General features: G+C 37.6%; 1 protein-coding gene across 1 annotated transcript; it reads right to left on the bottom strand.

The window, feature by feature from the left end:
- Nucleotides 1-24,047: 24,047 nt before the first annotated feature.
- On the bottom strand, nucleotides 24,048-56,585 carry LOC138347962 (uncharacterized). Its single transcript, XM_069296570.1, has 12 exons — nucleotides 56,253-56,585; nucleotides 55,461-55,551; nucleotides 55,166-55,407; nucleotides 49,606-49,702; nucleotides 49,250-49,554; nucleotides 30,164-30,238; nucleotides 28,749-28,987; nucleotides 27,670-27,752; nucleotides 27,338-27,498; nucleotides 26,177-26,258; nucleotides 24,716-25,012; nucleotides 24,048-24,331 (listed from the first exon to the last, which is right to left on the bottom strand). The coding sequence occupies exons 1-12, from the start codon at nucleotides 56,583-56,585 to the stop codon at nucleotides 24,048-24,050; spliced, it is 2,289 nt and encodes a 762-aa protein (XP_069152671.1).
- Nucleotides 56,586-72,089: the final 15,504 nt, after the last annotated feature.

The raw sequence follows: 72,089 nt of genomic DNA, 5'->3' as shown, positions 1-72,089 counted from the left end.
CCTTCCTCTTTTGTGGCTGACCCGGAGGGTGTGCCGGTCAGTGTGTGCTCCTCATCAGACTGGGAGTCAGTGACTACGTCAGACGCCACCGTCTTGGGTGTGGCTCTATGAGCACATGCAGCACGGGAAGGTGCGGAAGAGCCTAGGGGCACATACTCACGGTCCCGCTCATTATCAGAGCCGATGATCAAGCGTGCAAACGGGGAAACAGACTTTGATCGCCTGCGTGCGTAGGTTCGGTCTTTCTTGGCTGCCATAGTAGGTACTACCTGCAAAGGATCACTAATAGTACGAGTAGTGGCAAACAAGACAAGCGAAACCATACGCAATAAAATAGTGAAAATAATATGTAATTATTGTATAAACAGTGACACACGACGGGACTAATGAAGGCTCATCATGACTATGAAGGACCGTCAAGAGGTTCGTCGTGTTGTACTTGCACTCTGTATAAATAGAGAACCCTGAAAGAGAGTCTCTGACTAGCATGACGGTGTGTGCAAGACGGACCGTCACAATTATGATGGTCTTTTGTAGATGTCCGTAGTAGGAAACTTAGGAAAAAATATGGAGACCCAAAGGAGAGGGGTCTCTGACCGTTATGACGGTCATGCAGGACGGACCGCCGTGGGTACGACGGTCTGTCACATGTGTCCGTTGAAGGACACATAGAAAAAAAATGAGAGACCCTTAGAAAAAGGGTCTCTAACAACCAGAACGGTTGTGCAGGACGGACCATTGTGAAGACAACGGTCCGTCACATGTGTCCGTTGGGGAATACATGGGAAAAAATGAGAGATCCTTAAAAACGCGGTCTCCGTCTAGCATGACGGTTGTGCAGGACAAACCATCGCAAGGATGACGATCTGTCACATGTGTCCAGTAAGACAGGGGTGCTAGGGCTTGTGCAACGGACCCTACGACGGTCCGTCATGGCTACGACGGTCCGTCGTGGCTACGACGGTCCGTCATCGGGGTCTCCTTCTGAATGACATTGACAGAACTAAAGGTACCCTAAGAAACCCCATGAACCCACATCAACCTTTTAGTGTTTTGGACCTACATGTGTTTACCCCAACTATCTAGGAAACTAGCAATGCTAAAGCACATATGTCTAGGGTGGTAAACATGGTAATTTTGAGCATTTGTAACCTAGGTTAGGCGAAATCGTAAAAAGTAAACAAAATGCTATGACTAACTAACTTAATACTAACTAGTAACAAAAATTCAAGATAAATGAGTATAAATTAGAGACACATACCTTACAAATGGAGAAAAACAGATGCAAAAGTACTCGGTGGCAAGGTAGACACTCACAACAGCAGTTTCCACTAGTAGATAACACTTTAGGGCTTTGGAGAATTATGAGAGGGCAATGATGGTGGGAGGGAATGGGGAAGTTAAAAAGAGAGAGTAATAGGAGAAATAATAGAGTAATGGGGTGAAATATGGAGGGGTGGAGAGTTTAAACGGTCTGATTTTGGAAGAAAGGGTCCAGCCAGGTCGGGTCGGGTATACCTCATTAATCACGCGACGGTTCGATGACGATGGTCCGTTGCAGTTGTGACGACCCGTCATTTTTTCCGTTGTGTGTGCCCTAGTTTCAAAACAACAGAAAAAACGTACCATGTACGACGGATGAATACGATGGTCCGTCACAGGCGCAAAGGTCTGTCGATGTTTCCGTCAGTGACTGCTGTAGAGTAATTTTCTGCAGAATTTCTTGGTGATGTGCCTGCAAATATAAAACCCATTAACAGAAATATGCTACCATTACTAAAAAGACGATAAGTATTGGGTTGCCTCCCAAAAAGCGCCTGATTTAATGTCGCGGCACCACTGGGGACACTCGATTACTCAGACTTCATCAAGATGGTATGCCTCTATCACTTCATTTGCCGATTCAGCATGCCCGAGGCGAGTAGATAGTATACACAAAATCTATGTTAATAATTCTTAGATAGTATACACTAAATCTATGTTAATAATTCTTTTTCTATTATCTACCTCCTTGGTCTGGCAAGTAGCATTAAGGCGAGTTCTAACGTTGGCCATCCATTAAAAAGACTTCTAAACGAAAGAATTATTAATACATGCAAGACACTATTCTATAATTGTTCTTTTAATTAGGGTTTATCTCATTATTTGCCTATGGTTCCCACAACCCTAGTTATGGAGTTTAGTTACTCATGGCCATAAACACAATATTAAAATATATTAAATAAGAATTCATGCACTTACTTCAATGAGAAAGAATAAAGTCCAAAAGTTTGCTTAATTAATCACCAAAAATCACTTGTAAGAATCTCCAAATCAAACAGTAACACATAGAGTCTAACAATATGATGTCTAATCTAGCAGAGTCTAACCTCAAAAATGAGGTTTTTCGAACTATTTATAAAAAAATAAAAACCTAATTAAACAAGGATTCTAATTGCTGGAAATCTGCCAAAACATGGCTGGGTCGACGGACCTCGTGACGGATCGTCGTGGTCACGACAAACCGCCATAGACTCCGTCGTCCCATACTTAGCAATTTCTTATGATGCTCTCTTCATTCCCCTCAACGGCAAGTATGACGGACCGTCATAGGAACAATAGTCCGTCGAGGGTTTTCATTTCAAAACACTTCAACTCTTGGAATCTGGGTACTGGGATCAGTTCTCTGAACTTCATGACGAACCTGCAGAACGGACCGTCATAGCCACGACGGACCGTCACAAGCTATGTAACCCCGCACTTTGTCAGACTTCCCCATCTTTCTTCAGCAGCTTCTCTACACTGCCACCTACGGACCGTCACAAGCACGACGGACCGTCATCAGCTCCGTAGGTGGTCTCTTCTGCATTTTTCACTCAAAATCTCCGCATTGAACTTTGGACAGATTTCCTGCAAAACAAAGAGAAACTCATATAAAAACTAGCACAAAAAGACTTTCGGACACACTAAACTTAAGGAAAAAGTATTAAGTATACCGTGAAACCACGGTATATCAGGGTGGCCTAAAGAAGCATAAACTTTTACATTAGGCAATACTTTTTAAATGTCGCTATCTTTTGCTTCACATATAATTGTAGCCAAAGAGGTATAAGAGCACACTTTGTTGTGATGCAATAGCAACACCCATTTTTAATTATATTACACTTAAAAAGTGTTGCCTTTGCAATGTCATTGATTACACATGAAAAGTGTTGTTTTTGGTATGTCATCTAGAGCAACACTTATAAAGTTTGGCGTTTTATATGTCATACAGAGGAACAATTAGAAAGTGTAACTTTATATCTCATCTAGAGTCACACTTATAAAGTGTAACTTTAAAACTCATCTAGAGCAACATTTATAAAGCGTAACTTTGTATCTCATCTAGACTAACACTAATAAAGAATAACTTTAACATTGGACATCCTACAATAATACTTTTGAACTATGCAGAAAGGATAGATGCAAAGAGTTATTTCTCTATGGTTACCGCACAAAAAGGTATGGCAAAATACAATAGATAGTTTTATTTGAAATGACATTAGTACTCTATCTAGATATTTGTAGTTTTATTTGAAAATGACATTAGTACTCCATGTAGCTATTTTTCTGATTATCCCTGGCCTCCACAACAAGCTCAACGTCCAAGTTATCCCCTGCCATAGAAAAGGAAAATTAATTTTAGTCAACGAAAAAATAAAAGGAAAGATAGGAAAAATGTGGCGGATAGGATAGATTTCGAAGAAATTATGAATTTACAAATGAATTTGACTGCTTCAGGGAAAATATGCTGAACTTGAATTTTATACTTTGAGATATCATCTGATGTTCCACTATATTGCAGATTTGACTGCTTTGATTATGTTTTGTAGCCTGATAACGCAAAAGTTAGGTATATCATCTACTATAAATGCCACAGAGTTGAGCTTATCAAACGAGACAAGAAAAAGTTTTCCAAGGATGGGATGTTATAATTTAACACCTCACAAGTTTCTAACTCTTCACTCTTGATCCATAATACCAAGAGTTTTCTAAAACCTCTGACCTCCGGCTACCAAGTATCAATAATCAATGCATTTTCTTTCAACTTAAGAACGTCATGGTATTCCAATTCCCCTAATTTTTCTGCCTCACTCTATGCAAACCTTGTGTTTCCCAAAGTTCACTTCTTTACAGTACGTACATTATTATACAAAAATCAAATCAAATTGTACATTTTTCTCACCCCCAGTATGTGTTGTTGTGGCATCTTCACAAGTAGCAGCACCACCACCAACAACCCTAGAAGAAGCCATGTTCATTATAAGCTCCTACATTTTTCTTCTTAAAAAGGCTAGGCAAGTATGACTCCACCTTCACATTGGCTTATATACCTATTTTCTCAGCCTAAATGGAGGGGAAAAATAGACACATAATAAATACAAAAGTAAAGAGATTGAGTTTACTAAAATAGTTTGAGTTCGATTGCCTTAGAGTAAAATGAATATCATCATCATGAAGGATCAAGAAATCATAAGTTCAGTTTTTTTCTTTAAAAACACCTGTCAGAAAATTATTTCTACAATATGCACCAACAAGCTATCTAGGGAAACTACATTGAGACGATCATTTAGATATATCATAATAAACTCAAGGCATATGTAAGGACACGAGCTTTGATAGATTAATATGAGAACATAAGTCCAACACAATCGATGAATAATCAGATCATGCAAGAAATTTGGAAAATTCTCCTTTTCTAGAATTAAGACGTATCACTGAAGAAGATGTACAAATTAAGCTTTTTCAAATGATCGTCCAAATAAAGTGATCGCGAGGATTCTTAAGATATTTCCAATACTCAAGATAATTTTGCAACCACCATCTCCTAAAATTTGTAATACTGAGGAACAACCTCCTTCACCAAATAAAAAGCTTTCAGCAAAGGTTTGTGCTAATCTTTCTAGAGTTAGTCTTGCTGCAACTTGTTATAAAGGAATTGATTGTAGGAAGTTTTAATGGCATTTACAACAGAATGAAGAGGATGTGCTATCTAGACAAACTATAAGACATGGACAATAGATGTACCTTCAATGTGCCTGAAAGCATTGGATCAAGAATGAGAGCACCTTTGAAACATTGCAAATGTGACTACGAAAATTATAATTCCACGATAATATACCATGTCAGCAACAATTCATTCAGGAAACCATGTCCTGAAAAGAATCTCCTCAACAGTGGCAATGCTTGTTGTAGTTGCAACTCCTTGAACAAATAAAACAAATATCTAACCATACACCTTTACCTAGATTAAAGCTGCTGATGAGGTTGGAGGAGCCACTGTAAAAACAAATATCTTTAAAACAATTTAGGAGTTCACAGAATAAATTAGAAAAACAAGTATGGTTCCTCAAATTAAACCTTTCAGAAAATTTTGTACAGGCAAGAAAGGCAGGCAGGATCTGAATAATGTAATTAAAATAGATTATCCTTCAAATATTAAACAGTGTAAGATAATCTAAACCTCAATCGAGTGTTCAGATCCTATTAAAGAGCATGAAGAAGTTATAGAGAAGAAACGGAAGATGTATTATTCACTTATATGATGATCCTTCTAAATCATATTTACAATATTACAGAACAAAGAGAGAATCGAATAGGACCTGTGCTTCCTCAAGAAGTTGTTATTTTGTCAACTTTAAATCATTAGTTGAATATTAAAAAAGAGAACTTTTCCCTTTTGCATTGAAGTCATATCTAGGTCATACTGCTGAAATGGTTTCTCATAGTCATGTATCATTTGCCCCACAGAATTTCTAGTAATAAAATAGACATGTTGAGGCCAACAAGATAAATGATCTCAGTGTCCTGAATGGTTTCTGCGTTGTCCAACTTTGCACAAGTATGGGCAGAAATGAACCGACCAATGGTGACCATAAACAAGCACCATATAAACAAATGCAAGAATCTTGGTACAAGTTCAAGGGTAGAGCAATATTAGTAGGATAGCATGTCAAGCTGAGTGAAATGACAGAGCACAGTATAAAACATGTTGACACATTACTAAAATCTACAGAATGAATGAAGGCCCCTCATTGACTCTACTCACAAAAGTAAAATATTAGTGATCTCGCGCTCTCAAAATGAAATTGAGACCCTGTAATTTTAAATCAAAGGAGCATCTAAAGATGGATAATAATCTTGCTAGAAAGAGGGTATGTTTGTTTTTCAAAAAGATGTGGCAGCAATAATAGATTGAAAATGTCTCTCAATAATTATTAAGCCTATGAGGGATTTAAATAACAAACCTAAACAAAAAAATCTACATAATTAAAAATTCAAAGCTCGTAAATTATCTCAAAAACTAAAACAACCTAACAAAACTATAAATTTCATATTAAACCAATGAAACTTATTATGCTAAAGTATACACTGAAAGCAATTTACAATAGGATCTGAAGTATATGTCATCTGAAGATTAACTGCACCATCCAAATTTTGATATTGAAGAACTGTAAATAAATAGTTGCATTTCTACTTTTTTAAAAAGAATGAAGATCATACAAGAGTTGTTTCTCACTCGGGAGGTCAAACAAATGTATTTGGTTAAGAAACGGAAGTCCAGAAGGTAAACTACATAATCACTAGTTCCGAGATCCCCACATTTCTATGACTAAGGCGAAACTATGAAGAATAAGAAGAAGTAATTTGATGCAAAAGGCTGTTTCTTAATTTTTTAAAAAAATCATACTTAAGGTGACTGCAGGGACTAGAGGTTTCTTCACTCGTCTTTTAATCCAAACAAAGAAAGAGATTAAAGTAAGGTGATTTTCGGAGACTACAGTTTCTTTCACTCATGTTTTTCATACAGATTAAAGAGGTTAAAATATGACAGAAGCCATGGAAGGTAATCACTGAAGTAATTCATTCATTATTGCAAATGAGGGTATCTATTCAGTGTAGACTAAATTCATCCATCATTGCGAGTAACTGTGAGGAAGGATACAAATCTGTAGCATCTAATCATGTGGAAGAGTAAAAAGAAGAAACAAACAATGGACATATGATTCCTTGCCATTCTTGGAAAAAAGGTGTCGCTTTATCCTGAAACATTCTTTTAGTTAATGTAGTAAAATATATAAATTGTTTCCTTGTTCAATAAAATTTATATTATTTCCTTTAATCACAAACTTAACACAATGCTAAACGAAATCGTGGAGACTTGACTTTTGCATAAAATAGAGATTTTATCAATGTGTAGTTAATTATTTTATCTTGCATTCTAAATCATAGATAAAAGACACAATGCCTCTTTTTATAGTATAGTGATGTGAAATCTTACCTTTGGAACAGTGGAAGTTCATCTATGCGGGGAAATGAGATGAGCATGTTAGTTAGGTTGATAGAACCTCATATACCACCACAAAACAACGCAACTTTTGTGACCAATTTCTGAATGCCACCCTTCCGTCCCAATTCGCCATATCGACACCAACATATTTATGAAAAAGAGGATAGCAATTAGATTTTCAGAAAAAAAATTGGGGTTAAAAAAAAGCATTTTGTGAAAATTATAACACCTATCATGATCCACTGCAGCATCTTCTTCTTTCATAGCACCAGAAGAGTAGCTACAGACATGACTTTATTAACAAGGATTGTGCCTATGTTATTGTTGGTTTTATCAATTATTTCCTCATCAACCTTGTCCACTTCTTTGATTTGATTTTTCTCATCCTCAGAGGATTTGGAAGAATGCTCAAAAGTTTAAACATCCTTTAAGCAAATAAGTATGATATATTAGAGAACGTATAGGGCAAAAATGGTACAATTGAATTAAGAAATAGGCAGTGAAAATATTAGATATATATTTTAGCTTTCAAGCCTAAAAATACTCCTTATATCCCCCCCACACCCCCAAAGAAAACAATCTGAAAAACAAACAATTAGATTGTTTTCCCTAAAAATACATAGTTAAAAAGCCAATACCATGTAATAGCCCACTGAATTTTGTCCAAAATATTCATTGCATTCTTCTCAAGGCGAAAGTATACTCTGGTCTCTTTAGGCCATTAAAAATATGGAATTCAATTGTTAAATGTAAAAAATATGATTGATATGTCCCAGTTCATGAGTTTAATCCGCTATGTAAAGGGTAATATTAATGCATTCCCACTTCTTTCATAGTGTAAAAAATGTGAAACATGTGTCAGAAAAATGTTCAATTAATAGCTCTTGTCAATTTCAACAAAAAATGTTGAAAATTTGTTTTTCGATTTTGAAAAACACATGACAGATTCAAACATGCAAAGAGCTATCCTAGATGGACTATTTATGGAAGGTGACATCTCATAACTTAGAAAACAAACAAAATTTATAAAACATAACATGTAAAAGGATTGTTTCAATGTACCAAACAATCAGAGGTTGTTTCACATTGATGAAGAAAGCAGAGATTTCTCTAAACAATATTTTCAAATACAAAAGTCTTGTATGTGCTAAATAATAACTAAAGTTGACTCTAAAATTTATTAAAATATTATGGAGTATTTCTAATTTATATTTTTGTTGTTCTTATTTAAAAGATGTTGAGCGAGCTTGTATACAGTTTGACTAACCCAACTGCAACTTGCTGCAACACACAAGCACATGTACCGGGTAAATGTACCCACAAAGATTGGAATAGAAAGGCTCACACGGATTAAAGTCATAGAGATTTTAACAACTGATCTCCATTCTATTACTCCTATGTCATAACCACTCAGTCATTCCTAATAGACTATTCTTGATCATTTCAATAAACTGAAATGTGAATTTTACCATTCTTAGAAGATTTAGAAAATATCAACGGCAAATTATATTAATGTAATTATGTGCATGTAACTAATATATAATTTATCAATGATAAATTATATACATATACAATATGAGGCATTAGAGAAACATAAGTTAAAATCTAAAATGGACCATTTAGTCAGTTGAACATGAAAGTCTACTAACTTCGTACAACTTTGAAATTCTATAGATTAACTGTTTCAAGTTCTTTTCAAATTTCTATATTCAATTTGACATACAACAAATATGCAACTTTCGGGAATTCAGGCCTTAAAAGAGAAAAGTGAATGGCGAACCTGGAGGATATAAATTACTAACCACTTGCACAATTTATAGGTTCACAAGACAGGGACAACACAATACAAATTAAAACTCAATCTGAAATACCAGACTTCAACAACATGGAGAATCAGAAAGAGAGATGAAATAAATGATTGATTTATAGATTGAAAATGTTAGAAGATCGCAAAAAATTGATGAAGACAAGAACGTCATAGCACGCTTAAAGCCTCTAAAATCGCAACTAATTTAAGAAAGCAACATAAACATAGAGTCTATTAATACGACTTTGAGTATAGAGCGAGACTACATATAAGATACAGAAGTTTATGGAGGTTAACCTGATAAAGTAGAAATCCTTCAGAATTTGGGTTATACAACTACGTCCTAGAATCCAAAAAATATAAAAATATCGTATCACTAACAAAGACTATAAATCCAGATACCATAAATTTAGGCTTTTAAGGATATGAATTGTTACCTTATTCCAAAAAATCCTAAAGTGAAGCATAGGGTTTCGTACGTTCTTGAGATTAACTTGCTCATTATCTTCAAGGATCTTTAAAGCTAAACGTGTTCATGACAAAATGCTTCATACGTTATATGTGGTAGCTCTTTAGACCAATTGGGAATTTTTCTGATTTTGGGGAAAAGAATTTTTTTTTATTAACTTGTTTTTGCCCAATAAAAATTGGAGGGAGAGTTAAAATGTTGGAGGGAATTTAAAATTTTAGTGAAAATTCTAAGGCCACATTTCGAATGTATTGTCTTTATAATTATAAAATAAGCCACTTTAAAAGTATGACCATATATATAAATAAATGTTCCAAATTATATCATATTGTGACAACACTCATAATGTGTAGCCTATATCTTTAAAGAATACACTTTACAAGTGTTGTCAATATTACTGACCCAAAAGTGAAAAACATGGCCAACACTTCAAAAGAGTTCCCAAAAGTATTTTAGGCAATGCTTTATAAGAGTTTTCCAGATTTATTATTGTCGTAGGCCTTAAATTATGTGGTGGACGGATCGTCTATCCAATGACGTCCAAGAGACCAACCATCCAATTGGTTTGCCGTTTTGGTCAGAGACTGTCCAACACAGTCCCTTATCGAATTTGGCTAAGTGTGCACCGAAGGTGGCCATCGATGCCCCGTCGATTGACCAAAGATTTGTCGTTTGCATTGGATACTGTCTTTTGGAAACTTTTTGCCAAATTACAAGGGTCCTCCTCAAGGGACCTTTGTTGGTCCTTGGAGAGTTGTACCTGGACTTATCGACTATAAACTAACTTTAATATGTGTTATACACCCTTCCAGCAAAACTCATCATTTTCTGACTCCTAACACTTAGTCAAATAGGCTAAGGCACACTAGCACCTCATTGAAATAGTTTCCAGACTTCATGGACGTTCCTTGACGTTTTCATTCCTAAACTTCCTAAATGACTTATATTTATTATTTTTTACCTTAAAATAGTGACACAGCCTTAAGACACTCATGTTAGGCTCTAGAGCACGTCTTAGACTTCGGAGAATTATACTCTTGGGGAAAGGAATCCCATAAGTGAGGAACTCATACATCAATGAAGACTTAATCCAAGAATTTTTACAAGAAATGTTGAGAACCTAGCCTTCTTCTCAAAGCTTCCAATGCTCTTCAATGGTGGTTCAGTGGAGAGAGAATTCAGATCGAAGTAAGAGTTATTTGGTTAAATGATTTGGGTGGGTAAAAATGAAATAAAATAGACCCTTAATCAATATATATTCACCTTTTAAGCAACCAAAAATACCTCTTACTTAATTAGGTCTTTCTGTGAAGTCAAATTGACTTAAAACTGATGAGGACGAATCAAGGAAGTTGTTGCGCGTTGCTGAGGCAGTGAGCCTTGTGAAGGGCCCATTACGAGGCACTTTTTTCCCACTCAGCGTTAGTTGTGTGATGCGCAAGGGACCTCACAGCTTGGCTACAGGCAGATTGCTCTTGCAACCTAATTGCCAATGGCTGGGTCTGATTAAGGACCCTTTGTATGGTCCTTTAGGAGTCATTTATGGATGTTTTTACCCTATATACCTCATTTTACCTATTTAAAGTCTTTTTAATTGTTTTATACTACATATAGCACTCCCATACCTTCACCAAACATAGGGTAGTTTACTAGTTCAATTTGGTAGTTTTCAGACGTCAATGTTTTTTTTTTTTTACATTTTTGCTCTAACACTTTCTACTTGAGTTTATTACATTAATGTAGATCTAGAAAAAAAAATTTAACCATTATTTAGTAGGTGAGGCTATATTCTATGTCATGGAACTTCCGAAGTGTTACATTCACCCCTCACTTGGAAGGGTTACACATATAGATTGCAGGCTAAGCCGATGTGTAGACTGACGCACTGTGAATAGAATGACGACACTGTACTTCAAGTCCGTTGTTTGTGAACGAGGCCTAGTTTTTGGGATTTGGTATCGCACGTCTAAGGTTGAAGCAACTCCCCCAATGAACGGGACATAGATCAATGAAAGGGCATCGTTTAGGAGGTCGTCGTTTGGTCAATTTCAAGGCAGTGTGCTGCCAGAGTTTAGTTCCTCCTCAATGAGCCTTTGGGTGGTCTTTTTGGGAGTCCTACACTGAATTCTCGACCGTAAATTCAATTATATATATGTTTGGGGCCTTCCCTATAAATTTGAAAACCAAATAACCCGTAAAATAGGAAAAGGCACACTACATAACACTAGAATGTCGAAAGGCTAACTTTCGAAAGTCTTGGATGTTTGACCTCTAAACCTCCCAAATAAAGTATACAAGATGTAGAACACTTTATTGACATGTTATTAACCTTTTTTAGGTACATGTGAGGATCTAGCTACCTTAGTTTATTTTGAGGGTCCTTACAATCTAAATCCACAACTTGGGTTTTGGGAACCATGAGAAATAAACAAAGTATGAATATAATTATGTAATTATTGAATATTGTTTATGCATTTATTGTTAATCCTTTCATTTTGAATTCATTTTAATGGGTTCACATGTTGGAACTCGTTGATACTCTGAAATGACACCTCCCTAAAGAAATATGAGGGATCATTATCAAGTAAAAAACCTTTCTAGTAGGTTGGGGTCGATATCACGAGGAAATTGGTTTAGGATTAACTTCAATTCACGATATATCTATTTAGTCAATTTCTTTCTGAAAAAGGTAAGTAAAGGGGTGGGGGGTGGGTTTGAAACAAATCTCGTAAATGGTGGAGTTATCATTTAGACAGAAGTGAACATTGGTTTTTATCAAGAGGAGAGAGTAACTAGGGTATTTGTGTTCCCTACAGGTGCATAACGGAGTATTTGTAGAAATAGCAATCCTTTCCTCGTGCATTACATGCAAAACGATAAGTTAGGTATCTCTCTAGAGAATTTCACCACCTTGGTCAAAATACGAATGTATAATTTACTAAACTTTACCATTATATCATATTAGAAATCATAATCCATGTATGACTTTGTTATTACTTCGTACCACTCGACACTAGCCTATTAGATAGTATCACATTAAATTTATGTTGATAATTATTTTCTTAGTAACTACCTTCTTGGTCTAGCAAGTAGCAAAAATGCGAGTTCTAATGCGTACACTTGTTAAAAATAATTCTAAGAGAAAGAATTATAAATGCATGCAAATACTATTAGAGAATTTCTTAATATCTACTCATACTTTGTTAATTACCCATGGTTCCCACAATCCTAGTTGTTGATTTACTTACTCATGATAGAAGAAAGATCACAATTCATAATATTAGATGCAAAAGTCATGAACTTACTTTAACAAGAAGAATAAAATCAGAAATCTTCAATTAAATTTGCAAGAAAAATCGTTCAAACCAAATCCGGAATTTGATTAATTGCCAAAGTTGCAAAAACCCAAACAATAATAAATAAAGAACAACAAAAGTAATAGTATCTAAACCCAAAAAGGTGGTTTTAATACCATACATATAGTAAAAGAGTTCCTAAAAGAAAATAAATTAATATAAGGAAAGTTTTGTTCTTGTAAGACGACATCAATGGACGAACTAACTAACGAACAGTCGATAGATCGACGATCAATCGACTGCTTCCGTCTGTTAGGACAGAGAATATATTTTTCTTCTCAGGATGAAACCCTCTCTGAATTAAATGATGGACCAACAATATGGTACGTTTATCCATCTAAGGTTAGTCGATGCCCTTCTGTAAATCTAGACTTTGAATTCCAAAATTAGTTACTGGAACCTTCTCTGAACGAAACGATAGTTCGCCAGTGCGGTCCGTCGTTCAATAAATGGACCATCATTGCCTCTCGTGGTTCCACATTTGGTCACACTTCCCTCATTTTCTTTCACTGTCTTGAGTTTCTCATCTACGGTTTCCACCTACGGTCCGTCGATTGCCTCCATGTGTCTGGTTCTTAACTATTTTCAGTTGTTTTCTTTTATTGCCAACTTAAAATCTTTCCTATAAAAAAGACATAAAACATGTTTTAAAAACACTATAAAAAGTCTTAAGACACACACAACTCTTATGTGAAATCGATTGGAAGTGCCGGGAAATCCTGACACATCAAAACCCCTCAACTTAAGTTCATTGTTTATCCTCAAGTGTAGCACTATGACTGAAAATGACTTTTTAACAGAAGTATACACTTTTAAGCTCTAGAAATCACATGGATCCCGACTCTTTCTTTGATTTGGTGCAGGCCTACACTCTCAGGCTTGACAAGCTAACTCATGCAAATAACATCACGGCATAAACTCACCATGCAACAGACACTAATCCTTCTCAACTAGTAGCATATAAACGCATCACATAAAGTTCAAGACATCCATACTAAATTCACCAAAATAATAAGGAGCACCAACTTCACATCATTAAACATTTAAGAAACATCAGAAAATTGGAACAAGTTTCACAATTCAAATTACATACTCATATCATCACTTATGGAGGAACTACCTTCTCCAACATTAGTCATGCTCATACACATCATTTCTACAAAGATTAAAATCATCATTCATAAAAAAGAAATTAAGTCAAAGTTTGAAATTATTTACAGGGAAAACTAATCCTTTATCGTGAAACATGCTTGAAATTTAACAATTCCCCTTTCTAGAAATTTAATAAAGAAGGCATGACAACATAAGAGACAAGACCATATAGAGTCACCTCATAACATAATCATAACACCAAATAGAAATTGGACTTACCTGGACTTTCATTTCTGATAGTTCTCTATTCTAGTTTCATTTTCAAAGAAACGTTTCCTTTTCGGAGCACTAGGATCTAGAGCACCTTGAGGAGATTGTTTGACCTCCTTCCCTTTTCCCTTGAGGTTAGGACGGTCCCTCATCTTGTGGCCCTTATTCCCACACCAAAGAAACCATCTGCTACGGTAAGATACTTATCCAAAAGTTGTTTCGCACAAGGAGCACACCTATACCGCTCAAAAGCATTGCCACCTCCTTGGGAATTTTTGTTGGGAGCCCTGTCCTTGTTCTCCGTTAAAAAATCTTGATGATAAAACCTGTTTTTAGGTTTTTGGTTACTTGATTTATCCGGCCTAGGCCTCTTTCCCTCTTGCTTTATCTACCTAATTTTGGACTCCTCAATTTGTTTGGTATGCACACCATGTCATTAAGGATCATTGTTCTATAACAATCCTTTTATACCATTCTAGAAACTCCCATCTCAAATCTGTTCATCCTAGCCCTATGGTTGGCTTCTATGGTTGGGGCATACCTAGAAAGTTTGGTGAATCTAAGAGAGTACTCTTTTACATTCATTCCCCCTTGACGATGATTCATGAATTCCACCATCTTCTTCTCCCTACACTCTAAAGGAAAGAACCTATCAAAAAAGCCACTTTGAACACCTCCCAATCTACCGGACAATCCCTCAAGGGTCTCTCATCCCTCCATTGCTCAAACCACTCTTGAGCCATATCCTTGAGTTTGTAAGCAGCTAGTTCCGCTCTCTCCTGATGGTTAACCCATAGAATCCACCACCTTTAACACCTCATGTATGAAACTTTGTGGATCCTCATCCACCTTAGTGCAATGAAAAATAGGAGGGTTCATCCTCATGAAATCTCGAGTTTTAGAAGCAAAAGTACTAGCATTAGGCTGAGGTCCACCTTGTTTGTTAAGCTTGGGAAATAAAGTGATTAATGACGACATGAGATTGAGTCTTCATGAGTTGGGTCAAATTCATAAACGCAGCCCTTAGATCCACATTTTCCAAATACCCTTCAAAATAGGGGAGCTTTAGGACCTTGGGGTATTGGAGGAATTTGAGGCCCTAAAGGTTTCGGAGGGTGAACCACTTTAGTTACATCCTCTTGGTCATATATAGGAACATTCTTACCAATGGGAGTTTTCCTCTCATCAATTATTCTTCCCTCCTCTTTCCTAGCATTTATCCCCCATGTATTCATTCCCTATAAACACAAGAGACGTGGTTGTGAAAGACATCTTATAGAATTCAACCTTAAGTAACGACACAAGAATAATGAAAAAAGTGGTTGGTGAGACTTTGGACCCTAAATGATTTTCCAAAATATTATTCTCTTATACCAAGTTTGTCATGGCTTAAAAGTACCCCCTATAAGATAGGGTAACCCTTAGGTCGGACAATTGTGTAATTGACTCTTCGGGGGTCTTGTATTAGCCTACTAGCTATCATTCATCGCATAAGACATGAAAAGTAATGTGCAATTAAAACATTTCACGACATTTATAATATAATAATAATAAAATATCTCTCATAAATACTAGATAGTAATCTCGTCTTCACAAGCCATCTTAAAGACACAACTTAAATATCTTAGGGACACGACCCTTTACATCAAATGAAAATACTTAATAACTCTTAATAATAGAAACTAACAAATAGAACTATGCCCTCAAATATATGAGGACAAACTTAGAATTGATAGAGAGAGTCGATTCCCAAGCTTTGCTTTCTAGACTTCCTATTTCCTCCAACCTATACATATAGAGTATAAAAAAAGTATGGGGTCAGTACAAAGAATGTACTAAACATGATATATACAAAAACATGCAAAAAGGGACATTTTAGTAAAAATAACTTTCCGTGCCAAATGAGTAAAACTCACATGAATATATAATTAAAATAGTATAAGAATCATAATTTATCACATAAAATAGAACTCTCATGATTTTAGAACTAAGACATAATCTTACAGTAAATTCAAGTAAAATTACAGTGAACACACGTGACATTACAGTGAGCATATTCATACCAAACACAGTGAACTCATTTCCTTTGAGGTTTTTCTACCAAGTTATCCTATAACTCACTTAGGTAAGACATGAAGGAACCGCCCATACACCCCCTTCAATACACACCTAAGTGATCCTTAGGACTACAAACAATAGGCTTACCTCGCACGGGAAACAAGTCCAGACTAGACATTAGAGAAACATGCTTGAATTTAGAACTTCACATAAGTTCTATTTGTCAAGGGGACTTTCACGTTACACAAAGTACAATGTTAGAATAACATCCCTTACTATTGATACGCTCAAACTTACTTCTCAAATAAGAAGTAAAGCGGTCGTGTCAACTAAATAACCCAACTAGTGAGGTTGGGATCGTTCCCACGAGGAAAATAGTCTAGACTTAACTTCACCCTATTATTACTATGGTTTGGTCAATAACTTCCTTGGAAAGTAAAGATGTAAAAAGGGGGGGGGGGTTCTATCTCTAAATGAGTGAAAATAAACAACGAACTTGAAAGAGACACTTAACATCTTTAGATGTTGGGTTTTAATCAATTAATCAAAGTAACTAGGGTTTACGTGTTTCCCACAGGTTCATAACTTGATAACTCTAACTATAACAGTTCTTTCCTAGTATGTTGCATGCAAAGTGATAAGTTATGTATTTCTAAATACTTGGTCCGGCATCTAGAAAATCTCACTCCGCACCTTGGTCCGGCTACGTGTGTTGCTATCCTAACCCTTATCCTTACCTCATATTAAGCATCGTATGCAATATTTTACTAAGTTATTACCTCGTACCAATAAATACTAGCATATTAGATAGTATACACTAAATCTATGTTAATAATTCTTTTCCTATTGTCTACCTCCTTGGTTTGGCAAGTAGCATTAAGGCGAGTTCTAATGTTGTCCATCCATTAAAATGACTTCTAAATAAAAGAATTATTAATACATGCAAGACACTATTCTAGAATTGTTCTTTTAATTAGGGTTTATCTCATTTTTTTGCCTATGGTTCCCACAACCCTACTTATGGAGTTTAGTTACTCATAGCCATAAACACAATATTCAATTATATTAAATAAGAATTCATGTATTTACTTCAATGAGAAAGAATAAAGTCCGAAGTTTGCTTGATTAATCATCAAAAATCACTTGCAAGAATCTCAAAATCTAACACTAATCAACAATTAAAAGTTCCAATAATCCAACAATCCAAAAGTCTAATAATATGAAGCCTAACAATACGGAGTTAACCTCAAAAATGAGGTTTTTCAAACTATTTATAAAAAATAAAAACCTAATTAAACAAGTATTCTAATTGCTGGAAATCTTCCAAAACGCGGCTGGGTCGACGGACCTCGCGACTGACCGTCGTGGTCACGATGGACCGTCATGGACTCCGTTGTCCCATACTTAGCAATTCCTTCTGCTGCTCTCTTCATTCCCCTCGACGGCAAGTATGATGGACCGTCATAGGCACAACGGTCCGTCGAGAGTCTTCGTTTCAAAACACTTCAACTTTTGGAATCTGGGTACTGGGATCACTTCTCTGAACTTCATGACGAACCTGCAGGACGGACCGTCATAGCCACGACGGACCGTCACAAGCTACGTAACCCCACACTTGGTCAGACTTCCCCATCTTCCTTCAGCAGCTTCTCTACGCTGCCACCTATGGACCATCACAAGCACGACGGACCGTCATCAGCTCCGTAGGTGGTCTCTTCTGCAATTCTTCGCTCAAAATCTCCGTATTCAACTTTGAACAGATTTCCTGCAAAACAAAGAGAAACTCATATAAAAACTAGCACAAAAACACTTTTTGACACACTAAACTTAAGGAAAAAGTATTAATTATACCGTGAAACCACGGTACATCAACACCCTCAACTTAAATTCGTTGTTTGTCCTTAAGCGGCGCACTATGACTCACTACACAATCTTTGTACAATAGTATCCATATTTTATTCTCTGCAATCATTTGGCTATCAATCTCGATTAATCTCATCAAATCTATGCATGCTATCACTATAAGGCTTGAATTTTGTGGGATTAGAACATGACACAGACTCACCATGCACTAACACCTATCCTCTTCAATTTCTCACCGAGGTGCTAACAATTCCGGTATTGCAACTAGTGTCCTCACTTCAAAACAAAATCCTCATTTTTCACACAATGATTTCAGTTTGAGTATAAGGATTACTTTTTAACACTTGCTCTCAGAACAAAGTCACACTCATTCATTCCAATTGCCATAAGTTTGCCCTTATTTTCACTGCCTTAAGTTCGCTATACAACCCTTAGGATCACGATAGGACTTTCTTAGCTTGTAACATAGGCTCAGAGTCAGGTAGGGTATATTTAGGTATACTTTAGTGACTTTTTGCCCTCCTTGACATATCGGCTAAACCTTCCACTTTCTATCACTTTATCTCGCCCAGTTTCTCCTATTTTTTCACCTTGCTATTTTCCCTTCTTTCTTCATTTGTGTGACTCTTTTTCCTTTTTTTTCTTGTATATTTCTCTTTTTCTTTACTTTTCTTTCATAGAGTTCTTGATTCACTTTACTTTTGTTCTTTCTCTCTCTTTGTTCTTTCAACCCCACTTTCCAGAGCATTCCTCAAAACCGCCACCCTCAACTCATGGCTTTGCCATGAGTCAAGGTACACAATACCCAAAGTTGGGTCAGGGCCATAACGAAGGTTTTTTATGCATTAGCCACCCTCAAGTTATGCTTTTGGCATAAGCTGAGGTGCACATGTCCAAGGAGGGACCAGGGCCAACATATTGTTCCCAGAAATGATCAGTTGGGGTGAAAAAGAAAGGTCTAATTAAGCTCAGATTATTTGGATCAAAGAAGGATAACTTTCATTTGGTTTCTTTTATTTAGGCTAGAAATGGGCTATCTTGAATAAGGGCCTATGATCCTTTTCTAATTGTCAGTTACAACTTACTTTTAGCAGGACTAACCAGGCAAGTTCTAGCTTAGTACCAATAGTGGACTAGTCAAATTTCCTTACACTTACTTGACATCTCATCACTATACCAGATTATTAGACACCTAGTTTGAATTGAAGACTTAGGGTAATGCAATGGTGTAATTCTATTTCATGCTTAGAGCCACACAAATATAAGTTACTATGCCTAGTCATGCAACATTTTCCAGTTCTATAAGGATATCATTTTAGCCATCATGCTTCAGAGTTAAACTCTGTACAAAAGATATAAACGTGCCGATTCAATAAAAAAAAGTAATCAGTCTTTTGGGGGAAAAGAACACTGGCAAGAAAACCCCAAAAGAGAATAGTGAGTTGGGCTACTCAGACTTCACCCTAGCACTCGCTTTCCATTTACCCCACCCCCTACAAAAAAGCATGCAATTGTCCCCAATGCATAAAAAAATCTAAATATTAGAGTGGTAGGTGAAGCAAACCTGTGGCGCAAAGCGCCGTCGATCATCAAGCTGGTGGGTCCGATTCCCTAGAACCCACGTCCTCTGCAATCTGGACACCCTCAATGATGTCCTTAGCAGCAACCGCACCATCAGCAGTGCCTTCTGCTGTCTCTACAGTGCGGGAGCTAGACGCCCCAGCCGCTAACTATGATGCTCGGATCTGGTGCGCCTCCTCCTCAGCAAGTGAGGCTCTCCTCGCATCCTCCATCTCTCGGCACTCCTTCTTCCTTGCTCGCGCCTCATCCTCTGCTCGACCCCTACACCTCTTGGTACTCTATCGAGGGGGAGGTGGTGGAATTTCTTAAGTAGTAAACATGGCCGCTAGCACGGTGTCCTCAGCAGGCTCGACAGAAGGGGCCTCAGACTCCGGCAACCTCGCCTCTAGGATCATGTCGATGTCTGCACGAAGACTGTTGACTGCTGCCCGTAGAGTCGACACATCCACCGGAGGGGCTGGTCGGGCTAACAATCTCAACTCAAAGGCATCCAGGCGCTGGTTGACCTCAGCATTCTTCCGCTCTGTAAACTGCTGCATCTTCCTCTCTAGACGTGCTTCAGACTGAGTAATCGACTTCTACATCCACGGATGGATATAATGTAGAAGAGTGGCCATTTGTGCCTCTAGTTTTTGGACCCTAGCAAGCGGGACCAGTGCCGGTAGAGGGGCTGTGCGAGAGGAGCTCAGGGCTGTGCTACTACCCGGGATAGACTCGATCGGGGTAGTGTCAGTGGACGCCTTGGTAGCTGTGCGGGCCTGGGCTACAGTATCCGCAAGATCATCAGCAAGTGGGGGCAGCTCTTGACGGGGACCTCTGCATGGAGCCAACTAATTGGCCTCATCTTTGATGAGGCCGACGTCTACAGTGCCCTGTGGGGTCTTAAGCTGATCTACGTGCCATATGGGCACACCTGCGGACCTGCAAAGGGCAAAGATCATACACGGGAAGGGGTAGATAGTAGTGACCTTGAATGCCCTCTCGTGCATGACTGCCTGGAGAAGCCATGCGAAGTCCACCTCGAATCCGGCTATCATCGTCGCCATCAACACTGCTCGATCCCAGGTAACGATGTTATCAGCAGCTGTGGGGGAAAGGCAGTGACGGATGAGCAGCCACAAGAACTTTTCTATGAATGTGAGGTTGGCCTTCTTGATGGCCCCCTTCGGCTCAGTGACCCAATCGGCACCCTCTCCATCTACTAACAGGTGCAGGGCTATCCACCTCTTGATGGTCTCTCTCAATGCTGGCTCGCGCAAGAACTGTCCATCCTTTACTATCTGCCAGCGGTAGTCAAACTCAGCAATGGGGGTCCGAGTAGCATGTGCACTCTCGCCATATAGAAACTGGCGGATGGCTGGCAGGGAAATGTCAACCTGCACGCCCCAGACTCGAACCTTCTCCAGTGGGGCCTGATTAGCGGGAGCAGCCCGCCTATCGATCTGTGATTGGAGAGTTGCTACGTAGTATGCGTAGAACTCTCGAATTATTTCCTCGCTGTAGCATCCCAACGGACGAGCTATCCACTCTAAGAGATGCCTGGTGAAGAGGTTGTGGATCTGCGGCATCGTTGGGAGACTCTCTGTAAGAACCCGTCGCTCCAAGGTGAGTGTTCGAGTCATTACTTCTTTATCAATCAGGAACTTGGCGTCGGAGTAAACTTGAAACTGGCCGTCGACACACCACCGGTTTGGCTAGTCAGAGGCCGGGGTGGGGACCTGAGCTGGTGCACCGGATGTAGAGTCTGAACTGTCAGCCTCATCAGACGAGGCCGACGCTGCAGCAGTGGCGGGTGCGGGAACCTCAACAGAGCCAGAAGCTTCCTCAGACCATGATACTCCTAAGGAGCCAGACGCTCCTTCCTCATTTGTGGCTGACCCGGAGGGTGTTCCGGTCAGTGTGCGCTCCTCATGAGACTGGGAGGCAGTGACTACGCTAGACGCCACCGTCTTTGGTGTGGCTGTGGGAGCACGTGCAACACGGGAAGGTGCGGAAGTGACCCCCGCTCATCATCAGAACCAATGATCAAGCGTGCAGACGGGGCAACAGACTTTGATCACCCGTGTGCGTAGGTTCGGTCTTGCTTGGGTGCCATAGTTGGTAGTACCTGCAAAGGATCACTATTAGTACGAGTAGTGGCACACAAGACAAGCGAAACCATACAAAATAAAACAGTGAAAATAATATGTAATTGCTGTATAAACAGTGACACACGACGCGACTGGTGACGGCTCATCGTGACTATGGCGGACCGTCATGAGGTCCATCGTGTTGTACTTGGACTCTGTGTAAATAGAGAACCCTGAAAGAGATTCTCTGACTAGCATGACGGTGTGTGTAGGACGGACCGTCACAGTTACGATGGTCCATTGTAGATGTCCGTAGTAGGACACATAGGAAAAAATATGGAGACCCTAAGGAGAGTGGTCTCTGACCGTTATGACGGTCATGCAGGACGGACCGTCATGGGTACGAAGGTCCGTCACATGTGTCCGTTGAAGGACACTTGGAAAAAAATGAGAGACCCTTAGAAATAGGGTCTCTGACAACCAGAACGGTTGTGCAGGACACAACGGTCCGTCACATGTGTCCGTTGGGGAACACTTGGGAAAAAATGAGAGATCCTTAAAAACAGGGTCTCTGCCTAGCATGACAGTTGTGCATGACGAACCGTCGCAAGGACGACGATCTGTCACATGTGTCTATTAGGACAGGGGTGCTAGGGCTTGTGCAATGGACCCTATGACGGTCCGTCGTGGCTACGATGGTCCGTCATCAAGGTCTCGTTCTGAATGACAGTGACAGAACTAAAGGTACCCTAAGCAACCCCGATGAACCCACATCAACCTTTTAGTGTTTTGGACCTACATGTGTTTACCCCAACTACCTAGGAAACTAGCAATGCAAGAGCACCTATGTCTAGGGTGGTAAACATGGTAATTTTGAGCATTTGTAACCTAGGTAAGGCAGAATCATATAAAGTAAACAAAATGCTATGAGGAACTAAGCTTAATACTAACTAGTAACAAAAATGCAAGATAAATGAGTATAAATTAGAGACACATACCTTAGAAATGGAGAAAAATAGATGCAAAAGTACTCGGTGGCAAGGTAGACACTCACAGTATCAGTTTCCACTAGTAGATAACACTTTAGGGCTTTGGAGAATTGTGAGAGGGCAATGATGGTGGGAGGGAATGGGAAGTTGAAAAGAGAGAGTAATGGGAGAAATAAGAGAGTAATGGGGTGAAATATGGAGGGGTGGGGAGTTTAAACGGTCTGATTTTGGAAAAAGGGTCCAGCCGGGTCGGGTCGGGTATTCCTCATTAATCACACGATGGTTCCACGACGACGGTCCGTCGCAGTTGTGACGACCTGTCGTTGGTTCCGTCGTGTGTTCCCTAGTTTCAAAACAACAGAAAAACGTACCTGGTACGATGGATGAATACGACGGTCCGTCACAGGCGCAACGGTCCGTCGATGTATCCGTCAGTGACTGCTGCAGAGTAATTTTCTGCAGAATTTCCTGGTGATGTGCCTGCAAATTTAAAACCCATTAATAGAAAAATGCTACCATTACTAAAAAGACGATAAGTATTGGGTTGCCTCCCAACAAGCGCCTGATTTAATGTCGCGGCACGACTGGGGACACTCGATTACTTAGACTTCATCAAGATGGTATGCCTCTATTACTTCATTTGCCGATTCAGCATACCCGAAATACATTTTTATGCGTTGTACATTCATCTTGAACCGCACACCCTCCTTAGTTTCCAACTCAACTGCTCCATGAGGTAATAGTTTGGTAACCAAGTAAGGACTAGTCTATTTGGACTTGCCCGGAAACAAGCGCAACCTAGAGTTGAATAAAAGCACCAAATTCCCAACCATAAATTCTCGCTTTTCAATTTTGTTGTCATGGTACTTCTTCATCTTTTCTTTGTATAGTGCTGAGCTCTCATAGGCTTTTAGGCGAAATTCATCGAGTTCATTCAACCCATTTAACCGTTGCTCTGCAGCTTCGCTCCAATCCATTTTGAACTTCTTCATAGCCCACATGGCTTTATGCTCTAAATCAACCGGAAGATGACAAGCTTTCCCATATACAAGTTGGTATGGAGACATACCTATGGGAGACTTATATGCTGTTCTGTAGGCCCAATGAGCATCATCAAGCCTCCTTGACCAATCCGTTCTACTCGCATTCACTGTTTTTGACAATATTTGTTTTATTTCCCGATTCTACACTTGAAGTTGCCCACTAGTTTGAGGGTGGTAAGGAGTGGCCACATTATAGCGAACCCTGTATTTCTCCAATAATCCCTTGAACAATCTGTTGCAGAAGTGGGAGCCCCCAACACTAATAATCGCCCTTGGGGTGCCAAAATGAGAGAATATATTCTTTTTCAAGATTGCAGTGACACTCTTCCCTTCATTGTTTGCGAGGGCTATGGCTTCAACCCATTTAGAAACATAATCGACTGCTACTAGAATGTACTTCATTCCATGAGAACTCACGAAAGGGCCTATAATGTCAATATCCCAAACATCAAAAAACTCAATCACAAGAATGGGGTTTAGAGGGGGCTCTTGCTTTCTTGAAATACCACCATCTCGTTGACATTTGTCACATGCTTTAGCAAACCCATGAGCATCTTGATGAAGAGTTGGCAAATAGTAACCACATTGTAATATCTTATGAGCGGTTCAGATACCACTGTGATGTCCCTCAACAGGTGAAGAATGGCATTCCTCCAACACACTCAACATTTCACATTCTGGCACACAATGCCGAATAAGCCCGTTGGCAGAACTCCTATACAAGTATGGTTCATCCCAAATGAACTTCTTCACATCGTACATGAACTTTTTCCTTTGATGAAAGGACAAGTCTGATGGAACAATATCACTAGCCAGATAGTTCGCAAAATCTGTGAACCATGCAACCAAGTCTTGTGAAGCAGCCAATACATGTTCATCGAGGAAAGTATCATCAATGTCAGTCTTATCCCCTAACTCTCTCATAGCTTCATCCTCTAGACGAGACAAGTGATCAGCAACTTGATTTTTAGTTCCTTTTCTATCCAGCACTTCCAAGTCAAATTCTGGCAACAGTAATACCCAACGAATAAGCCTAGGTTTCGCATCCTTCTTCGCTATCAAATATCTCAATGCTGAATGGTTAGTATGAACTATAAATCTAGTACCTAACAAATAGGAGCAAAATTTCTCAAAAGCAAAGACTACTGCAACGAGTTCTTGGTCAGTCACTGTGTAGTTCCTCTAAGATTCATTTAGGGCTTTAGTAGCATAGTAAATTGGGTGAACGATTTTGTTTCTTCTATGTCCCCATACTACACCAAGAAGCATCGCACATTACCTCAAATGGACTGTTCCAATCCGGAGAAATAATGATAGGCGCAGATACTAAGTTTTCTTTTAGCTCGCCGAATGCTTTAAGACAGGATTCATCAAAACAAAATTTACATTCTTTCTCCAGCAATTTGCACAATGGGTGTGCAATCTTTGAAAAGTCTTTGATGAAACTTCGGTAAAAACCTGCATGCCCAAGAAAGCTTCTGCCACCTTTCACAGAGATCGGCGGGGGAAGTCTCTCTATTACCTCGAGTTTAGCTCGATCAACCTCTATGCCATTTTCTGAAATCCGATGACCCAACACAATACCCTCTTTCACCATGAAATGACACTTTTCCCAGTTTAGTACCAAATTGCAGTCTTCACATCTCTTAAGAACCTTAGATAAATTGGTCAAACATTGCTCGAATTAATCACCAACAAGAGAAAAATCATCCATAAAACTTCTATAGTATCCTCCACCATGTAAGAAAATATTGACATCATACATCTCTGAAAGGTTGCGGGTGCATTGCACAACCCAAACGACATTCTTCTGAACGCAAAGGTCCCATATGGACAAGTGAAAGTGGTTTTATCTTGATCTTCTGGTGCAATAGAAATCTGATTATACCCCGAATACCCATCAAGAAAACAATACCACCCTTTTCCAGCAAGTCTATCAAACATCTGATCGATGAAGGGCATAGGAAAATGGTCCTTTTCAGTCCATGAATTCAGTTTATGATAATCCATACACACCCTCTATCCAGTAACCGTTCTCATTGGAACAAGTTCATTCTTTTCATTGGGGACCACGGTCATTCCCCCTTTCTTAGGTACACACTGAACCGAGCATACCCAACTACTATCGGCGATTGGATAGATTACTCCAGCATCCAACCACTTGATGATTTCCTTCTTCACAACCTCTTGAATAGGAGGATTCAACCGTCTTTGGTGCTCAATACTCGGCTTATGATCAGGCATGAGTTGGATTTTATGAGAGCAAATACCAGGAGGGATCCCAATAATCTCCGCAATGGTCCACCCAAAAGCTCCCTTGAACCTTTTTAGTACCTTCACCAAACTCTGAACCTGTTGTTCATCAAGGTCTGATGCAATGATTACCGGCAAAGTGTCACCATTTCAAAAGAATTCATACATAAGATGAGGTAGGAGAGGTTTTAATTCAACTTTTGGAGCCTCCTCTATCGATGGTTTCGCAGGTGGGGACTCGCGATTTTTCATATCAAGCTCAAATTTCTTCGGTTTAAACCGAACATCACCTCGGTCAAGAGCCGCGACTAATGACTCATACTCTTCAATGCAATCACTATCAAAGTTCATTATCACTGCCGCTAATGCTTCGACACCTAGACATTCTTCTATTTGTGTCTTAGATGTCTCACCCATGTTGTAGGGTATAGCAGATACCGATTGGAGCTCACCACTCTTCCTCACGGACCTACAAATATTAAAGGTCACTTCCTCATTGTTCAACCGAAATTTCATCTGCCCCTTTTCCATGTCTAATAAGGCTCTTCCCGTAGCTAGGAATGGCCTCCCAAGGATAATAGGCACTTCAAAATCAACCTCACAATCAAGAATAACAAAATTAGACGGAAAGATGAATGATTCCCCTTTTACTAGCACATCATGAAGTATCCCTATGGGCCGTTTACTGTTTGATCAGCCATCAGTAGCCGCATCGCAGTGGGCTTTGGGTCACCCAAACCCAACTTCTAGTAAATCGAGAGGGGCATGAGATTTATGCTTGCCCCCAGATCACATAATGCTTTCGCAAAATGTAATAGCGCGATTGTACAATGAATAGTGAACGCACCCGGATCTTCTTTCTTTTGGACCAGAGATATTGTAGCAATAGCACTACAATGCTGCATTCTATCATCATCCTTAAAAGTAACCGATCTTTTCTTTGTGACCAGATCTTTCATAAACTTGGCGTAACCGAGCATTTGTTCTAAAGCTTCTACCAAAGGGACATTGATAGAAGGTTGCTTCAACATTGTTATAAAACACCGATATTTGCCATCCTCGGTCTTTTTCACTAATCTTTGAGGAAATGAGGGTGGTGGCCTAGGCATAGGAGTTACCTTTTTAGGCACTTCAGCATCTTTTGCAATGTTATCCTCTAAATCAGCATCAACATTTACCACTTTATCAGTATCTTTTGACACCTTATTCTCATTAGATGGCATAGGTGGGTCAATGGTTTGCTTGCCACCGCCAGTTGTAATTGTCATACAATGTCCATCGTTTTTCAGATTTTGGACAGTGTTGCTAGAAATAGTGCCCGGTTGCCGTGTGTTCACAGCTGCAGATAATTGGGCCAATTATAACTCAAGTTGCTTAGTCAATATTGCATGTATATCAACTTTTTGCCCAATACCCGCAAAATCATTCCTCAACTCTTTATTGTGCTCATCACTAGCATCAAACCTCCTCATCATTTTATGCAACATATCCTCAACTCACGATATACTACCTCCACCATCCCTAGGAGTAACTTCACGATTTTGAGGAGGAGCATAAGGTCCATTCCTGTCGTTTTTATTGCCATAGTTACCCCTGTTGAAGTTGTTGTCGCGATTGTAGTTTCCATCTCGGACATAATAACCCTCACGATTATAGTTACCCTAGTTCCGACCTTGGTTCCCTTGACCTTGGCGCCAATTCTCCTGATTAGAGCCTTGGGAACTTGGTCGGAAACCCCCCATCTATTCATTTACTGCATAGGAATCCTCCTCATAATAACACTCATCGTTTGGAGGTGGTTGTTTAGCCAAGTAGTTTACTGCATTTATCTTTTCTGCACCCCCAGTGACATGTTTTAGTACCAACCCAAGCTCAGTTCTCATCTGATCCATTTCTTTATGAATATCATCTGTGGTTGGGTTGTGAGTGGACTGCACTGCGAAGGTGTTTCTCCCTGTATTGGACTTCTTAGTACTCCAAGCTTTGTTATTTCAGGAGATTTTCTCTAGTTTTTCTGCAATCTCAGCATAAGGGCATTCTCCATAACATCCACCTACTATAGTGTCCAACACCGCTTTATTGTTATCATCCTGTCCCCGATAGAAGTATTCTTTCAGTGACTCATCATCTATACGGTGATTTGGAACACTTCTCAAGAATGAGGTGAATCTATCCCAAGAACTACTAACTGACTCTCCTGGTAGTGCCACAAAGTTGTTCACCCTGTCTTTGTGGTTTAATTTCTTGGAGACCGGATAGTAGCGTGCTAAGAAGACATCCCTTAGTTGGTTCCAAGTGACGATGGAGTTGTATGGGAGCTCAGTGAACCACATAGCAGCCTCTCCCGTCAGTGAGAGAGAAAACACTCTGAGACCTATTACATCTAGATCCAAATCAGGCCTCCCCACACAACTCTTACACACTGCCCTTACCTTAGCTACAGGGGCATGTGGATCCTCAGAAGGTAGCCCTGAAAACAAACCTCTGGCAGTGAGCATTTGCATCAGGCTACTAGTTACCACAAAAGTGTGGCCTATGGGTAGAGGGGGCAAGACAAGTGCCCCATCCGAGTCTTCTATGTTATCATACCCTCTGTAGTATGCTTGGGGCCGTGGAACGGGATTTTGTCCCCTCTGTTGATGTTCTCCTGGAGCGTTGGGTAATATCTGACCATGAACATCCACTAGATCTGGGATGTTCTGGTTTGGATCCTCATCATTTATTCCCAAGTTTCGATTCATATTGTTCAGTGTATGCTCTAGCTCGTGATTATAGGGAAACAAGGGTTCTCCTCCTCTCCGTGTATTTGGAATACAAGGAGGATAGTTCTGAAAGGAAATCAAAAACAATAAAACAAAGTAAATTCAAGAAAATATCAACTAAACTATAGTAATAAGTTCAAGTTAATCTAAAAGCTAAAATCCCCAGGAGTGGCGCCAAAATTTGATACGCTCAAACTTACTTCTCAAATAAGAAGTAAAGCGGTCGTGTCAAGTAAATAACCCAACTAGTGAGGTTGGGATCATTCCCACGAGGAAAATAGCCTAGACTTAACTTCAACCTATTATTACTATCGTTTGGTCAATAACTTCCTTGGAAAGTAAAGATATTAAAAGGGGGGTTGTATCTCTAAATGAGTGAAATTGAACAACGAACTTGAAAGAGACACTTAACAACTTTTAATGTTGGGTTTTAATCAATTAATCAAAGTAACTAGGGTTTACGTGTTCCCCACAGGTTCATAACTTGATAACTCTAACTATAACAATTCTTTCCTTGTATCTTGCATGCAAAGTGAAAAGTTATGTATTTCTAAATCCTTGGTCCAGCATCTAGAAAATCTCACTCCGCACCTTGGTCCAGCTATGTGTGTTGCTATCCTAACCCTTATCCTTACCTCATATTAAGTATCGTATTCGATAATTGACTAAGTTATAACCTCGTACCAATCAATACTAGCCTATTAGATAGTATACACTAAATCTATGTTAATAATTCTTTTCCTATTGTCTACCTCCTTGGTTCGGCAAGTAGCATTAAGGCGAGTTCTAACGTTGTCCATCCGTTAAAAAGACTTCTAATCGAAAGAATTATTAATATATGCAAGACACTATTCTAGAATTGTTCTTTTAATTAGGGTTTATCTCTTTTTTTTGCCTATGGTTCCCACAAGACCGTCGTGATCACGATGGGCCGTCATGGACTCCGTCGTCCCATACTTAGCAATTCTTTCTGCTGCTCTCTTCATTGCCCTCGACGGCAAGTATGACGGACCGTCATAGGCACAACGGTCTGTTGAGGGTCTTCGTTTCAAAACACTTCAACTCTTGAAATCTGGGTACTTGGATCACTTCTTTGAACTTCATGACGAACCTGCAGGACGGACCTCATAGACACGACGGACCGTCACAAGCTACATAACCTCATACTTGGTCAGACTTCCCCATCTTCCTTTAGTAGCTTCTCTACGCTGCCACCTATGAACCGTCACAAGCACGACGGACCCTCATCAACTCCGTAGGTGGTCTCTTCTCCAATTCTTCGCTCAAAATCTCCGCATTCAACTTTGGACAGATTTCCTGCAAAACAAAGAGAAACTCATATAAAAACTAGCACAAAAAGTCTTTCGGACACACTAAACTTAAGGAAAAAGTATTAATTATACCGTGAAACCACGGTATATCAACTGTTACTCCCACAATGTGCTCCTTGATGATTCTATGAGATTAGGTTCACCACATTCTCCATTCATAAACTTCATCATACAAGACTTAGCCTTAACATGCATTCCTAACATTAGACATTAACTTGCATAACATCATTCTAATTATAAAATTTCTCATTCATTCATTAAATAAAAGACACTACAGGACCCCCCTTTTAAGTTCCTACTTGTGCAATGGATAAATAATGTCTCATACCATCACCTACCCTAAATAGTACACTCTTTAAGAGACTTAGTTCATTACATTCTCTTGGGGGGAACTTGCTTTTACTGACATAGACAACGAGAGCTAATCATGGAATTTCGACGTTAACCCCTATCGGACGAGGAATCCTCACTTTCCCACAGTAAGATTTCTTTTAACCTTTACATGGATTATCCCATAGCTACACCTAGGTGGGTGCATAGTTGAGATATAAGAAGATTGCTTCTAAGTAATTAATTCTATTACTAACGACCAGTACTCATCTCAAGAGGTACAATGTATACAGCATCCCAACTCACGACCCCTTCCTTAAATCCTCTCGGTGCTAAGCATAACTCCATCATAGTGTCTTAAACATTCATTACTATGGTCAAAGGATAACTATTGGACACCTCATATCAATTCAGGAAGAGTATCCATCCTCCAACCTACTTTAGAAATCTATTGTGAAATAGTGAGGTTGTTACTAAACACTTCATCTCAACTCACGAAGAGTGTTCACACCTTTTATAGAATAACCATTTTCATTACCTTGATATCTAGACATGCTTATGATTTTATTCATTACATTTTACACACAAGCATGGTTAGCATGAACACATTCTTCACTTAGACATAATAGCATGAAGATGCACATTTCAACCTTCTAAGACAAATTGTACAAAAATAATCATAATAATCATTTTTCTATATCTATCATGAGTTTTACATAGACCTCTCGCATACACATAATATATTTAAATTGAGTATACATAGACTCTTCGTTTAGGAATATTACATAGTCTTCTACTTTAATGACACACACACACACACACACACACACACACACACACATATATATATATATAATATAACAAAGTCTTAAAACAGATGTCTCATATCATAATTAACCAACAAAGAGTATAACAATTGGGCATACCCCATACATCAAAACAATAAAAGTCACATATAGGCTATATATATATATAGCCTATATGTGAATGTTAAATGAAAGAGAATGAGCAAAGTATCTGTAAGACTAATCAATATCCCATACTATGAAATGGCATTGTCCTCGAAGTGGTGAGGTTCTACCTAAAATGGAGAATGAGGATCCAAACCTTCTTCAGAAGTGGTCATGAGCCCTTCAATTACCATAACCTAAAAAGTTGGGTAAAAAGGGAGAAATGGGGTTAGCACATTAGTTGTTTTCAGTATGGAATTATTTGCACACATAACATAGAAATCATGCGAAAAAGGGAAATTTATTAAATCATGCTAATTTACTATGAACACTCTAATGCACATCCAAGATATAGTACAAGTCAATAGTACATATTCATTAAGTTAAGAAAATGTATATCAAAACACCAAAAATCTAAAGTCCATTTAAGTCAACATGCATATAAAAATAACTGAGCACATAACCAAGACAACTCTATTATCAAGTCATAATATCAACAAGCATGTATAAAAGTTTGTAACATCATAACCAAAGCACGAGCCTTACTCATGAACCCCCATTAATTCCACTAGTTCAACGACTAAGTAAGGCCCCATAACCTCACCCAACCATGTAACCCAATAAGAACTATAAGAAATGTCCAACTTCACATACTATGCCATTAAGAGTAAACATCATCATACTTTAGCAATAGAGACGAACCACATATTCATAAGTGAAACAAACATCACATAGTGTCATCACATGTATGAACAACATATACATATATTTTGCATTTATAAGCATATAGGCACATAATCATACAAGAACATGCTTTTAAGACTTCTCTCAAGTCTAACTAGTGCAATGTATAGGTAGAGTCCAATACCCCTACCTAGACCAAATCAAACCCTTTAGGTCATCCTAGTTAGAGTTAACTTGATTAATTCATTTTACCTTTTGTAACATATTGACTTAACTGACATAAACCACATGAAATTATGTGGAATCCGCTATCCATGGAATTTTACACCGGAAGAAGGTGGACTACTTGCCAAGGTAGTACAAAAATATGAACATAACATCTATGTAGATCTACTAGCTAGTATTCCTGTATGGGCAACATAGTTCAAGAACTAGGAGATGTAGTTAGGACCTTTTTTATGCTACATTAATTATAGTCTCCAATCTCATTAGTACATTAGTGATCCTACCTTCCCTATGAGGGAAGGGACACTCTTTCTCTAGTTTACTCCGTTCTAAGCTAGAGTCCCTTTTTGAAATGTTTTTGAGTCTTTACTAAACATCATAGCATATTTTAGGTCATAGGGTTTATCTTTTATATAATCATCATTATAGCTCAATAAGAATTACATCAGTATTTTCCTTTCATTACAATTCACACATGTGAGGTTAGCACATTTACATAATAACATAATAATAAGGCACATTGGTAAGTTATCACCATCCTTATAACATTTACATCTTGGCCAACATCTCATAAACCATAATTAAAGACATTCCAATTAAACATCATACCAAACCTATGAATCTTAACATAAGGTATACTTCAATACAACTTCATAACTAAACACAAGTAATCATAATTGAACATAATAATTGAGATCACAAGACCTCCCCCAATCTCCTTCACTAGCCATTTTCAAATTTTTACCATCAACCATCCAATTCAAACCAACAATGCATGTAGTATAATCAAAAAATAGTAATTAACACAATAATGAAGTCAATTGAATCACTACCCAACAATTCATCACTAGATTATATTCTAGGGTTAGGGACTTAGGTCAAATTCATTATCTACTTCACAATCTAGTCAATTAATTAACAACTAGCATAATTGAAATACAAATACATCATACTCTACTCATAATTATCTAAATAAATCATATACAAAGCAATTTATAAGTCAAATTCGTAATAGAAGAAAACACCACTTGAAACTCAAATTTTTGAATTCAATTTTGAGCAACCCTTTGGGGAAATATATCCCAAAAGTGAAAGGAATCTCATACCTTACTAATTAATGAAGTTTTATAGACAAATGTAGTCTTCTTTCTATCCTAGAATCCTCCTTTTCTTGGTCTTCTGTGAAGTTTGTTTGGGAGAGAGAAAAAAGACATAAGGTAGAGCAATTGGGTTTTAGGAATTTTGAGGAGTTAGATTTAGTTTAATTAGGTTAGATCTTTATATAGAGGTCCTTAATTAACTTAATTAGAACTGCCTTAACCCCACACTAATTAATAAAACAATTAATTAACTAATTGAAATAATTAAAATGAAACAGCAAAATAGTTGCCTAACCTACGAGAGCCTTACTGACGTGTCGTAGGTCAGTAGATGCCATTGACCCCCCTTCCGTCCTGCACGTCCGTCATTGTTGTCTGAGATCGGTATAAATGGACCTTTATTAAAATTGGCTAAGTGTTGGTCGACAGAAGAATCTACGCCCCGTCGATCAAATCACGACTCATCGACTTTGGTAGTAGGTGCACACTATCCAATAGACAACTTTTTGCCAAATTGCAAGGGTCGTACTCAAGGACCCTTTGGTTCATTCTCGAGAAGTCATACCAGGACTTTTTGACTATAAAACAACTTTTATATGTATTAGACGCCTTACCACTAAATTTCATTATTTTCCAACTCTTAAACCTTGCTAAATAGACTAAGTTATATTAGCACCTCTTGGACTAGTTTCCAGACGTCATGGACATCCCTTCATGTTTCGTTTCTAACACGGCATATTTGACTTATATACATATAATTGACTCTAAAAAATTGTTGCAACTCTTCGATTCTCATGTTAGGCTCTAGATTAGGCTTTACACTTTTGGAGTATTACATTATCCCCCACCCCTTTAGAAACATTCATCCCCAAATGACACTAAAATTCTTTAAAAGGAAGGAATAGACTCAAGACTAGCAGCCCAACCAACAACAACATATAAAAATATGAGTTACAATAAAGATAAACATAACCACATGACCTTTTGCACAATGCAAATAATAGATCATTTTCAACTCATACGAGTTCAACATTCATTTCATGATTATTCATTATGCCAAAGCTTTTTCTAACACATACTATCAAGCTTAATACGACTCATGAAGCTTCACATACCAAAATACACCACATCAGTTCAATTCAAGTAAAAGACCATTTTTTTAAAAACATTCATTTCAATAGGCATAATTCACTATAAATCATTGTAACAAAGTACATAGTTAAACATTTTACAAAAAATTAAGATAACTTAAAATAAGATCATTATTATGACTATAAATAGGAACAAATAACCTAGTTATCAAATAGATGAGGATAGCAGGACTTCATGTCTGCCACGGCCTCCCATTTTAAACCCCCAACTAGGTGATTCTTCCATAACACCTTTACGGAAGTCAACTCTTTGTTCCTCAACCCATATCAAGGATTTCAACTAAAACCTTAACATAGGATAGGTTTGATAAAACACCTACACCTTCAATAGGAACAATAGACTCGAGATCACTGATACACATCTAAAGCATGGAAACATAAAATACCGGATGAAAGAAGCCAATAACTAGGAAACATCAATTCATATGCAACCTTGCCAATCCTTTGCACATTTTCATTGGGACCCAAATAACGAGGACTAAACATCCCTTTATTGCCAAATCTCACCACCCCATTCATAGTTGAAATTTATAGATACATTTTATGACCCACCTCAAATTCTAAATATCTTCTCTTATGTTCGGCATAAGACTTTTGTCGGCTATAGGTTATTTTCAAGCAATTCCTTATTATATGAACCTTCTCCAAAGTCTTATAAATCAATTTAGCACCAAAAAGGGAAGACTCTCCCACTTCAAACCATCCAATTGGAGATCTACATATCCTACCATACCAATATTCATAAGGAGCCATAGATATAGATGAATAGTAACAGTTGTTGTAAGGAAACTCAACCAAAGGCAAGTGTTTATCCTAGTTTCCATTGAAGTCAATTTTACAAGCTCTAACCATATCTTCAACGATTTGAATAGTACGCTCTGCGTGACCATTCTTTTTGGGATGAAAAGTGATGCTTAACTTCACCTTGGTACCCAACCCTTTTTGGGATGACCTCAAAGCCTATATGTGAATTGTGCACCCATATCCGATATCATGGACAAAGAATACAATTGTGACACACAATCTCCTCAATGAAGGTCCTTTCATAATCATCTGTCGAGAATGCGGACTTGACGGGAATAAAATGAGCGGATTTGTTCAACCTATCTACAGTCACCCATATTGAGTCATGTTGCTTTGGTATCTGAGGCGAACATACCACAAAATCCATTTTAATGTCTTCCTACTTCAATGTAGGAACTTTTATTTCTTGACGTAAACCACACGAGTTTTAGTGTTCGACTTTCACTTGTTGTCAATTTGGAAATTTTTCAACAAATTCCTCTATGTCCCCATTCAAGTCTTCCCACCAGAACACTTCTCTAAGGTCATTATACATCTCTGTAGAACCCGGATGAATGGAGTAACGGGACCAATGAGCTCTCAAGAATCTGGTTCCTCAAACCATCTACATTAGCAACACAGAACCTTTTTTTATACCTTAAAACACCATCCCCCCTCCTCAGTAGAATGACTCACTTAGCTTACCAATAATCGAACCCTTCAACTCCATCAATGGTTGATAAAGGTGTTGCTTAGACCTAACCTCAACTACCAAAGATGATTCAGAGTTGTGATGGACCATAAAATAAACTTTCGAAGAATCTTCCAATCTAACACCCAAATGAGACAATCTATGAATATCTTTGACTAGCTGTTTCTTGGCATTATCTAAATGAGAAAAACTAACCATGGTAATACGACTTAGATCATCCACAACCACATTGGCCTTAGCCAGGTTTGTAGAGAACACTCAAGTCCTAGTCTATCAACAATTCAACAACCTTCTTTGTAGGATATTCAAATCCTTTTGGGTAACACATATTGGAGGCTCTTGTGGTTAGTATAAGTATCAACATGGATACCATCCAAACAATGCCTTTATATTTTCAAGGAACATACCATCACCGCTAACTCAAGATCATGATTTGTATAATTCTTCTGATGCACCTTAATTTGTGTAGAAGCATAAGTTACTACTTTCCCATGTTGCATAAGGACACACCCTAAGCCCACTCGGGATGCATTACAATATACAACGAAGCCTTTAGTACCCTTTGGTAAAGTCAACACCTGAGTAGAGGTAAGCCTCTCCTTAAAGATTTGGAAGATTATTTTTATGCCTCTTACCACTCAAACTTCACACACTTTTGGGTGAAGTAGTCAAGGGAAATGCAATGGATGCAAAACGATCCACAAACCTCCTATAGTAACCCGCTAGGACCAAAAAGCTTTTAATGTTTGTTGGAGTCAATGGCCTTGGCCAATTTTTGAACGCTTCAGTATTCCTTGAATCAACCTCAACTCCCTCACTAGATATTATTTGACCAAGAAATGCCACCGACCTCAACCAAAACTCACATTTTCTATCTTTGGCAAATAGTTGATTATCCTTAAGAACTTGTAACAACACCCTTAAATGATACATGTGTTCACCCTCATTTTTTGAATATACCAAATGTCATCAATGAAGACAATGACAAATGAATCTAGATAACTTTGAAATACCCTATTCATGAGGTCCATAAATGCCAACAGGGCATTAGTGAGACCAAAGGACATTACTAAGAACTCATAATGACCATATCAAGTCCTAAATGTCATCGTTTGTATATCTTAGTCTCTCACCCTAAGTTGGTGATACCCCGATCTTAAATCAATCTTAGAAAAGTAGCTTGTCCTTTAGGGTTGATCAAATAAGTCATCAATTCTAGGGATAGGATGCTAGTTCTTAATAGTGATTTTATTGAGTTAGCGATAATCATGCACATTCTAACGGACCCATCCTTCTTATTCACAAACAACATGGGATCACCCCATGGAAATATATTAGGTCCCATGAATCCTTTGTCTAGTAAGTCCTTGAGTTGAGCCTTCCACTTCTTCAATTCGGTAGGAGACATCCGATAAGGTGAAAAGAAATGGGATTCGTATCCGGTAGAAAGTTAATACAAAATTAAATTTTGCCACTCGAGAGAGGGATTCTAGGCAGATCATTAGGTAAGATCTCCGAAAGTTCCCTCACTACAGGGACTAACTTAGTGGGAGGATTTTCAGAGTCTAAATCTTTGACTTTTACAATGTGATATAGACACCCTTTTGAGATCATTTTACAAGACTTAAGATAAGAAATAACACGATCTCTAGAATAGAATGTTCCCCCTTCAACTTAAAAACGAGTTCATTCAGAAAATTGAACTTGACAATTCTTGTTCTATAATCAATGGAATCAAAACAATCATGCAACAAAAACATACCCAAAATTACATCAAAATTAACCATATAAAGTTCTACTAATTAAACATGAGTAACTCTATTGGGAAACATTATAGGGAAATTTATATATACTCTCTTTGGAACCACCAATTCACCTCTAGGGCAGTTACCATTAATGTTTCATTTAGACTGTCAGGAAAAATATCAAACTTCTTGGTTATCAATGGTGTAACCAATGATAATTTAGTACCCGGATTAAGTAAAGCATATACATCAATAGAGAAGACTTGTAACATACCGGTCACCACATCACTAGAACTCTCATGTTCACCCATAGAGCGAAGTTCATAAAATGATTCTTATTTGGAGCATCCACATTAGAACCACTAGATTGAGCTTGCCCACTTATTATTTCTTGCCCCTTTATATTAGGGAAATCCCTTACGTTGTGGCCGCTCTTGCCACACGCAAAGCAATAATCCGTTCCAACAAGGAAATCACCTTACTGCTTTTTTCCACACTTTCCACATGTTTGGTTCTTTCTTGGTGAGCTAGTACCTTTTCCATTCTGAGAGTTAGGGTTAGACACCCTATCATCATCAGCCTTTCGAAATATGGTAGGAACTGTTTTAGAAAACCTCTTTTTTAACCTATGATTGTCTTCATTGTAAAGCCTACCCTTAGACGAAACACCTTCATAAGACAAGGCCTTCATGGCCTCCTTACTCTTTCTCCTAATCCTAGTTTATTCTACTTGTTGAACATGAACCATGAGACGAGAGATATTCATATTATCATGAAGTATAGACAAATGACATTCTTCCACCAAGTCATCAGACACCCCCCGTAAGAAATAATTCATATCATCCCTTGGATTTGAAACCAATGATGGAGTATACTTGGACATTTTATTAAATTTCAATAAATAGCAAAGTACACTCATACCTCCTTGACGAAGGTTGATGAATTCTCCCACCTTAGCTTCCCTCATCACTTTATAAAAGAAACTATCAAGGAAAGCTTTCTTGAAGATCTCCTAAGCAACCAGACAACATCATAGTGTCTTATTATCCATTACACATACCATGTTTGGGCCACATATATTAGTTGAAAGGCACTAACTCGACCTTCTCAGTTGAGTTAACAACCGTAGTATAGAAAATCTTATAGACCACATCGAGGAGATCATTAGGGTCCTCATCCGACCTCGACCCATAGAATATAGGTGGATTCATTGTAGTAAAGTCTCTCTAACATGAGTCTAAAGTGAAAGCATGTTGAGGCACACGAGGTCCAACCTCTCTATACATTTCGGTCGTCACAGCTTGAACTTGAGAGGTGACGTCATTAACTTGAGAGTTCATATATTGAGTCAAAGTGAGAAAAGTGCCCTTATATTTTCATCGTTCATCGGTGGAAGAGCAACTAGAACTTTATCACCCATAGCAACGTTAAAGTGGAGGATGTTAGTTGTCTTTATTCCAACATTAGTTATTTCTTCCTCGACCATTAAAGATGTTTCCCTTCCATTATTCACAAGTATAACCAGGATACAAGGTTTTGGAGAAAGCACATAACAAGATGCTAGAGGCACGACATAAGAATACAAAAAGATGAAAGTTTATAAGCATCACATAGTCTCTCACTTATAAATGTGGTGCGCTTCACAGTTATGAATAATAATCAACATACACGTTGTTTAATGAGACATCGTTTCTAGGGATAGTCAACCTCATGCTCTGTTACAAAAATTTTCACATCTGAGAAGTACCCGCTAGACGTAACTGGTGGCGGCGTCATCAAAGAGCACTAAGACTAGCCTCATAGCATTTATCATTACAGGTTAAAATTGCAGGAAAATTTAGAACTTTTCTTCTATATCTATCAGAAGGTTTCCATATACCTCTCGCATAGAGATAATATATTTGAAACGGATGTCTCATGTCATAACCATCTAAACAGGACTATAACAATTCTGCATAGCCCATACATCAATACAATAAAAGCCACATATAGGCTATACTAGCATAGTACTCAAATGAAATAGAATGATCAAAGTGTCTTTAAGACTTATCAACATTTAATTCTAGAAAGCGGCATTGTCCTCAAACTAGTGAGGACCTACCCAACTTGGAGAATGAGGATTCAAGCCTTCTAAAAAAGTTGTCACAAACCCATCAATGACATGAACCTAAAATATTGGGGGGAAAGGGAGAAATGGGGTTAGCACATCACTTATACCAAGTGTGAAATCATATGAACATATAACATAGAAATCATACTAAAAAGGGACATTTCATTAAATCATGCTAATTTACTTGGAAAAGCCTTATACACTTCCAAGAACCAATAGAAAGGAATAGTAAATACTCATTAAGTCAAGAACATGTAAATTAATAGACCAAAAATTTTATGTCTGGTCATGTTAACATACGTGTCAACATAATTGAGCACATAACCAAGACAAATCTATCATCAAGTCATAATATCAACAAGCATGAGTTCGTAACATCATAAAAAAAGCAAGACCCATACTCATGAACCCCCAATAATTCCACTAGTGCAATGACTAAGTAAGGCCCCATAACCTCACCCAACCAAGTATACCCAATAAGAACTATAAGAAATTACCAACTTCACATACTATTACAATAAGAGTAAAAATCATCATACTTTAACAATAGAGACCATCAAAATGTCCACAAGTGAAACCAACATCACATAGTGTCATCACATGTATGATCAACATATATGTATCGTTTACATTTATAAGCATATATGCACATAAGAATATAAGAACATGCTTCTAAAACTTCTCTCAAGGATAACTACTGGAATGTATAGGTACAGTATCATACCCCTACTTAGAACAAGTCAAACCACTTAGGTCATCCTAGTTAGAGTTCACTTCATTACTTCATTTTACCTTTTGGGAACATCTATCCTTAACAGACATTGTCTAAATAAGCTAATGTGGAACCCGATGCCCATTTAACCTTACACCGAAACAAGGCGGACTACTTGACAAGGTAGTACCAAAACATGAACATAGATTCTATGTGGATCCACTAGCTAGTATTCCAATGGAGGCAACATAGTTCAATAACTATGAGATATAGTTGGGACCCTCTTTATGCTACATGCATTATATTCGCAAATATCATGAGTACATTAATTATCTTACCTTGCCTAATTGGGAAGGGACACTTCACACTTTATTTCACTCGGTGCTAAGCTAGAGTCCCTTTTTTAAATGTCTTTGAGTCTTTATTAAACATCATATCTTAATATAGGTCATAGGGTCTATCCCTTATATAATCATCATCATATCTCAAGAAGAATTGCATGAGTGATTTCTTTTCATTACAATTCACACATGTGAGGTTATCACATCTACATAATTACATCATAATAAATCACATTGGTAAGTCATCACTATCATTATAACATTTACATCTTAGCCAAAATCTCACAAACCATAATTCAAGAAATTTGAATTCAACATCATATCAACCCTATCAATCTTAACAGAAGGTATACTTAAATACAATTTCATTAATAGACACAAGTAATCATAATTGAAGTAAAGAATTGAGATCACAAGACTTACCCCAATCTCCTTCACAAGACATCATCAAGGTTTTACAATCAACAAGCCAATTCAACCAAAAAATGGGTGTGGTATCATCACACAATAGAAATAAACACATTAATGAAGTCAATTGAATCACTACACAAAAATTTATCACAAGTTCATAGCCTAGGGTTAGAGATTTTGATCAAAAACATGATTTACTTCGCAACCTAGGTAAATTCATTAAAAAATAGCATAATTTATTTAGAATATATTAAAATCATAAACAAAGCAATTTATAAAGTAAAATTTGTAATAGAATAAAACGCACTTGAAACTAATCTTTTGGAAATCTATTTGGAGAAACCCTTTGGGGAAAGAGATCCCAAAGGTGAAAGAAATCTCATACCTTATTAATTAATGAAGTTTGATGGATAAAAGTATTCTTATTTCTGACCTATAACCCTCCTTTTCTTGGTCTTCTGTGGAGTTTCATTGGAAGAAAGGAAGAAGATAGAAGGAAGAACAAATGGGTTTTGGGAATTATGAGAGTTAAGTTTAGTTCAATTAGGTTATGTCTTTATGTAGGGGTCCTTAATTAAATTAATTAGACCTCCGTTAACAACTAACCAATTAATTAACTAATTGAATTAATTAAAATGAAATAGCATAACAATGGTCTAATATACGAGACCCCGAGTAACGGGCCGTAGGTCAGTCGACGCCCTTGCCCTCCTTCTGTCCTCCAATCCATCGTTGGTGTCAAAGACTGGTACAAATTGACCTTTAGACAAAATGGCTAAGTTTTTTTCAAGTGAGGCATCGACGCCCCGTTGATCTAACCACACTACGTTGTATGTGGTCGTAGATGCAAAATGTCCATTTGACTACTTTTTTGCCAAATTGCAAGGGTCCTCCTCAAGGACCCGTTGGTTGGTCCTTGGGGAGTCTGACCAAGACGTTAAAACTATAAACCAACTCTTATATGTATTAGACACCTACCACTAAATTTCATTATTTTTTGACGTTTAAAACCTTTCTAAATAGTGTAAGGCACACTAGCACCTCTTGGACTAGTTTCTAGAAATCACGGATGTTCCTTTACGTTTTAATTCTAAAAATTCATAAATGATTTATATTCATTGTAATTGACTTTAAAACAGTGTTGCAACTCTTAGAAACTCATGTTAGGCACTATATTAGGCTTTAGACTTTCGGAGTATTACAGTTTTGACCCTTGGTACATCCCTCTATTTACTAGGGTCATCTCCACTGGTTTTAGACACCAAAAACTACCTAAAATAATGCACCAAAATCAAGGTCACACTAGCACATTTAAGGCACATTTTCCGAATGCCATGGACGTTTTTTGACGTTTAACTTCCAAAATTCACCAATTGACTTCTAATGGTAAAACACGTCATTTAAAGTCATTATTAACTTGGGAAACACATGAGATTTAGTTTAAACTATTTCATTTTGAGGGTCTAACAAATCATTCTTGTTACCATTGTTTTTCCAATTGAAGTTGTTGTATAGTTCCCATCTCGGACATATTAATTCTTTCAATTCTAATTACCATAGTTAGAATCATAGTTTCCTTGATCTTGGCTCAAAGTATCCTCACTGGAACCTTGGGAAGTTGGTGGAAAACCTTATGTATGATCATTAACTACATATGCATCCTCATCTTAGTAATAAGCATCTTCCAGTGGTGGTGATTTAGTCAGATCGTTCATTGCATTCACCTTCTCTGCGCCTCCGTTCACATGCTTCAACACCAACCCTAATTTAATCCTTATCTATGCCATCTATTCACGAATCTCATATGTTTTTGGGTTTTTAATCTGTTTGAAAAGGTGTTTCACCTAGTGTCTGACTTTATTGTGCTCTAAGCTTTATTGTTGCAGGTTATCTTCTCCAACTTTTTTAAAATCTCAACATATGCCCATTCTCCATAGGAGCCACCTGAAAAGTATGAAGCACCGCTTTGTTGTTATCATCTTGACTATGTAGTACTAAAATTAATATTTTAGTAACTCATCATCAATGCAGTAGTTTGGGAAGCCCCGCATGAACAAAGTAAATCTTTCCCAAGAGCTACTTACCGACTCTCCAGATAGTTCCATAAAGTTATTCACCTTATCCTTGTGGTTAATCTTCTTGAACACAGGATAGAACCACACCAAGAAAAAAAACCTCTCAACTAATGCCAAGTATAGATAGAGTTATAGGGAAGCTTAGTGAATAATATAACAACATCCCCTCTTATTGATAACGGGAACACTCGCAACCCGATGACATTCATATCCAAGTGTGGTCTCCCAACAGAAATTTTGCACACAGACCTCTGTTTTTCTATATAAGCATGTGGGTCGTCCGATGCCAGTCTCTAGAACAAGAGCGGTAGGCATCTTCATCAAGCTACTTGTCACCAAGAATGTGTGCCCAGGTGGCAAGGGGTAGGAAAAGAGGTCCAACAGAGTATTCGATATTCACGTTGCCCCTGTAGTAATCCTGAAGTCATGGGGCTGCTGGAGGTTGCTTCCTCAAAGCCTCGCCTAACTGATTCTCACTAGGTACCTCAACTGGTAATAGAGGTTGCTGGCCTACTCCATCACCTAGATTTCCTTTGTTAGGGTTAAAAAGAGCTCTTTGGTTTTCCATTCTCCTCAAAGTTCGATTTAATTTTGGATTATATGGAGTGAGTGGTTCACCTCCGCTCCGTCTAGTTTGCATAAACTAAAGCTAGACCTGAGAGAAACAAAAAGAAAAAAAATTTAATAATCAGAAATTAGTTGACTAAATTTCAATTATGTAATTAATGTTAATCTAAAACCTACATTCCCAGGCAACAGCGACAAAACATTATATGCTCAAATTACACCTCCCTAAAGAAGTTTAAGCGATCGTTATCAAGTAGATAACCCAACTAGTAGGTTGTGGTTGATTCCTACGAGGAAAATGGTTTATACTTAACTTCAATTTATGATTATATCTATTTAGTCGATGTATTTTTGAAACAGGTAGTAACGGGAGGTTTGTGTTCCTAACGGTTTCATAACGCAACATTCCAAGAAACAGAAATTGTTTCCTAGTGTATTACATGAAAAGCGATAATAAGGTGTCTCTAAATCCTTGATCCGGAATCTAGATAATTTCACCCTCACCTTGATCCATTTACGTGTGTATAATTTACTATCCCTTACCATTACCTCATAGTAGACATCATAATCGATGTATGTCTTAGTTATTACGTCACACCAATTGAAACTATACTATTACATCGTATCACAATAAATATATGTTGATAATTCTTTTCTTTTTAACTAACTCTATGGTCCAACAAGAAGTAACAAGGCGAGTTCTAATGCGTGCACTCGTTAAAAAGACTTCTAAGCAATGAATTATCAATGCATGCAAAAACACTATCAGGGAATTGCTTAATTACTAGACATAACTTGTTAATTACCCATGGTTCCACAGCTCTAGTTGTTGATTTAGTTATCCATATTAGAAAGATAACAATTCATAAATATTAATGAAGAAATCATGAACTTACATTAACATGAAGAATAAACCCAGAAATCTTCATTTAATTTGCAAGAAAAATCGTATAATCCAAATCCGGAAATTGATTAATTTCCAATGTTGCAAACCACAATCTCCAATACACAAAGTACAACAAAAGTAATAGTACCTAACCCCTAAAATGAAGTTTTAGTACCATATATACAGAAAACAAAGTCCTAAAGAATAAGAAATTAAAATAAGGAAACTTTTATCCAGGTAATACGATATCAATCGATTAACCAATAGACGTACCGTCAATCAATTGATGGTACGACAACTACTTCCTTCATTCAGGATAGAATATATTTTTCTCCTTCGGATGGAACCCTCTCTGAATAAAAGAAATGACCAGTATTACAGTCCAATTAGCCATATACTGGTCATTGATGCTCCTTCATATGCCCATACATAGAATCATCCAAAATTAGGTAATGGAACCTTCTCGGACCCAAACGATGAGTCACAATCGTTGGGCAGTTGTGGCCTCTAGTGGTTCCACACTTGGTCAGACTTTCATGATTTTCCTTCAATGTTCGAGCTGCTCATCTATTATCACTGCCTATGGTCCGTCAATTGAACTGTCACATACCAAAACCATACCTTAGTAATTAGGGGCAATATTGGATTGCAACCAGCGTACTTGACCTCTCGGAGGTCTTCTACAATCCCTTACTTATCATTCATCACATAAACATTAGTGAAAAGAAGTACGGAATTAAAAATTTTGACAAAACATATCATAGTCCTTAAAAATCTCTTCATATAAAGTCATAGGAAATCCTAGGTCTCAATCTCATCATCTAAAGATACAAGAATATTTGGGACACGACCCATAAAAAATGCGAATATAGAAATACATTGTCTATTACAATACTTCAATAAGAAAAATAAAAGACATATATGTCCTCGAGTCAAATGAGGACATACTTCAACTTTTCTAGAACAATGCTATGGTCCAAGTCTTCACTTTCCAAAAGCTCCTCACCTACCAAGAACTATAGCTATAGATAAAAAAAATGCAATAGTACATACAAAGGTACTAAGTATGGCATAATGCATAAAAATAATGAAAATGGACATTTAGTTGAAATATGCATCTTTTAATTTTTAAAATCAGATTATAATCATAACAACAACATTTAACAACTTTGAAACACATAAGATAACATTTAAACAAAAAATCACAATTTTAGAGTCACTTTAGAGTGAACCCATTTCAATGTACAGTGAAGGTCTTCAGTGTTAAAGTGAAGTGCTTTCTTTTCCATTTTAACACTTCCTCGCATGTAGTCTCCTCAGTAAAAGCTATCCTAAGACTCACATAAGCAACACAAAGAGAGACTGACCATACGACCTCCCTAGGCATAACTAAATGACCCTCAAGACTACTTATAATAAGGCATATACACACTTACATCAAACATCAACACATAGATAATATGACATTCTCCTTCCTATGGATATCAAAAGACCTTAAGTAAATCACGAAGATAACGTCCATAATTGACCTCTTCAAGATTATCTCAATAATACTTAAGACTACCTAAGGCTTAGATCATGTCCACAAAATCAACCAACTTCCCTAACTAGAGTCATTCTCTAGACTACCAAAGATAAGATATGAATAGATCATCCCTTATTCCCTTTTCACTCTTTAGCTAAGGAATCCTTAAGTCATTTTAGATTAGATACACATTCATTTACATACGTCATAAGATAATTCATTATTTCATAACTTTATTAACAGACTCATACATCACATAAAGGACATTCAAGTAATGGTCTTGGACAAGACCTAAGAACTCTAACTAACACCTTCAAAGTCTATTGTGCAATGCCTAGATAGCGTCCCACACCACCAACTAAACTTCATATAACTTCTCCAATGCTATTAAGTATTCCATATGATGAGAATAGTCAATAACCGATATTGACCATGATAGCAAGACATGGAATTCGGAGTTCTATCCTAACCCAATGAGGTTGTTCTACTTGACAATGGAAAACTTAGACACATCGTATAGAGGCACATGGTTAAGGAATATGAAGGGCATTCTTTGTATTCTATTCTCATTATTTTACTAAAACTACTTCACTTTACCATACTCACTTGGTAGTAGCTTTCGTTCTCATAGAGTAATTCACATTAAGGTTCATATAAAGAGGTTCCATATCAAGTTCATAATCCAATTACATTCACCCTACCAAAGAGGTCTTCTAGAGTTACATTAAAATGGACACAAGAAGCTCATGATGACTTTCCTAAGTTTTGATATGATACCGTTCCAGACAATCAACATTGGTATCCTACCTCCCAATAATAAGTCCCAATCGACGATACCCTACCAACGGGGCGTTTATTGACCAACTAGTAGTTGACTGCATAGTGGTTTACGCTGTCTTGGGATACCTCAACACCTATTTTAGGTGTTTCTTCAAGGTCCCTTAGTTGGTCCTTGGGTATTTTTACCCGAACTTTTCAAACCCAAACTTGATTATATATGATTTTAGCCCCTATCACATGCGTAGACACACAAGACCTTTTCAAGGCACATCTTTCAAACGTCATGGATGTTCTTGGACGTTTGACCTTCAAACATCACGAAAGTCGACACACTACCTATATATGCTATAATAACTCATTCAAGGACCTTAAAACCTCATTAATAACATATAACCACATAGAACAAGATATGAGGCACCTAGGTCACTTAGTCATCGAATGTCTTTGTCGCCCCTTGACGTTTGACTTCCAATGCACCTAAACTCTTAGGCACTGCCTCATTAACCGTAATAGAACTATTTGCGACCTTATACAATCAAAACAAACATTTTAGGATCTAGTTCACCTATGTCATTTTATGGGTCTTACAATCTCCCACACTTGGACAATATTCGTCCTCGAATAACACTTGCCACTCTCTGAACACTTCCGAGAATAGAGATTCAACTAGAAGCTCATAACCATACCATATATGACATAACTAAGAAGAAAACATCAATTTCACACTATCTAGAGATTCACAACACAACATGAACTAGAAAACTATTCTATAACTCATCATACTAGAAAACTAACATGCTTCATTCCAAATAATAAAAACTCATTTTATATTCAATATCATAATTATATACATCATTTATTACAACATTACAACAATTTTAGACCAAAGAATCAATTAGTCAAATTTCCATAAATTTTACAATGAGTAGTTTTCCAAGCTAAGAGTGATTTTCACAAATTTTTCAAAAATGCAACTTTTAGGCAATTCCTGATATAAACATGCTAATATGCCAAGTAACACAACATAAACATCTTAAAAAATAATCATATTTTATAAAATACACAATGCAAGAAGTTATTGAAATTCAATTTCAATAAAACTCCTAAACACCATGCACATGCAATCATGCTTCTATATCATTCAATCTCATCCACTAACCATACTCCCCCGTCTTAGAAGGAACTCATATCACAAAAATCAATGCAAGGGCTTACCTTCATCATCAACATAATTCTCATCAGGCTTTGATCTTCTAGTCTGGAGTGCATACAAATGCCTATTTGTTGGTTCATCATCCTTTGTAACACTCGGAGCACTTGCTTACCCTCTCTTCCTCTAGAAACAAATTTAGGACAATATCTCACCTTATGTCCTTCCTTTCCACAACCATAGCAACTCCCAGTTCCCCTTAGACACTCACAATAATTTTTTTTGTACAAGTGACACATGTAGGTTTGACATTTTGAGAGCCACCTCCTTTTTTCCAATTTCACCTTAACACCCTTAGATTCTTCTTGACTTTGGGAACTCTTCATAAACCTAGGTTTCCCTTGATCACTAGAACCACTCCTTTTAAAGTTTCTAGCCATCCTCTTATGTTTAGACTGTTCAATTGATTGTGCATACAACATGAGTCTACCTAGGGTCATATCATCATGTAGCATCATCGTACGACATTCCTCCCTCTCTAGATAAATCGCACCCGTCATAAAATGACTCATTTCATCCCTTTCATTACAAACAAGAGATGGGGAATTTCTAGATAATATTGAGAACTTTAAAGAGTATTCCTCAACACTCATATTTCCTCCACCTTAACTTATCTCCTCCTACAGGGAAATTATTTACCAAGAAAAGATTCCTTAAATTCTTCCCACTCAATAGGAACCGACTCCTCCAGCCTATTAACCTTCCATTGAGTGTACCATATTTGAGAAACATCCCTCAATTCATATGAAACCAACTCCGCCTTCTCCCTAGTTGTAACTCCCATAGCACTCGACACCTTGTACACTCCATCTAGCAACTCTTGGGGATACTTTCCCACCTTAGAGCGAAGAAAGATAAAAGGATTCATCCTTACAAAGTCTCTCAAACTAGAGTTCATAGTTGTCTCCACAATATTCACCCTAGGCCCCATACTCAAATTCACTTGAGTAGTCACAGCTCGGGCTAAAGTAACCATATCCTCCCTAATATCCCTATTACTTGAATCTGGGACATCAACTCCTTCATCGATAATAGGGACATGTTCACTTTAATCACCCTGAGGAACTTGCTCAAATTCCTCAACTTGAGTAGGAATCTCTTCTTGCACATCATTCTCTTCAACTCTCCTAGCCGGTGTCGCGCATTCATCTTCCTAGAATCACAAGGAAAAACATAAGAAAATATTACTTATAAATTTTAATCTATGGAACGATATAGGAGTAGAAAAGTAGGGAAACTCTAGAGTCTTATATGTTTTCACCCATATAGGTATCGTGACTCACACCGATGGTCGAGACTCTACTATACGTGACTTGATGAGACTTTTTTGATTCCTAAACTACTTTCAAAACCTATGCTCTAATACCAAGCTTGGCGCATCCCAAAACCACAACCTAGAAGTTAGGGGATATCTCGAATTGCAACCAGCATACTTGACCTCTCGGAGGTCTTGTACAAGCCCTTGCATATCATTCATCGCATAAACATAGTGAAAAGTAGTGCAGAATTAAAACTTTTTACAAAACATGTCATAGTCTTTCAAAATATCTTTCACGTCGAGTCATAGGAAATACTAAGTCACAATCTCATCATCTAAAGATACAAGAATACTTGGGACACGACCTATATAAAATACGAATCTAGAAATACTTAGTCTATTACAATACTTCAACAAGAAACATAAAATACATATATGCCCTCGAGTCAAATGAGGAAATACTTCAACTTCTCTTGAACGATGCTACGGTCCAAGTCTCCACTTCCAAAAGCTCTTCACCTACCATGAACTATGCATATAGATATAAGCATGGATAAGTACAACCACATTTACTAGGTATGGAATAATGCACAAAAATCATTAAAAGAGACATTTAGTTGAAATATTCATCCTCTCAATTTTAAAATCATATTATTATAAGAACAATATTTAACAACTTAGAAATACATAAGATAACATTTAAACCAAATATCACAATTTTAGAGTCACCTTACAGTGAACTTATTTCACTATATGATGAAGTTCTTCATTGTTACAGTGAAGTGATTTCTTTCCATTTTAACATTTCCTAGCATGTAGTCTCCTCACTAAAAACTATCCTAAGACTCACTTAATAAACACAAAGAGAGACCGCCCGTATAACCTCCCTAAGAATATGTAAATGACCCTTAAGACTACCTATAATAAAGCACATACACACTTATAAGACATAAAACATCAAAAGATAGATAATATGACATTCTCGTGAGAAAGGCTATCAAAAGATCTATTTATGTAAATCAAGAAGATAACGTCCATGATTGACCTCTTAAAGATTAACTAAGTAATTCTTAATAATACTTAAGGGTTAGATCATGTCCACATAATCAACCGAATTCCCCAACTAGAGTCATTCTCAAGACTTCCAAAGATAAGATATGAAGAGAAATTTCTTATGTCCTCTTAACACTTTAGTTAAGGAGTCCTTAAGTCAATTTAGATTAGGTACTCATACATTTACATACTTCATAACATAATTCATTAGTTCATAAGTTTATTCCGAGACTCATACATCACATAAAGGACATTCAAGTAATGGTCTTGGACAAGACGTAAGAACTTTAACTAACAACTTCAAAGCCTATTGTGCAATGTCTAGATAGAGTCCCATACCACCTAAACTTCATAGAACTTCTCTAATGCTAGTAAGTATTCCATATGATGAGAATAGTCAATAACCAACATAGACCATGACAGCAAGACATGGAATTCGGAGTTATTTCCTACCCCGATGTGTTTTTTCTACTTGCCAATGGTAGAACTTAGACACATCCCATGAAGGCACATGGTTAAGGAATATGAAGGGCATGCTTGTATTCTAGCCTCATTCTTAGACTCAAACTACTTCCTTTTACCATAATCACTCTGTACTAGCATTCTTTCTCATAGAGTAATTCACATTAAGGTTCAAGTAAAGGGGTTCCATATCAAGTTCATAACCCAAGTACATTTACCCTAACAAAGAGGTCTTCTAGGGTTACCTTACAATGGCGACAAGAATCTCATTATGATTTTCCTAAGGTTTGATATAGTGTTGTTCCACCCAATCAACATTAGTTCCATCATTCCTTTACCTTGAAGGATACCATTACGAGTTTCTACTTCAACATTCATAGCCTTACCACTAGATCAATGTTTGGACATAAAAGACTCTCTTAACATCATTTAGGGTCTTATATCATTCATAGATACAAGACTAAGAGTTTTAACATCCTAAGTCAAGACATCACATACTCATTATTATATATGCATCATGTAAGGGACACAAGTCAACCAACAGAAGACATCATATACTTCATTTTAACTCATAATACATGTCATTCTAGAAACACATAAACATAACCATATCATTCAAGTCATCCTATACACAATCATACCATCATCAATATGACCAAAATAGACTCATAATGTCAATAAGGAATAACCAAGACTCAACCCTAAGACTATACAGACAAAGTCAAAGTCATATTCTAACTTGATCACCTAAGATGAAATGAATAAAAAAACACATATATGAATTCACATGTAGATATTATTGTCATACTTCACATAATATATTATAAAAATATCTACATTACTTCAAATATTTTCCGACAAGGCCATGATCATTACATTGCTTAAAATAACACCGACAATGCGACATCATTTGCAATTAAAGAACATAACACTGTCATTATAAGTTTACCATACCAAACACAACATAATTGAAGTATAAACAATATCAAAATAAAGGAATAAAGGAAATAGCGGTAGAGTGCCACGACTCCATCCTCAACACCCCAATATGATGCTAAATCATCCAATTAAATAACATAAGGCCTCATCAAGATTGTATGCCTCGATCACTTCATTCGCTGTTTCAGCATGCCCTAGATAAATTTTTATTCACTGCCTGTTGACCTTGAACCTTACACCCTCCTTAGTCTCCAACTCAACTGCACCATGAGGGAATTGTTGGGTGATCAAATAGGGATCAGTCCATTTGGACTTGAGATTGCCCGGAAACATGAAACCTAGAATTGAACAAAAGCACCAAATCCCCAACCAAGAAATTGCGCTTCTCAATCTTTTGGTCATGGTACTTCTTCATCTTTTCTTTATAGAGGGATGAACTTTCATATGCCTTCAAGCGAAATTCATCAAGTTCATTCTACCCGTTTAACCTCTGTTCTGCAGCCTCATTCCAATCCATTTTCAACTTTTTCATTGCCAAATGGATTTATTCTCTAATTCAACCAGTAAGTGACACGCCTTCCCATATACAAGTTAGTATGGGAACATACCTATGGGAGTCTTGTATGCTGTCCGATAGGCCCAAAGAGAATCACTAAGCCTCCTTGACTAATCCATTCTACTAGCATTCACAATTTTTGCTAAAATTTTCTTCATCTCCCTATTTGATACCTCAACTTTTCCGCTAGTTTGAGGATGATAAGGAGTGGCCACATTATGGTGAACCCCATATCTTTCCAATAATCCCTTGAATAACTTTGTGCAGAAGTGGGATCCCCTATCACTGATAATATCCCTTAGGGTGCCAAATCTACAAAATATGTTCTTTTTCAAGAACGCGGTAACACTCTTGCCTTTATTATTTGCAAGTATGATAGCTTTCATCCATTTAGAAACATAATTGACTGCAACAGGAATGTTCTTCATCCCATGAGAACTCACAAAAGGGACCATAAAGTCAATTCCCCACACATCAAACAACTAAATCCGAAAATGGGATTTGATGGAGCTCTTGCTTTCGCGGAATGCCACCATCTCTTTGGCATCTATCACATGACTTGGCGAACTCATGAGCATCTTGGTTCACTGTTGGCCAATAGTAGACACATTGCAAGATGTTGTGAGCAGTCCAAATACCACTATGATGCCCTCCTACAAGCGAAGAATGTCATGCCTCCAAAACACTCAACATCTCAACTACTGACACACAAGGCCGAATAAGCCCATCAGCACAACTCTTATATAAGTATGGCTCCATCATGCATGAACTCTTTCCTTTGATGAAAGGACAAGTCCGGTGGGACGATATCACTAGCAACATAATTTGCAAAATCTGCGAACCGTGGAACGAAGTCTTGGGAGGCAGCCAATACATGCTCATCAGGGAAAGTATCATGATATCAACATTTTAACCCAACTCTCCCATTGCTTCATCTTCTAATTAAGACAAGTGATCAACAACTTGATTTTTGATTCCTATTCTATCTTTTACCTCAAAGTAAATTCTTGCAATAGTAAAACCCAATGAATCAACCTCAGTTTGGCATCCTTATTTGTTATCAAATATCTCAAAGCAAAATGATCAGTATGCACTATAACTCTAGTGCCAAGCAAATAGGAGCAAAATTTCTTGAAAGCAAAGACTACATCAATGACCTCTTGTTCATTCATGGTGTTGTTCTTTTGGGATTCCTTAAGGGCTTTACTAGCATAGTAAATGAGATGAAGGATTTTGTCCCTTCGTTGTCCCAATACCACACCTAGAGTAACCCCACTCACATCACACATCACCTTATAAGGCTTTCTCCAATCCGGAGAAATGATGATAGGTGCATACACCAACTTTTCCTTCAACTCACCAAATTCCTTAAGACAAGATTCATCAAAATGATACTCACCCTCTTTCTCAAGCAAATTTCACAAAGGATGTGCAATATTTGAAAATTCCTTGATTAACCTTCAGTAAAAGCCTGCATGCCCAAGAAAACTTCTCACACCTTTTATAGGGATAGGTGGAGGAAGTCGCTCTATCACCTCAACTTTGACTTGATCAACCTCTATACCCTTCTCTGAAATATGATGACCCTATACAATACCTTCTTTCACCATGAAATGACATTTTTCCCAATTTAGCACAAGGTTGCAATCTTCACACCTCTTAAGAATCTCGGACAAATAAGTCAAACACCTCTAAAAGGAGTCACCAACCACTAAAAAATCATCCATCAACACCTCAATAGTGTTATCCACCATATCAGAGAATATAGACATCATACATCTTTGAAACGTGGTCGATGCATTACATAACCCAAATGGAATTCTCTTGCATGTGAAGGTCCCGTAGGGACAAGTAAATGTGGTTTTCTCTTGATCTTTCAGTGCAATAGAAATATTTTATAACCCGAATATCCATCAAGAAAAAAGTACCTCCCCTTTCCTACAAGTCTATCCAACATTTGTTCCATGAAGGGCATAGAAAAACGGTCTTTCTTGGTCCATGCATTTAATTTCCAGTAATCCATACATACCCTCCATCTAGTAACCAGCCTCATCGAAAAAAATCTCATTTTTCTCATTGGGGACAACAATCATTCCCCCTTTCTTAGGTACACACTTAAAAGGGCAAACCCAACTACTATCGCCGATTGGCTATGTCACTCCAGCATCCAACCAGTTAATGATTTCCTTTTTTACCACCTCTTTCATAGGTGGATTTAAACATCTCTAGTACTCAATACTTTGCTTATGATTGGGCATGAGTTGGATTTTATGTTAACAAATCCAAGGAGGGATCCCAATAATATCTGCAATAGTCCATTAAATAGCTCTTTTAAACATTTTAAATACCTCCACCAAACTCTCAACTTGATGTACATTCAAATTTGATGCAATAATTACTGGCAAAGTGTCACTTTTTCCCAAGAATACATACCTCAGATGAGGTGGTAGAGCCTTAACTTCTACCTTTGGTTCCTCCTCTAAAGATGGTTTCGCGAGTGGAGACACGTGATGCTTCATATCTAACTCCAACTTCTTTGGTTTAAACCGAACATCACTTTGATCAAGTGCCGCGACCAAGAATTCATACTCTTCATACAATCATAATCAAAATTCATGATCACTATCGCTAGTGCTTCTACACCCAGACGCTCTTCTATTTGTACATCAGATGATTTTTCAAACCTGTAAGATATGGCAATACCGATTAGATCTCCCCACTCTGCCTCGTGAAACTACAAATGTTGAAAGTCACTTATTCATTGTTCAACCAAAATGTCATTTGCCCTTTCTCCGTATAAACCAAGGCTCTACTCGTAGCAAGGAATGGCACCCAAAGAATAATAGGCACCTCAAAATGAACCTCATAATCAAGAATCACAAAATCAGCCGAAAATATGAATGACTTCACCTTTACTAACACATCGCGGAGTATGCCAATAGGACTTTCACCGTTCGATCGGCCATTAGTAGTCGCATTGTAGTGGGTTTTGGGTCACTCAAACCCAACTTCTTGTAAATAGAAAGAGGCATGATATTTATGCTTTCCCCAAAATCAAATAATGTGTCGCAAAGTGTAATAACCCGATTGTACATGGAATAGTGAAGACATCCGAATCATCTTTATTTTGCACTATAGACCTTGTACCAATAGCACTACAATTTTGCATTCTATCATCATCCTCAAATCTCACTAATCTTTTTTTAGAGACCATATCTTTCATGAACATGGCATATTCGAGAATTTGTTCAAGAGCTTGTATCAAAGGTACATTGATGGAAAGTCGTTTAAGCATACTGATAAATCGCTGGTATTTACCATCCTCGGTCTTTTTCACTAACCTCTATGGGAATGTAGGTGGTGGTCTAGGAATGGGGGTCACCTTTTGGGTACCTCAGCTTCTTTCCTTATTTTTTCTTCTAACTCACCACTAACCTCCACTACCTCATCATTGCCTCTTATCACATTTTCTATACCAGACGTCATCGGTTGGTCAATGGTTTGGTTACCACCTCGAGTTGTTATTATCACACAATGTCCATCATTTTTCGAATTTTTGACAGTATTGCTAGGAAGAGTGCCTGGTTGGCATGGGTTCACAATCGAAGACAATTGGCCCATTTGCAACTCAAGATGCTTGACCGAGATTGCATGTGCATCAAATTTTTTCCCAATACTCGCTAAGTCACTCCTCAACTCTTTAGTGTACTCATCACTAGCATCAAACCTCCTCATCATTTTCTGCAACATATCCTCAACTCGCACCATACTGCCTCAACCATGCCTAGGAGCAACTTCAAGATTTTAAGGTGGAACATAGGGCCCACTCCTATCATTTCTCTTACCATAGTTAAAAAGGCTGAAGTTGTTGTCGCGCTTGTAATTCCTATATCGGACATAATGACCCTCTCGTTTGTAATTACCATAGTTACGACCTTGGTTTTCTTGACCTTGGCGCCAATTTTCCTTATTGGAGCTGTTGGCGGTTGGTCAACAAAAAACCATCTGATCATTTACTACAGAAGAGTCCTCCTCATAGTAATACTCATCAATTGCGGTGGTGGTTTAGACAAGTAGTTCATCGCATTTACCTTTTTTACAACCCAGTAACATATTTCAACACCAACCCAAGCTCAGTTCTCATTTGAGTTGTTTCCTCATAAATCTCATCTGCAGTTAATTTGTGTGTGGATTGCACTGCAAAGGTTTCTCCCAGTATGTGACTTCCTAGTGCTCCAAGCTTTATTATTTTGGGAGATTTTCTCTAACTTATCAGTGATCTAAGCATAAGGAAACTCCCCATAAGAACCACCCGCTATCATATCCAGTACTGCATTATTATTATCATCTTGTCCCCTATAGAAGTACTCTTTCAGTGACTCATCATCGGTGCGGTGATTGGGGACACTTCTCAAGAACAAGGTGAACCTATTCCACGAACTATTGATTGATTTTCTCGATAGTGACACAAAGTTGTTCACTCTATCTTTGTGGTTTATCTTCTTGGACGTCGGGTATTAACGTGCTAATAACACATCTCTCGATTGATTCCAAGTGTAGATTGAGTTTAAGGGAGCTCGGTAAACCATATAGCGGCCTCTCTCGTCAATAAGAGAGGAAACACTTTCAACCCAATAATTTCCATATTAAAATCATGTCTCCCTACACAACTCTTACACACCGACCACTCCTTGACGATGTGAGCATGTGGATCCTAATAAGGTAGCGCCGAAAACAAACCTCTGGCGGTGAGCATTTGCATCAGACTACTAGTTACCACTAAAGTATGGTCGTGTGGAAGGGAGGCAAGACAAGTGGGTCGTTAGACTCATTAATATTATCATATTCCCTATAATATTCTTGAGGGCGTGGACCAGGAGGTTGCCTATGTATTTCACCTTTCCCACAATTTTCAGGTAATAATTGATCATTAGCATCAACCGATGGTGGAATTTCCACGTTGTGATCATCATTAAGAATACCCAAATTTCAGTTCATTCTACGCAGTGTATGCTCCAGCTTAGGGTTGCGTGAGAGTATGGGTTCTCCTCTACTCCGCCTACTTGGTATACACGGAAGTTAGATCTGCAAAAAACAAAAAGACAAAGAAAAAGTAAAATTAGGAAAATATTGACTAAAATTTGGTAATAAGCTTAAAGTTGATCTAAAAGTTACTTTCCCCGGTAGCAGCGCAAAAATTTGATACGCTTAAATTTACTTCTCGAAAAGAAGTATAAGAGGTCATATCAAGTAAAGAACCCAACTATGAGGTTGCGGTCAATCCCATGAGGAAAATGATTTACACTTAACTTTAACCTATTATTACTTCTATTAAGTCAAGTCCTTTTCAAGAAACAAGTAACAAAAAGGGGGTTTTAAAGAAATAAATGTAATTTGCTTTTTCTAAGTAAATAAGTAACAGGTTCAAAGATTTGATTTCTATCAAGTAATGAGAGTAACTAGGGATTAAGTGCTCCCCACAAGTTCATAATGCGGTAATTCCAGCTATAACAATCCTTTCCTAGTATCTTATATGCAATGTGGTAAGTTATGTATCCTTAATTCCTTGGTCCAGCAACTAGGGGATTTCACTCTGCACCTTTGTCCGGCTACTTGTGTATGCTTTACCAAACCTTAACTTTGCCTCATATTAAGCATCATAATCGGTGTTTGGCTTTGTTATTAATTCACACCAACCGACACTAGCATATTAGATAGTCTTTACAAAATTTACGTTGATAATTCTTTTCTTATAATCTACCTCCTTGGTCTCGCAAGTAGATATAAGCCGAGTTCTAATGAGTTCACTCGTTAAAAAGACTTCTAAACGAAAGAATTATCAATACATGCAAGACACTATTTGAGAATTATTATTTTAGTTAGGTTTTACATTGTTATTTACCCATGGTTCCCACAACCCTAGTTATGGAGTTTAGTTACCCATGTATATATTGACACAAGTCATATTAATTAGATAAGAATTCATGCACTTACTTTGATAAGATTGAAGAAAATCCAGAAAATTCCTTAAATTAATCCAAAACTTGCAATAAATGATTCCGGGAAATAAAGTAATTTTCTTCAAATCCCAAAATTGAACACATAGAACAATAAAAATAGAAATTATGAAAGATTCTAACCTCAAAAACGATGTTTTTACAAGTACTTATAATAATAGAATCCTAACAAAAGAGGAAAATCTACCCAAAAATGTGTCTGAGTCGACGATTGGAGCGACGGACCGTCGAGGGCCTCCGTCGTTCCATACTTAACTTCTTTCTCTGCTTCTTTCTTCACCAACTTTCTGTTACCATGACGGTCCATTGCGTTCACAACGGTCGGTCGATGGATTCCATTCCTCCATACTTAGAATCTTTTGATAATGGGTACTGGCTACTCTCTGGTTACATTGAAGGATGTGCAGGACGGTTCATCGTGGCTATGACGGTCCGTTGAGAGCCTCCGTAGCCCCACATAATAAAAATTCCCCAACTTTCTTTAGCAGCCTTTTTCTTTGTACGATGGTGGCCACCTATGGACCGTCGAGGTCACAGCGTACCATCGATTGCTCCGTAGGTCGTCACTTCTACAATTTTAAGCACAATTCTCCCATGTTCTACTTATGAAAAGATTTCCTGTAAACAAAGAGAACGATATATCAAAACTAATAAAAAAAGTCCTTAGACACACACTAAACTTAAGGAAAAAGCATTGAAAGTATAGTGAAACCATGGTACATCAGTAACGAACGATATTATGAAGCCACGTGTGATGCCGGCAAGTTGTTTTGTGCAGGCCAAAGGCGATATGGGCAGACCAAATCTGATGTCTCCTAACCATTGTGTGCAGGACAAAGGGGATGCACAACTTACCATTGTGGGCCAAAGGTGATGCGGGCAGGCAACACCTGATGTCAACTGACCATTGTGTGTTGGCCAAGGGTGATGCAGGTATTCTACGCCCGACAATGAATGAGTGATATGCACAAGACACGCCGATGTGGGTAATCCACAACAAATGTCAGTTGAGCGATGTGAACAAGCCAGGACCATTGCGGGCGGTCCACCACCAATGTCGTGAGACAAATGCCGCTTTGAGTTGGCCGATGTCGCTTGCCCGAAGCGCACATGACTTGGATGAAGATGCCTGTTGTGCCAGACGCTAATCTAGCCATATCGATGTGCACACGCCATAGCTCATGGTACAAGCCTTAGTTGATGTTGTCTATCATTGTCCAGCGTTCCTTACCCTATGGGCATTAGCTATGGAAGATGTTGGTTACCGTTAGCCGATGCCGATGTCACTTGACAAATGTACACATTACACGTATGATGTGTGCATGCCTTGGTTTATATAACATGTAGATGGCCGATGCCGCTTGCCTGAATCCCGAATTCCATGTCCAATTTTTGGTCCACTTAGAACTCTTGATTTTGCGGTGTGGATTTTGACTAAGAGGAGTAGACATCATTTGGTGCAAAGATTCATAATGAACGTGTAAAACCCATATATGCACGTTTTAAGGTACAAACACGTATTATCTTCCACAAACAACTTTTTATATAAAAAATAAGTCATCAACAATTTTTTTATTTTTTATGCTAATCATGAAAATGAGTATCTAGTCATTACTGGCAGCAGCGGGATGTTACGAGGACTAAGACAAGTCCTTATCATTCGTCATAGCACATCATAGGTAAGAAAATATGGGAAAAATTAACAAAATTTGCTTATATCGCGAGGTGATTTACATAGACCTCTACATATGAAACATACATAGGTTTCTCTCATAAACAACATACAACATATAGGAATTTAGTCTAATACTTTGTCTCACATTAAACCATCTATAAAGTTCATCATAATAGTTTGGGCACAGTCCTTAGTCTATTACTATATTCCATATAGGCGAGAATGAAAGTCTCAACATGAGAATGTAATCATTGTCTCAAACAAAGACAAAACTACTAAGGCTTGATTAGTGGCTTTATCCTTAGAACTCATGAGAACTTACCAATTGATTTAGGAAAGACCAAGTCTTATTATTCAATGACCATGAATCTCCTCAGTGGCCCGAACCTAAAATGTTTGGGGAAAAGGGAGAACATTTGGGTTAGTACAAATCACATGTTCTAAGTATAGCTCCTATGCACAAAATCATCAATACATGAGAAAAGGACATGAGAAAAGGGCAATTTAGTCGAAATCATGATTTCCATCAATTTAAATCAACATGCATATATAAGAAGAAAAATAAGTCAATTCGACATAATAGCTACCTAACATGTAAATCACCCAAGCAATACTTATGCAATACCAAAGATAGAACCCCATAATCCATCTAAGGTAAGTATCACATTAAGCGACCCACTTCATGCTTACAACATACTTTCATAACATTCTTCTACATAAATGCTTACTCATAATTTATTAATGATAACCATAATCATAATCGCAATCATAAAAGAAAACTACTTAGAATCATCCCTTAAGATCCCACATGTGCAATGAGTAAAAGAAGTCTCATACCCTCCCTTACCCTATGTAGTAGCCTTCAAGACAACCCTAATAAGTGTTTACATGCTTAACTTTTTCATTTACTTTTACAGTAGGGAAAGAAGTGCAACAACCGACATGATACCATGTGAGCTACATGGAATCCGGTGTTCTACTCCCACACCGAAAAAAGAGAGTTAACACTTGCCTAAGGTGCAACCATTCATACGTAGCTATCTAGGTGGATCCACTAAGCTAGAGTCCTATGTGGGCACATAGTTAAGGGTCAAGGAGATTCTTTCTAAAGAACCTTTATTACTAACATGGAGGTTTCCATCTCATTATACAACACATAACTATGGAATCCAGACTTACTAATGTGAGGAAACCCATGTAGGAAGTCGGACTTATTAATGTGAGACCTTCATCCCATTTACATGCCCTTTTATTGCTAAGCAAATCTTACCTTTAGTAATCATCATATAACATCATACAAGTTCATATTAGTCTCTTTTAGACCTCTAAGGAAGCATCTTATCATAATAGCTCATAGGTGATCACAAGTGAGAACTATCATTTCATTTTAGACACAACATTATAATCATGAGAAACTAAATTCAATCATATAATTATCACATCATAACATAATTACATACTTCATATCTAATTCATAGATCTAGGGTTAGGGATGAGGGATCCTTGTCACCAACATCACAACAATTCACCTTGCATAATTGAGATCAAAGGAGAATCAATATCATACCTCATTGCCTTTCATGGGACTTCATAATTCAATACCTAAGAACTCGGAACTAAAATATGAAATAGGGCAATTCATTAAGTATTAACATAGCTAAAAATCAAAGAAGACAAGGGACATGTTCATCACCATCAACAATTCATCTTAATCAATCTAAGAAATTAGGAATTTGGTGAAAGACATGGGTCAAGGGAAAACTCATAGGAATTCATCAATTGACCTTCAATTCATACTTAAAACATAATTAATCATAATTCATCACAATTAACTCACTATATCGTTTTAGAAATCATATTTTGAAGGACCTCTTGGGGAAAGGAATCCCAAGAGTGAAAGAAATAATACCTTATTCATGAGAGAGCCAGAAATTGGGTTGAAAAACTTGAAGGCTTGATCTTCTTCATGGAGCTCTATTAATATTCAATAATGTTTTGGAGGAAGAGAGAATTTGGGAGAGGGAGAAAGAGATTTTTTATTTCAATTTGTGTGACTTGATTTTTGTGTTAGAATAGACCTAAAACTGACCCTTATACATTATATACTCACCCATTAAATTACCCAAAAGATCCTCACTTAAATGGGTTTATTTGTGAAGTTAAAACACCCAAAACACGACTTTTATGATATCAGCGAAGTGAGTGCGCGTCACGAGGCTAATTCTCATATTTATTTTCGAATTTTGATCTGAGGCAATAGGGTCCATGTCAGCCCCGCGTCGTGAGGAAAAATCCAAATTCTCACGTGATGGCTGCGTGAGCACAGCAGAATCAGAATATGCCTGCGCGTAAGCTGCCTTCCAACTTCGTGTCCTCCCCAAGGACCCTTCCGCTGGTCCTCGGGGTGTCGTGAATAGATGTTTTGACCCTTCATACTAAATTATACCTATTCAAAGTCTTTTTACAAGTTTTGGACTTCATATGACCCTCTGAAACATTCGCCAAACATAGGGGCGTCAACTAGTTGAATTTAACTAGTTTTCTCAAACAAGTTATTTACACTATTATAGGTCTAAAATCAACATTATACAACATATGAGACTCTAGTGTAGGTCATGAAAATTATGGCGTGTTACATAATGATAAAACATAGGAAAAATATGAAAATAAAATAAAAATAGTGCCAACGATTAACAAATAAATATAGTAACTTTATATTCAATAATTTCAATAATTATTTTAAATTTTATTTTTTTCAGGAAATCCCAAAAATGAGTAATTGATGAACCAAAATTGGGGATATATGAAAAATATATATAAATAACGCCAAATATCATAAACAAATATTGTAACCTTACATTCAACAATTTCAACAATGTTTTTTAAATTTTTATTTTTTTTTCATAAATCTTGTAAAGGGATAATTCATGTATAAAATAAGAAAAAAAATGAAAAAAGCATAAAAATTTGACACCAAAAATTCACAAATAAATATAGTAACCTTAAATTCAATAATTTCAACCATTTTTTTTCAATATTAATTTTTGTTGTTATAAATCCTGAAAATGGGTAATTCATAAATAAAAAAAATATAAAATTCACTCCAAAAATGCACAAACATATATACTAAACTTAAATTCAACAACTTCAACAATTCTTTTTTATTTTTATTTTTGTTCGGTAAATTCCGAAAATAGAAAAATTTTATTGATAAAAAGTAGGGAAAATATATTATTTTGAAAATATAAATTAACGGCAAATATACATAAATGAATAAAATAATCTTAAATTCATCAAAAAAAAATAATTTTTATTTTTATTCGTTAAATCATGAAAATGGATACTAAAATATAAAATTTGAAAAATATGAGAAATTGTAAAACTAACGCCAAAAATTCACAAATACATATAGTAACCTTAAATTGAACAATTTCATAAATTTTGATTTTAAAATGTGATGTAAAAATAAAAAATGGTAAAATAAATTTTTACAAATGACTAAAAGTCAGGAAAAATATGAAAATGCTCGAATTATTTTAACCATGTGAAACTAATGGTGGTACATATTTCTACAAATAAAAGATTTTTCTTTATCGTATGAACTGTAAAAGTAATGAAACAAATACAAATGAACCAGGTGAGTCAGAAATGTTGACAATACATGGTGGAAAATAGATGAATATGTTGTTATGCATAAAGGGTGATTCACACTCTTTTCATTTTTGTACGACATGAACATCTGCATGTCGACTACACCTCGATTAATGTAGTCATATGTGACATCGCTTATTTTTTAAATGTAGGCTACAAATGATGCGAGTTATCATGTCCAATTTCGTCTAACCAAAGTGTGCAGGCCAAGCACATCGGATGTCGATAGACCGCTTTGTGTAGAAAAAGGACAATACTTGCAGGCCACGTCTAACCTCGGCAGGCCAATGTGTGCAAGCGAAAGAAGATGCTGACAGGCCACACTCGATGTTAGCTGACCGATGTTTGCAGGATACAGACGATAAATACAACTTATGTCGGACGTCGGCTTATCGTTGTGTGCAGACCAAAGGTAATGCGGTTAGGCCATGTCCAACGTTGGATGACTAATATTTGTAGGCCAAAGGCTATGAGGGATGGCCACGTCCAACGTCGCTTGTCTGAAGACCAGGTGATATGAGAAGGCAATGCTCGACATTAGCTAACCGTTGTCAAGTCCAAAGGTAATTTGGGCAGGCAATGCTGACATCGATTTACAGTTATGAAGGCCAAAATCGATAGTGGAAAACAACGCCCGATGTCGCGTGACCATTTTTTGAAGGCCAAAGGCGATGCAATAGCTCATGCTTGACAACGGTTGAGCGATGTTCATAACACATGGTCGATGCGATAGTCCACAATCGACATTTGATGAGCAATGTTCAGGCTACGGCCGTTGCAGACAGCCTACGTCCTCTATCGGCTGGCCGTTGTGTGCAGGCCATGGGCGATGCAGAAAAGCCAAGCCCAACGACCCGTGAGTAATGTGCAGAGGCCATGGAATATCCAAAATCGACATCGGTTGAGTGATATCCATAGGCTATAGACGATGCGACAGCCTACAGCCAATTCCACCTGGCCTATGTTGCTTGTTGTTGGCCTATGTCGCTTGCCTGAACAAGACAAGATTTGGATGATATTGCCTTTCGTTGGCCGATATTGATGTTGCCTGAACAAGACAAGATTTGGATGATATTGCCTTCCGTTGGCCGATATTGATGTCGCCCTGATTATGCACACAAGCCACGTCTGATGCATGCAGGCCTTGTATGATGCAGTCTATCGTTGTCCAATGTTGCTTGCCCAAAGCACACAGGCCTTGGCTAATGTTGTCTGACATTGGATGTTGTAAATATCGCAAAGACGATGCACACACGCAACGACTAATGCATGCAGGAATTGTATGATGCTACATAACATTAGTCAATGTCGCATACTAGATGCCCACATGTCATATCAGATATGTGTAGGCCTTGGCTGATGCTACCTATTGTTGGTTGATGACTCTAGCCCAAAGTGCAAAAGCCTTTGTTGATGATGTCATCCATTAGGGGACGTTAATACCATTCAGTCGTTGCACACACACAATGGGTTATGCATGCATGCCTTGGATGATGATGCATGTCGTTGTACGATGTCTCTTGCTAGATGCACACAAACCACGTCACATGTGTGAAGCCCATTGTTTATGTTATCTGTCATACGCCGATGTCGTCTAGACGATGCATATAGGCCATGACTTATGTCACCGAGTTGATGCGCACACGCAAATATTGATTCGTCCAGGCCTTGGCTAATGTTGCCTACTAGATGTTGGCTTGCTAATGCAAGAAATACACAACAAATGTCACCGAATTGATGTGCACACGCCATGAATGGTGCATACACGACTCTATTGTTTCTTCATATTGTTGGCCGATGTCACTTGACCGATGCGCGCAGGATACAATCGATGTTGGCTAGATAATGTGCTCAGACCACGACTGAATTTGTCCTCCCTATGTGAACATGACATGGCTAATGCATACAGGCCTTGGCTAACATTACATGTCGTTGAGCAATGACGCTTTCAAGATGCACACATGCCATGTCCGTCCATGGAGGACTTGGGTGATGCCACATGCCATTGAGTGATGTCGCTTGCCAGATGTGTACATCACAAGTTCGTGCGTGCAGGCCTTTGCTGAAGTGACATTCCATTGGCCGACGTTGCTTGTCAAATACGAATATGCCATGTCATATGTGTGCAGTGGTGGTGCCTGCCTTTGACCGACATATCTAGAACGATGTGTTCAGGTTACAAACGATTCTAGTAGGCCACATCCGACGTCGACAGACCAATATGTGTAGGCTATGGACTATGATGGCAGGAAACATTCGATGTCGGCAAACCGTTGTGTGAAGTCTACAAACAATGTTGTCATGCCATGTTAGACGTCAGTAGACATATGTGTGCAAGCTGTGAACGATGCTAGCAGCCTACGTCTGACATTGACTGACCGTGTGTGCAGGCCAAAGGCGATGCGGGCATTCCAAGTCTGATATTGGTTAACCATTGTGAGCATGCCAAAGGCGATGCAGGCAGGAACATCTCGATGTTACCTGACCGTTGCATGCAGGACAAGGTCAATACGGGAAGTTAACGGGATACATCGGGTAAGCAATGTTCAAAGGTCATGACTGATGTGGGCGGTCCACAACCAATGTCACCTGGTAGCTGTCTCTTGTTGTTGTCTTACGTCACTTGCTCGAAGTTCACAACCCTTTGTTGAAGCAGCTTGCCGTTGATGATGATCACATGCCACGACTCATGCACGCAAGCCTTTGCTGATGCTGCCTATCAGTGGTCGACATCACTTGTGCGATGTGAACAAGCTACGGAAGATGTCGACTGTCATTGGTTGATGCTTAAGTCACTTTACAAATGTACACATTTCACGTGTGATGCGTGCTGGCCTTTGTTGATGTCGCCTGCAGTTGGCCGACGTTGCTTGCCTGATGCCCACATGCCACATCCGATGTGTGGACTACTAGGAGCTCTTAGTTACGCATCGCTGATTCTGACATAGAGTAATAAACATCGTTTTCCAAACATTCATAATGAACATGTACAACTCGAATTTTCACATTCTAAGATACAAACAAAATTAGCTTCCGTAGATAACTTTTTTATATATGGAAAAATAGTTTTCAACAATTTGTTTTTTACTTTTATGGTGTATCTCAAAAATGAGTAATTGATTCTTAAAACATAGGCAAGATACGAAAAATATAAAAACAACGTAAAAATTAATAAATAAATATAGTTACCTTAAATTCAACATTTTTTAGTAAATCTCGAAAAATGAGTACTTTATGAATAAAAATAGGTAAAATAGGAAAAGTATGAAAAAGAATATATACAAATAAACAAAAAATTCAAAAATAAATATAGTTACGTTAAATTAAACAGTTATAACAATTTTTAAATTTTATTTTTTGTTCGGTAAATCCCAACTGTGGGTAATTCATGAATTAAAAATATGAAAAAATGTCAAAAGTTCATAAATAAATATAGTCATCATAAATTCATCAAATTGAATAATTTTTAATTTTTTTTTATTTTGGTTCGGTAAATCCCAAAAATGAGTAATTCATTAATAAAAAAAAGGAAAATTTTGAAAAATATATATTTAATTAATGCGAAAAAATAACAAATAAATATATTAACCTGAAAGTTAACTATTTCACAGTTTTTATAATTTTAATTTTTGTTTGGAAATCCTAAAATTGGGTAATTCATGAATAAAAAATAGGAAAATGTATTTTTTAAAATATAAAATTAACGCCAAAAATACAAAAATAGATATAGTAACAGTATATTCAATAATTTTAACAATTTTTTAAAAATTTTTTTTGGCTAATCTCGAAATTGGGTTATTCATTGATAAAAATATATGAAAAACAATATAGAGAACTAACGCCAAAAATTTAAAAAATAATATAGTAACCTTAAATTCTACATTTTGGAATTTTTTCAATTTTTATTTTGTTTGGTAATCACAAAAAGGGTTATTAATCAATAAATAAGAAAAATATGAAAACATTATAAAACTAACAATAAAAATTACAAATAAATATAGTAACCTCAAACTCAAAAAATTCATAAATGTTAATTTTTAAATATGACTTAAAAATTGAAAAACCGTAAAAATGGATTTCAAAAAATGTATAAAAGCCGAAAAGATATGAAATTGCTTGAAAATACATCTATACATGTGAAACTAATGATAGAATACATACTTGTACAAATAAAATATGTTCCAATATCGTATGAATTGTAAATGGAATGAAATTGGTATGAATGAACCACGTGAGGAGTTAACGTTAAGAATATATAATGAAAATTAAATGAATATATTGTTATGCTGGAAGGGCGTCTCACACTCTTTTATTTTTGTATAGCATGTACATCGGCATGTTGTTGACTAGATCTTGATCAATGTCAACGCATATGATCTCGCTCGCCTAACAAGTGCAAGCCACAACAGATGTGGGTAGGCACTTCTGACATCAGCTGCTGAAGAGTGCAGGCCACAAGCGATGCGGGAACGCCACATCTGGCATCAGTAGATCGATGTGTGTAGGCTATGGATCATGCTGGCAGGCCACGTACGACATCGGCAGGCCGATCTGTGTAGGTTAAAGTCAATGCGGGCAGGCCACATTCGATGTCGACTGGCAATTGCGCGTAGGCCAAAGGTAATGTAGGAAGTACCCGTCCGACATCGGTAGACCATTATTCACAAGCCAAAGGCGATGCAGGAAGGCCAAGCCCGATTCAGGCTGACCATTGTGCAGGCCAAAGGCAATGGGGGAAAGCAACTTCCAATGTCGGCTGACAATTTTGCAAGCTAAAGGCGATGGGGGCAAGCAACAGCCCATGTTGCATGCCCGTTATTTGCAAGATAAGGGTGATGCAGACAGTCAACGTCCGATGATGGCTAAGTGATGTGCATAATCCATGGCCAATGTCTATGAAGCAATGGGCAAGCTACGACCTATGTGGGCAGTCAAGGTCCAACGTCAGCGGGTCGTTATGTACAAGGTAAGGGCGATGCAGGAAGGTCAATCCCGAAGACTGCTAAATATTATGCACAGGACACGTCCAATGCCGCTGGTCCATGCCTGACGTCCGTTGATTGATGTGCACAGGTCACGGCCGACGCGGTAATCCACGACGAATGTTGCCTGAAGGATGTCGCTTACCTTTGGCCATTGTCGATTGACCAAAGCACACAGGCCTTGGATGATGGTACTTGTTGTTAAACATTGTTTTTTCCAAAAAAATCATAAACAAATATATATATATATATATATATATATATATATATATATATATATATATATATATATACATATAAATGCCAAAAATTACATAAATAATTATAATAACCTTAATTTCAACAAATTTAACAATTTTTTTAAAATTTTAATGTTAGTTCGATATATCAAAAAAATGAGTATTTCATGAATAAAATAGAGGAAATATATTAAAGTATATAAAATTATTGCCAAAAATTCACAAGTAAATATAGTAACCTTAATTTCAATATTTTTGTTAATTTTTATTTTTATTCGGTCAATTTAAAAAATGGGTAATACATTAATAAAAAAATATGAAAAAAAATAAAATTAACGTCAAATATTCACAAATAAATAATTTAACCTTAAATTCAATAATTTCTCCAATTTTTTGAATTCTTGGCATTTTCAATAAATCCCGAAAATATGTAATTAATTAATAATAGGAAAAATATGAAAAAAGTAGTAAATTAATGCCAAAAATTCATCAATAGATATAGTAACTTTATATTCAACAATGTCATAAATCTTAATTTTTGAAAAGCGACCTAAAAAATAAAAAAACTGTAAAAATTAAATTTCAAAATTGAAGAAAAGTTAGAAAAATATGAAAATGCTCGAAAATACACGTGAAATAAATGATAGAGTACATATTTGTACAAATAAAAGATGTTCCAATATCGTATGAACCTTAAACGTTATGAAATTTGTACGAATGAACCACGTGAAGCGGAAAAAATGAGAATAGATGACAGAAAATAGATCAATATGTTGTTATACTGGAAGGCATTTCACATTCTTTAATTTTTCTACAAAGGCGATGAGGGAAGGCAACGGTTGATGTCGCCTGACCGTTGTTTGTTGGCCAAGGCGACACCGCCACTCCATGCCCAACGACGGCTGAACGATGTGCACAAGATATGGCTGATGCAACCAGTCCACAGCCGATGCAGCTAGTCTACGACTAACGTTTGTTGAGAAATATATAGTCTACTACCGCTGTGGGCAGCCCACGTATGACGTCAGTTGGATATTGTAAATAGGAAAATGGTGATGCGAGAAGGCCATGACCGACGATCGCTAAGTGATATGAACAGGCTATGACTTATGCAGAAAGTTCATGCCTGATGTCGCCTGACTGATGCAGGCAGGCTACGACTTATGTCACCCAGATGATGCGCATATGCCACAAGTGATGTGTGCAAGCCTTTGCTGATGATGCCTGCCATTGGTCGGTGTTGCCTAGTTTATATGCACAAGCCACGATCGATGCCACTAATTCAATGATCACAAGCAAGGTTCTATGAGTTCATGCCTTGCTATTGGTGTGTGTCTGTGTCGGATGAGTACAGGCCATCGCCTAGCCAATGAACACATGACAGGATTGTTGTGTGCATGCCCTGGATGATGTTGCATGTAATTTGCTGATGTCATTTGGCAGATGCACACAGGTCACGTTCGCGCATGAAGGCCTTGGTTAGTGTCGCAAGTTGTTGGCCAAAGTGGCTTTCCACATACACACATTCCACGTTCGTGCTTGCAAGCCTTAGCAGAAGCCACATGCCATTGGCTGACATCTCTTTTGACATGCGCACATGCCACGTTGGATGCATGCATGCTTTGGCTGATGGTGCTTGCCATTGGCCGATATTTGCATACCGATCTATGCAGGCTACGGACAATGCTTGTAGTCCACATCCAATTTCGACAGGCTATTGTGTGCAGGCTACGGATGATGCTGGCAGGATACGTTTGATGTTGGTAGACTGATTTGTGCAGGCTACGAACAATGTTGGTAGGCCACATTCTACATCAATAGTCCAATGTGTGCAGGATACAGATGATGCTGGCATCCCATGTCCATCGTCCACTGACCGTTATGTGCAGGAAAAAGGCGATGAGGGCAGACCATATCTGATGTCGATTGACCATCTTGTTTTTGACGAAGGCGATGTGGGAAGGCCACGCGTGACGTTTGTTGACCATTTTGTGCAGGCCAAAGGCGATGCAGGTAGGGAACGCATGACGTCATATGATTATTCTGCCGCGACCAAGGGTGATGCGGGCAGTCCACGCCCTAGAATGACTTAACATATGCATACGCCATGACCAATTAAGAAAATTAATGACCAACATCGACAGAGTGATATGCAAAGCCACGACTGATGCAGGAGTTCCACGACCAAAGTTGACTGGCTTATGCCACTTGCCGTTGGGCAACTTTTCTTGCCAAAAGCGCAAAGGCCTTGGTTGATGCTGCATACTTTGGTCCGACACTGATGTCACCCTACAGATGTGCATACGCCATGGATCATGCGTACAGACCTTGGTTGATGTTGTAATCATTGGCTAATGTCGCTTGCGGATGCGCATTTACTACGAACAATGATACCTGTTGTTGAACGACGTCAATGTCGCTTGGTAGATGTACATTTGCCACGTAAGATATATGTAGGCTTTTGGTTGATGCGTCTTGTAGTTTACCGACGTCTCTTGCTCGATGCGCACATTTCACTTCTAATGTGTGGCCGACTTAATGTTCTTGGTTCTATCTAAGAGGAGTAGACATCATCTTTGACAAAGACACATAACTAACATGTACAACCCAAATATGCATGTTCTAACGTACAAACGCACATTAGCTTCCACAAATATTTTTCGATATAATGGAAAATAGTTTTTTTTAAAAAATGGTTAATCTTGAAA

This window comes from Solanum lycopersicum, chromosome 4 (assembly GCF_036512215.1).
Source record: "Solanum lycopersicum chromosome 4, SLM_r2.1".
Taxonomy (NCBI): domain Eukaryota; kingdom Viridiplantae; phylum Streptophyta; class Magnoliopsida; order Solanales; family Solanaceae; genus Solanum; species Solanum lycopersicum.
This window is presented reverse-complemented; position numbering and strand designations above follow the sequence as displayed.

What these genes read in the sequence shown, in the direction of transcription:
- LOC138347962 (XM_069296570.1), bottom strand. Translation starts at nt 56,585, where the DNA reads ATGGTGCGAGTTGAGGATATGTTGCAGAAAATGATGAGGAGGTTTGAT. An exon ending in CACCTACGGAGTTGATGAGG is followed by an intron (nt 28,988 to 30,163) that starts GTCCGTCGTGCT and finishes ATTTCCTTTCAG; the next exon opens with AACTATCCTCCTTGTATTCC. An exon ending in CAAAAGATACTGATAAAGTG is followed by an intron (nt 26,259 to 27,337) that starts GTAAATGTTGAT and finishes GATGAACAACAG; the next exon opens with GTTCAGAGTTTGGTGAAGGT.